Raw genomic sequence first — 72,089 nt, forward strand, 5'->3', positions numbered from 1 at the left:
GTCATTGTCATTGACACTAAACATCAACTAACCGATATTTTTACAAAACCTCTAAGTGAAGAACAATTTGATTTCATAAGAAGAGAATTAGGAATGTTGATGTGTCCGAATACATAAACCAGTTAAAATTATCTTTCGGACTTTATTGAATGATCATATCACTTGACTGCCATTACATGCCTAAATAACATGTTGGAAATTATGTGTTGAATACAAAAATGTTTTGTCTTTTGATTGTATTTGAAAATCTATAGCATAGTTTTATCCGAATGCATGAAAGAGTTAATTTCATTTTCGGATTCGCTTAACAATTGGAATGCTAAAAATCGGATTTTCTCGTACACTCTTATGAAAAATATTTTTCTAAAATGGATTTGATAAAATGATTCTATCTTGAAATATGGATGATAGTATTTCTAGTTGTTTCACATATCTTGACTCAAAGCAAACTCAAAAATAGCATGAATCAAAGCAATCAACATATCATGTTTTCCTTTATGTGCTTGAACAATTAATTTCCTATCAGTTACTATTGGAAATAACATGAATCAAGTAAAGGCATGAAACAATCATTGCACGTATACTCAAAATTTACTTGTATTGTTCTCCTGATATCACAACTACCATGCTTTTTGTTGATGACAAAGGGGGAGAAATATATGAATTGATGCTATAAACACTGATGCTATAATTATGCCATGCTTGCATCACCAAGAGATATATGAATAAATGCTATGATTTGCATTATGCCTTGTATCATGTCAAGATATCAAACAAAAACTTGCATCGTAATTTTACGAGTTGATATCTTACCGTGTGATAAATTGTAATACTTGCTAAAATATTTAAAATGTGTACTTGAAATGTGTACATCATGTAATGATATCAAAATCATACTTCACAGTTTTACATGCTGATATCTTACAATATGATGAATTATTACTGTTACCATCATTCAAACTTGTAAGGTAAAATTTGAAAATGAATGTCAAGCCTTGACATCATCTTCATTGAGATACATCATGATAGGAATCATGATGGGAATATTGATAAATTCAAATAATTTTAACTTATCAATATGTCTCTTGAATTCTTAAGGTTTTGAATTCAAGAATGAATTATCTCAAGTATGCCATATAGACAGGGGGAGTTAAGGTTAACTCCATTATCAATTGATTGTCATCATCAAAAAGGGGGAGATTGTTGAATCTCGGATTTTGATGATGAAGTCAATTGTCATTTGTTGTCTAATCTATGTGTTGAGATAAGTGTGCAGGATTAACTACGATGAAAGTTAGACATGCAGCAGGAGTTGCACCGGAGTCAAGACAATGATCACATTGGGAGTTCGAGAGTTCGACGGAAGTTCGGACAGTCGTCGGAGGTTCTGCAGGAACAAATCCGAGAAGTCCATAAGCTTGCCAAAAGAAGCTCGTCGGAACTCGCCAAGTGGATCGTTGCAAGTCCAGGAGTTTGCCGGAAGTCCGCAGGAGCATCACCGAGGGTTCATCGGATGATCGACGGAAGTTCGTCGGAAACTCGCCGGAAGAAGCGATTGACGCACCGGAGCAAGCTGCAGAAATTGTCTTAGGATTTATCGTAGTTAGCACAATGATTAAGTTGGAAATGGGAGGTGATCCCATTAGCTTAATCTTGGGGCAATTGGGCCCCTGAAAAACCCAAATTAGGCCGAATGGATCTACCCATTCGGACCCTGATTGCTGTGGGAGGTGCAACCGCCCAAGCCAGGAGGTAGCACCGCCTGGGCTAAGTCTCCCAGGGAGACTGGGCGGTGCAACCGCCCCAGCCAGGAGGTAGCACCGCCTGGGCTCAGTCTCCGAGCGAGACTGGGCGGTGCAACCTCTCCTGACAGGAGGTAGCACCGCCTGAGGTCAGTCTTCGAGCTCTGGCAGGCGGTGCAACCGCCCTAGTCAAGAGGTGCAACCGCCTGAGCTCGGTCTTCGAGCTCTGGCAGAGAGGTGCAACCGCCCCTGACAGAGGTGGCACCGCCTAGAGGCTCAGTCTTCGAGCTCTGTCAGGCGGTGCAACCGCCCCAGTCAGGAGGTGCAACCGCCTGATCCCGGAATTCCGGGAATTGATAGTTTTGAGCTCCAAATTTGAACTGGGTTAGGGCCTATAAATACCCCACCCATTCAGAACTGAAAGAGAACAACTAACACTCGAAATCTTGATCTTTTTCTGTGATTCTTAGAGCTCAAAATTGTTGTAAAGGCCAAAAGTTCTCCTCCCTCTGTTCTTCAAAGTTTTGAGTTATAAAGAGAGGAGAGAAAATTTCTGTAAGGGTCGTCTCCTAAGCCCGTCAAAAGGAGTGAAACTGTAAAAGGGTGGTTAGCCTTCGCCTATTGAAGGAAGGCCTCTAGTTGATGTCGGTGACCTCGTCGGTGGAGGAAGCCAAAAGTGGAGTAGATCAAGATTGACCGAACCACTCTAAATCTCGGTTTGCATTTACTTTCAGCATTTTATCTTTACTGCAAACCTCCTAAATAGCTACTGCCTTCTGCGCTTTTACGAACGAGTTTCTAAGTGCTAGTCATAGGTGCCCAGCAAGCCAATCACGTGAGTGATGGCACGTGTGACTTGATACAGAATCTTTTTGCTTATTATATTTTGGCGTATATCACTTTATAACTATTGCATAAATGCATATATATATTGTGATGTCCTTGGATTTGTGCAATGGGAATCGGATCATGATGAGATCACGATAATGAGATCGATTCACCTTTAAACACATATCCTAAATAATCCCGGTCATAGGTTACTCGAGAGGGACATCGTGATAACCGGATAGACTGGTGTGCTGTATACCCGTCCATATGATGGATGCAGCTGGTCTCATAGCTGCTCGTGTAGGGACACTAGGGATACAGTACAGGTGCTCATTGGAGAATGAGTTCACTGATTGATCCGCTTACGGAATGCTGGATGGTTGATGATGCCTTATTGTCAGACAGCGATTCTGTAGTCCTAGTGGTGTATCTGGTCCTTAGACTTGAGACACCAAGGATGTCCTGTATGAGTGCTCCACTCTTTGATACCAGACTTATAGGTTTGGTTGTTCCCAGATCTAGTACAGCTGGTCATTGGGAATGGTAGTCGACCTTACGAGGGCTATTGAGTGTCAATAGAGGATCATCCACTCTCGGCGTCATGAGAGGAATATCCTATGTGTTCTTGCTCAGACAAATCCCTGGCCAGGGTCATTCGGGTTGAGAGAGAAAGAGTTCTCCGGGAGAATCCGATTAGAGCGAGACTCGAGTAGAAACCGTATGGGTCTGACAGCACCATGCTCGATATACGGTCTCTGGGATATTAGATGGATGAGGGACTATAGGTACATGGTAACTGAGGACAGACAGGTCCAATGGATTGGATTCCCCTGTATCATCTGGGGACTACGGCGTAGTGGCCTAGTACGTCCGTAGTCGATGAGTCGAGTGAATTATTACAGAGATAATAATTCACTGAGTTAGAAGGAGTTCTGACAGGTATGACTCACGGCCAGCTCGATATTGGGCCTAGAGGGTCACACACATATGGTAGGCATTGCGATGAGTAGAGGTTCGGATATGAGATATCCGATGGAGCCCTTGTCTTATTGGATGCAGATCCAATACCCACTAGGGAAGGACCCATTAGGGTTTGACACGGGATCTCTATAAATAGGAGGGATTCACAGCCTCATAGGCTAGAGTCTTTGCTTGCCTTTCCTATTCTCCTCTCCCTCTCCACCTCAGAGTAGGCCTGGAGTTTTGAGGAGCGTCGTCGCAACCCTGCTGTGTGGATCACCGCTAGAGAGGAGGACGCTTAACCTCCTTCACCCTCTCCTAAGGATCTGCAAGGAAACAGGGATATACGATCTCCCTAGGTAACACAATCTCTATATGCAGTTTTGTGTTTTGCGGATTTTTGCGCACCAATCTTCGCACGACGACGAACATCTTTTTGGGAATCGGGGATTTTGTTTTCTTGTTCTTCCGCTGCGCATATGATGTCGCCCCCCAATGATTTCCCAACACTAAGTTCAAAACTTTCCGAATCTGCGTTTAGACGTAAATCGGCTTTTCCGTACGATCATTACACTTCAGTTTACGTTTACGTTTTGATTTCAATCATAACTGCAAACTGCCTTCTGCGCATTTATAAAACGTATCTTAAAGTTCAGTATCCTCAAAATTGGCATTTAGACGTAAACCGGTTTTATCGTACGAACGTCGCATTTCAGTTTGCACTTGCATTCTGATTTTTATCATAAACTGCAAACTGCCTTCGTAGATTTACTTTAACGTCATCTCACTTAATCTTAAGTTAAAGTAATCTTAGAATCGGCTTTTACATCGAAATCGTTTTTATCAAACGAACGCAGCTTTCGATTTTAATAGTGAAAAATTTTTGCTACACTAATTCACCCCCCCCCCTCTTAGTGCTCTTGATCCTAACATTCATGTCTAAGGATTACCTAAATAAGGTGGTGTGTAGGTTGCTTAGGTCTATTTATGGACTAAAGCAAGCTTCCCAAAGTTGGAACATAAGATTTGATCAGGGAATCAGATCTCATGACTTCGTTATAAAGCCTTTTTCATTTTGAACAAGTTTACAAAATTTTAAAAAATACTTAAAAAATCACTTTTGTATGTCCAAAAGTATGTCTAAGTGTATCTACTATAATCATCAACAATTACAAAGGCGTATTTGCTACCTCCTAGGCTTGTTGTATCAATTGGTCCAAATAAATCCATATGGATCAATTGCAATGGTCTAGAGTGTTGAATCTCGGATTTTGATGATGAAATTAATTGATGTGTTTGTGATCTAATTTGTGTTTTGAGTGATGTAGGACTACCTTCGATCAGGAGAGGCAAATTGATTAAAGCAAGAAGAATAAAAAGTTGGGCCGGAATTGAACATATCAGAAAATTGGACGTCAGACCAGAGGAATGGTTGATGTGTTGGCAGAAGGCTTCGTGCCATGAGTTTAGGCATCAAGCCAAGAAGATTAGACATTGCACTAAAGATATTGGATGTTGCGAGAAGGCAATATGCCGATTGAGCAATATGTCAAAGGAGAGGACGATGTGCTGAAGGGTCGGACGAAGCGCCGGATGAACTAATGACATGCCGGACAACTTAGTATTCTTGCATGTAATAATTTATCTAGATCGAGGTAGTCTTAGTAGTAATTGTGTCGGTTTAGAATATAATTAGGCCAACTCAATTAGGAGCCAACTAGGCCCGAATTAGGCTGTTTTGGGCTAATAGAAAGGCTCAAGACCCAACAGTTGAGTCAAGCGGTGGCACCTCCAAAAGCTCAGTCTTCAAGACAGTCTCCAAGACTATGTCAAGCGATAGTACCACCAGACTAGGCGATGGTACCGTCGAGTGTCAGGCGATGGTACCGTCGAGTGTCAGGCGATGGTACCGCCAGACTAAACGGTGGTACTGCCCAGACACAATCTACCAGCCTGTGTTAAGTAGCGGTACCTTTAGACTAGGCATGGTACCACCCAGTGTCAATATTATAGGCGGTGGTACTGCCCAGCATAAGCGGTGATATCGCTAGTACCCCAAAAACAAAGGATGAGACACTTTTAGGCTCCAACTTTGAATCCATTTGGGGTCTATAAATACCCCTCTCATCCCTGCTTAGTAAACATAAGAATTAAGAGCAAAAAGAAAGAAAAACACTATTATAATCTTATGGGAACTCCTCTCAAGCTCTAAGTATTGGTGAAGTTTAAGAGAGGAGCTAGTGGGGGTATAAAGGTTCTCTCCTGAACCTGTCAAAAGGAAAATCGAGTTATAAAGATAGCTGATCTTCGCCCATTGAAAGAAGATCAGTAGTGGAAGTTGGTGGCCTCGAGTGAAGAGGAATCGAGAGTGGATCTAGGTCATGATGACTCAAAGTCATGTTGGTATCAAAGTCATGTTTTTCTCGTTTGGTTTAACACTCAAGAGAAATGACTCTTTTCGGTTTTCAAGAGGGTCACTCTATCATTCGTCCTCTTATGTTTAATGGGACGGACTACACATATTGGAAAACTCAAATGAGAGTTTTCTTACTTTCTTTAAACTTTGATTTATGGAATATCATTGAACTTGGCTTTCAAACCCTCTCTAAACCTTTGAATGAATGGAATGACTTTGAGAAAAAAATATTTTCTTTAAATGCAAAAGCTATAAATGTTTTGTTTTGTGCTTTAGATAAAAACAAGTTTAATCGGATTTCCATTTGCAAAACTCTGCATGACATTTGGCACACACTTGAAATTCAGATGAAGGCATTAGTAGAGTTAAAGATTCGAAAATTAATCTTTTAATGCATGATTTCAAATTATTTTGTATGAAGCTAAGCGAAACTATTATTGATATGTCCACTCGTTTTACGGATATCATCAATAATTTAAAAGCTTTTGATAAATATTTTTTAAATTTTGAACTTGTTAATAAAGTTTTATGATCTCTTTCTAAAAATTGGGATTCGAAAATAACAACAATACATGAATCAAAAAACTTGAACCATTTTCCAATTGAAGAACTTATTGGGTCTTTGATGACTTATGAAATGACATGTAAAGCACATAATAACCATAAGAACAACCTTCCAAAGAATAAGAAGGATTTGACACTCAGAACTCAAGAAGACCACTCGAGCGAAAGCTCAAGTGATGATAACTTTGAACTCTTAGCAATAAAGCTTAAAAAGTTAATGAAACAAGAATCAAAGAATAAAAATAAACTTAAAAAGAATACAACTACTTGCTATGAACGTAAGAAGTCAGGATACTACAAAGATGAGTATATAAAACTAAAGAAGAAGTTATCAAAGAAAAAAGAAGCACTCAAGGACGAATTGAGCACATCCGAATACGAGGAGCAAACCAATAAAGATGAGGTGACCTTTCACAATGAGCTATGTAACTCACCCGAAATGTATTTACCTAATTTTGAAATTACTTGAAGCATTTCATCAGCTGTTTTTAAATTAGTTTAGAAAAATTATATATAAATTGTTAAAAAAAATATTGATCATAACAATTGCATATTTTATGACAAAGAAACAAAATGTTAGATTTAAATCTATTGCTTATATATTTAATAAGATTAATCCTATATATGTTTTAAGAAGCAATAACGTGTATCTTGATTATATCCATATTGTTTTTTCGATTTTAAATGATGATGTATTTTTGTATGGAAGACTTACGTAAAATCAATCATAAAATTTGATACTAAAAGAACTTGAGCTATTTTTAATCTTATAGGAATCTATCTATGTTGCTTTCATTGAATTATCCAAAAAATGATTTTGATGATGATTTTGGATTTCTTTTAATATGATTCATTTTAATAATGAGATGATATATCCAATCGAATCATTTATCGATGTTTACGACTTGAGATGTATTTTATATGAAATATTTTTCTTGATTCTTGTATAATTCAATCTTTTAAGAAAACATTCATCCAAATGAATCATGATTATTCTTTTCACAAATTGTCCTCCTATGATTCTATTCGTTATTTACTAAAAAAGAAATTTATCAAGATTAATCATTCACGAATTGATCTTTCATATTAATATCTTTCATGTCGATCTTTATATGACTCCTTTGTAATTATGATTTGTACATCTCATCACCCAATTAATTTTTCTTGATATTCTTTATACGACGATATAAAATTATGCATGAAATACTCATGATATTATGTTGATACACACAAATAAGAAATTATGATCATGATAGGATGTAATATAATTTGATATTTTAATACTATCATTATTTGAAATATTTATGATTTAGAATGATTCATGCAATACTCATGATTTTTTTTATGAAACGATGTGAAAGTCAACAACTATCATTTTCTAAAATGATATCTTATTTGAATTTTTCATATTGAAAGAAGATTGCTACTTTATTTTTTATCATGATATAGAAATTATTGATGTAAAGGAAAAAGAATTACAACATTTTATTCTTTCCTTCTTATTGACAATGACAATATGAGAGAACAATTACCAACTTGCATGTTTCTTCAAACGAAAGCAAAGAATTTACTAGCTTGCACATTTCAAATATTTTGAACTTGAAACCATACATATGCCCTTGTGATTACTCTCAAGGGACATTTAACTTCAAATTGATAGATAGACAGATAGATATGACAAGAATTTTAAAAAAGGTTAAATCTAAATCAGTACTTTTTACCTCAAATTGAGTTTTTTAAATAAATGTTAACTGGAAGAGGATCTTAATATCTGAAGAGGCATATATCCTGCAATAGAATTCATAATAATAAATACAACATGCAAAAAATATATTTAATAATTATTGTTTTTAATCTTGTATTTTAAAAATAATGTGACTTGTACATGCAACCGTGAAAGATTGACCAACTCTTCTGGGAATGGATGCATTGAAACACAATCAATAAAATCTGTTGCTCTATTTCCTTGCAACAGCATTCAACTAAGACAAAAGGCAGCTTTGATTTACATATAGCTCATCTGAAATCAGCTAAAGATTTACACAACAGAAGAAAATAAATCAAAATTCTAAGCAGAAATCATAACTTTTGAAATGAAATTTTCTAATGGAAGAAACTGCATGGGGTCAAAATTTTACGAAATCTTGTCACTTTACGAAGCCATGAAATTTTAGGAAGCTATGAAATTTTCACTTCCATGTTTTCCTTCCCTGGAACTGCTTGCCTGACCGCCTTTGCCGCTGTTTTTTCTCCTGCCTAGAGCGAGCTACTTTTGCTCTTTTGGCAGAAAGAGGCATCTTCTTTTTATGTTCCTTTTGGCGATTGCTTAGACCACCCGTCTGTCAACAAATCGCAGATAAGCAATCAGTCTATTAATTCCAAAACAAGGTGCCTGGTTAATGTAGACACTGAGAAGAGAATGACTAATGAAGGGGAAGGAAAAGCAAAAGGAGGCAGAGAGGAAGCTTTGATTTGCAGCAGGGAGATGGGGGGTGGCAGGCGATCCTTTCCATTGTGTTAAAATTTTGCAGACTGCCAACCAACATAGGAAAAGCAAAAGGAGGCAGAGAAGAACAGGATCTACATTCCACTTGGGGGATAATTAAAGAAGATTATCACCTTACTTGAAATGCAGATCAGAAGTGTACCAGATGCTCTGAAGACTAAAGCGCAGGATGTTAAAATAACAGCTTTTGAAAAAGCAAACCAAAAGTACTGAAGGAAACCAATTGCGAGCTTTAAAGGAACATAGGCAAGATGTGTATCATAAAATATAGGAATGTCACTATATTTTAATCTGCACTAAAAACAAAAAATTGTCACGTAACATGTCGTAAATCCAATACAGGCTAACCTTTTTTTGTTTCACAGCAGTTCTGGCCTGATACTTTCCTCTATCCTCCCTCCCAGCTCTTACTAGGGCCAGTCGTTCCTCCTTGCTAAGCTTTCTTTTAATGTGGACCTAAAGAACAATAGTTCGTTGATGATAAAGAGAATTAGTTCAACTTAAAACAACTCACAAGCTTATGACATACAATCATAATTTAAAGTAAAGGAAATGTAATCCAAAGCAAAGTTCGCAATATCGTACCGTACCGGTATTTCGACCTGGGCTCGGTACCGGTACGGTACGGTATACCGAGCGGTACACCCAGGTGTACCAAGCGGTATACTCAGGTGTGCCGAGTATTATAGTACTGTAGCAGTGCTACAGTACTCGGACTGATAACAGATCCGCATACCGGCAACCGGTACATACCGCCCGTACCGGGCGGTACAGTTCGGTACTGCAGACGCTGATCCAAAGTAAGAATAGCTACCAGTACATTAAACAAAAAAGCTAGCAGTACATCAACATCTAGCTATTCATCATGTACTTTTAAAAATACTCATACAAGCTCTCGTGCAGATATGCTTCCATCCAGAGATCAAAAGCATGGACCAGTGATCTCAAAAGAATCAATGCCTTGAACAACATATACAACACCAGAAATTTGCATTACAGAATGATAATATATGTGAGCTAAAATCGGATCAATTGGTACATTATTAAATGAGTTCATCAATTTTACATATAGTTGGAACATTACAAAAGGAGTTTATCAACCTTTCATAGTCACAGAATTACCAAATAGGGAAAAGAAAAAGAAAAACATTCATACCAAGAGAAAGGATGAGAGCTCACCTCTAGCATAGCAGGATCCACTGGCTTTATACTTAATTGCTCAGAAGAGGGAATTTTGAAAGATGAGACTTTCGAGTCTATGCCCTTTCTCAAAAGACCTTGCTGAGCCATAACCAGCTTTGCTTCTTTCTTTGCCTATGAGATTCAAAAAAGAAAAAAGGCAAAGCTTATAAGATGCCTACATAGTGAGTGAATTTTGGTGATTAAAAATGTAATCAAGAATATAAGATCCATTATTTCATCGAACATTAAAAAATAATCAGAACACTAAAGAAGTTGAAGATCAAAATTCTCAGAAACACTAGCTTATGCAGATGTTACTATAACTTCATATCAGATAACATGAGCGTATGAGCAACAAAGTTCGATGAACAGTGTCAGAATTTTACTGAATCTATTTCACATAATTAAGATGAAAAGGAGCACTAAGTTTCCGGTGAACACACCTTCAACTCTTTTATACGTTGAAAATCTTCATTAGAAAGAATTCCATCTGTTTCATCTGATGCTTTCTGTGACATCTTGGCCATTGTTAGTCTTTTAAGGGTGCGAAGACTTGATTCTGAAGTATTCAGTTGTCCAACATAATCCGCAAACTTCCTCTTCTTTGATTTGGCCTTCTCCTCTTCCTTTATTTCATCGTTGTCATCACAAGCGCATTCATGATTACTGAGGTCATCATCATTGCAGATGTCATTAGAAGACTTTTTCCTTGATGCATCTAGCTCACTGGAGATATCCATATTATCATCACTAAGATCCACATCTTCTTTAGTATCACTATCATATTCATCATAGGCAGCATTCTCATCAATATCATCATCAAGATCATCACCATCATCTTCCTCCCCATCAATGTTATCACTGTTACCTAAATCTTCTTCATTTTTTTCATCTGAAACCTCATCATCCTCTTCTTCTTCATCTTCCAAAGAATCATCCTCTTTCTCTGTCTCAGCATCACTGTCATACTCATCATCCAAATCTGATGCAGAAGCCTCAGCATCAGAACTGTCAGTCATCGAGTTATCAACGTGTTCCAGCAACTCTATGTCAGGCACATCAGTAGCTATACTAACTTCTCCATATGCTTTTGGCCTTGCTTTGGGATTGACCGGACGGCCACGGTCCTTTTTGACCAATAAAGAAGGGCATATCTGAAAACAAATAAAGCTCAGAATAACAATCACAAGCTATACGTCTGAAACAAAAATTGTTAGACTGAAATACATATTCCAACCTCTCTGAATAAAGTTATCAAGGAGCGAGCTGCTGAAGAAACTGCCTTCTCATGTGATTTTTTGTATAAGACCAAGTCTTGAAGCAGATCTTCATTCATTAACTGTAAACAACCAAAATGTGACAGTTAGACAACTAGTTCTTGTAGACATTTACAAGCTTTTACAGGTACATATCTATTTCAAGTGGTGCACTATCCTTCTCAAATAATTTTATTATTTCTCAAATTGAAGCAAAAAATATATAAAAAAAACAAGATTACAGTTAATTAATATGAAGATGGGTAAAATTTTGAAAAACAAAAAACATAATTATTAAGACAATTGCATCTAGAATTTGAGTAAGTAAACATTCAACGGACCCAAATCCACATTGAGTACTTTTTTGTGACAATGTATAGACGAAAAAAAATTAGAATTCCATAACAAGTATACTTCTTTCACAGATTCAACTTCCTAGAAAATCTGAAGGCACGTTATAAAAGTTCATCATACTGTCAACATCTTGTATCTCAGATGGAGTCTGGCTAAACTGCTAATGTGACGAGATCATGCTAAAGTGACAAGATGATATATTAAGTAGGCATGAACCATGGAATTGTGATGCATCTCATACAAGCTGATGCAAAGAATAAACCTGTCGCAAACAAACTTGAACAAATAATTGACTAAATGTAAAGCAATACCAAAGGCATCCTGATACAGATCTCCCTCACAACATTCAGCCCAACAGCAATGGCCTGACAAGACAAATAAGAAAGTCCATGATCAACAGTTCAACTATTAACAGATGAACATGACTGAAAGTAATATCATTTTCGGCAGTATCTCTGTGCGAGAACGATCATGCACAAATTGATTCACAATTTGTTTAAATAAGGATTCAACCGCATCAGGAGGTACCTATTCAAATAAAAACAGCTTCGATGAATTCTTCTATCTGAAGAACAGAACTGGGAACAGCATGCCTTGACTATGAATGCTTAGAAAATCTACAGTAAAAAAAGCACAACCATATCATGGCAGGCCTGGACAGCTGCAGCAAGCAAATCGGTGACATCACGTTGATGAGGCTAAAAAAAAATAAATACAAATAAGTATGGTTTCAAGTTAAAATACATATAAGCAAAAAAATCCTTGTTTACCTGAACATATTTTTGAAGAAACGGATAAAAATTTAACAAGATCAGACAGTGCAATCCAACAGTTCTGGCTATTACTTTCAACATCATCATCCTATCCTGCAACACAAAGTAACAACAATAGTCGCCAAAAGAAAATTTCATATATCAACCAATAAATAACACATGTAGTCTAACATAGAAGAGAAATTTCATTATAAATTACTGTTATCAGCTTAGTGTAGAGTGTGAACCAATCTACCAAAACATTGAAATGACATTGACTATAGCCTTTCAATATAATAAATAAAATTCACCCATTCAAAACATTCTGAATAGAGTAAAGAGCCACATATAACTCTTTATAATACATCCCTATCTTAATCACATGTAGATTCAAGTATTCAGGCCAATTTTCTAAAACATTAATGATCTCAATGGAACTGCATATCTTAAGAACTTAATCACTAGCAGGAAATTGAAGATAATGAACAATATAGAAAATCCTTCTTTTAATTAACAAGAACTTGCAGGCTAACAAAGCCACCACCAGACTTGCTATATAGATCAGCAAACATGATATTAAAGTACAAATTTCGAAAATAATAATAAGGTGCATGAGGAAAAGGAAAACTACCTCAAAGCGTTCATTGCATCTTTGAAGGCGAGAGAACAGTTTCTCAGCGAAACCCTAAAGCAGCACCAAAAGAAAAAATTGTCAAGGAAGCATAAGGATTTAATTTACTGAACTATCATACAAGGACCAACCAACCTGTGCATCTTTTAAATGAGTAAGAGGTGAATAGTAACCGGAGCTGTTACTTTGTGATGTTATTCGCTGCTGCCTTTTCATGTTGCGTATCACACGCTGCAACTTTGCCTTCTTTTTTTTCTTGCTGGCAACCGTACCTTTATGATTTGCCTAGAAGTAAAATAAGAAATAGTCAGTTGAACAAGTTCCTTTTTTTTTTTTTTTAAATTGCTACAGTCTCACCACTCAAATGAAACACAATGTTTACATGATCTAGATTAAATTTCAGCTGATGAGTTGCATGTGATGGAAACCAATTTCCAGACATGCATACAAAGAAAATCACAATGTATTAAAATGCAAGTGATATCCACAGTTGCATTGTAATGACCATTTATTCATTTAATCGATGAAAAGAGTTGGGCAATACATAACTTTTCTAATTCATAACCAAATTTGCATAACTGAAACTTGTGTTATTTATTAACAAGGGAGACAAAGTTTATCTTTTAAAGTAAAGGTGGGGTTATGCACATGACTGCATTCCCTGAAATCAACTAATAACCCACCCAAATAACCACTTACCCTTTGCAAAAACAATAAAAAACTAATAACCCCCTCCCAAATAGGGTTTTCAGATTATCAACAAGCACCACAATATTTTGGGTATAACTTGACAAGCAAAAGTTAGATTCATTTTGAATAACTCCATGAATAGTGATTAATAATTCCAGAAGATTTATTTCTGTTATTTGTCTCAGTTCTTTAACATGGTTTACTTCAGGTTACCCTTGGTCAGCTTCGGTACTACAATTTACAATCTAACCACTAGAACAATTTATTTTAATTGACTGTAGGAAACAGATACAGTGCTTCCATATGATCAAAAGAATAAAACCTGAACTACTTAAGCATGCAAGACCTTGTAAATAGCTTCTCGGCTAAGAGTAATAGGCTGTTGACTAGTTGTATCGTCTTCACTGCTTGAGGCTTCACAGTCATCCTCCTCTTCAATTTGTTCATAACCAAGAAGAAATGAGAGAGCAGATATCATAATCCTGAACACATAAAACCTCCCTATAAGTTAAAGATATACAACTATAAAAAGAAGAAAAGAATAAGCTAAAATTGGCAGCAAAGTGCACGAGGATTTTCCCAATGTAGAATCTGAGATTAACTAAATGCACAAAGAAATATTTTTGTTGTGAAACGATAATGCTGAGGTTTAACAAAGCCAAGATTCGTCGAGGCTGTAAAGGCTCAAAGTGGATATGACTTAATTACAAGCCTAAAGATTATGTAGAATCTGATCAGACTCTTGTTGAAACTGATCAAGATTATGTCAAAGTTCAGACAACCAGTGCTAGGACCTACAAGAAGTTTTACAACCTAAAATCATGCCTATCTCAAGACTAACATGAGCCTTATTTGAAGCTTGATTAAATATACTTCAATTGATCTCAACTTTTAAACTTTAAATATATCCATTTTTATTTAATTTATGCCATATATTTAAATCTTTTACCAGTTCATAGGTTATACATGAGTAATGACTACTCATGGATGCCAACAGATTGTGGAATTAAAAATTATTTTAATGAACACAAAACATCTCTTTGACACCCCATATCAAACTACAACAATCATTCATGAAAATTTATTTTTTTTTAAAAACATATGAAATATATATTTGAACAATTAGAGTCCAGTTTGACATAACCCAACTAATTGCAAGCCCAGTTTGGCTTGAATTTGATTCAGGCCTGCACTTAGCTGTTTTGTTTCCGATGCTGGCTTAATTGAGCTCAATTCAGCTTGAAATCAGAATGAGTTTGAGCTGTTTATCAACAGCTACATTAAATTAACAGCCCTATATAGCACCACAGGTGCAGACTTGAGCAAACTACATACCTTGAAGACGAATGGAAACAGGCAGTGCAAATGGCATTAGCTGTACGATAATCAAACCACACCCTCCGTCTATGCAGATCACAAAGAATAACAAGCGACCTTTTGGCCCTCTGTTCCTCCTCCCCCTACAAAAGGAAAACTTAATGATGTTGGTACAAGGTCATAATTATAGATCTCAACAGGAATAGAATAGAGAGAAGATTAAAGAATCACAAGTCTAAAAGTAAGGCAGTTAACGACATCCAATAAACCATGAACATCACAAGCTAAAATATTTAAAAAATAAAATACATACCTGCAGCATAAAAAAAAGAGTATTCTGCAGTTTGCGATTCTTGGCTTCGTTCTTGTGCTTCTGGTTCATGCGTCGAATGTTATGTACGACATGTGAAAAGGCCAGTTTTCTTAAGGTCCGGTCACCAAGAATCTGAAGGTCCATAAACAATTCGAGGGTTTCTTCAATATCAATGATCTGGAAACAAAAAAAAAAGTAACCAATGTGATGTTAAAGTCCGTCGAAGATTAAAACGAATTTTCAGATAAAACAGAATCATATTGAAGATCAGCAATAATGATCGAAAGTTAACTGGTATCATGATGCCAAATAATAAAGCAAACCTTTATGGCTTTTCTTAGGAAAGTGACTTAGACAATTATCAGAATATTTTAGAAAAACCAAAAAGGCAAGATTTGATAAGGCAAAACTTGGGTAACAATGAAAGAACTGTGTGCCAAACTTTTGCACAGATTAAGGCCTTCCAAGATGCCAAATTTTCACTTCATATGTTCTAAACTCTGATAATGCATCATTAAGGGAACATTTATTATCATCTAATGGAAGACTGAAATGTGTTAGCTTCAACACAAACCTGCTTAACCCAATGGAATCATTTGGCTTGGTTGGGTTGGCTGTTTGGAAATAACGATAGAGAGACATTCCAGAAATCAGAATCTGATCATACATCAGCTTTGATCGGGTTAGGAATGATCTAAAAATAGTTTAATTTAGAAGGTCATCAAAATAGTAGGTGATGGTCATCAGTGCAAGAAAAGAGGGTATAACATTACACCAATACAGGAAAAGAGAAAGCAGGCTAACAGTCTAGATATACCAAAATATGGAACGCCTGATGTTACATATATGGCAGCACTAGAAAAAAAAGAACTGGCAAATGTAGTCGGTCATGACGGAAAAGAAGAAGAATGGCAGGGGACCAACAGGCAGAGCAACTCGTCTCAGACAACAAACAAGAGAAGCATGAACAGCGAATTCCTATCTCACTGCCATATGATCTGGCACCACACTAATAGCTGGACAATAAAATCAATCCTCAGATCAGTAACACAGCAAACAGCATATGACATGTATTTCAGCACAAGGTGACATATAAGACCTTTAGTTGAATTTTTTTTTCAAAAAAGGTCTCACAGGAATGGTGATACACTAGGTAGGAGATTTAAGAAAGTTAAGTAGGTTAGCATTACATAGTACGGCTAAACTGGTAACCACACCCAGCATGCCAACAACATCATATTGGATAATAGCATGTCCATTTACTGAAAAATTATGAGACACATGATGACACAGGAAGGTAAGATTTCCAACGGGTGAAGCAGGTTAGAATTTAGAGTATGGTTGAGCCTGTAAATAAAACCAGGTACATGAATGATATATGATGAATTATGCTAATAGTTTATCGAGAAAACATGAAATCCATTGGTGATACAGGGAGGGATGAGTGAGGAGTTCTCAGAAAGTGAAGCAGGTCAGCATTAAATAGTTTGAATGATATATATGATGAATTATGCTAATAGCCTTTTATTGAGAAAACATGAAATCCATTGGTGATATAGGGAGGGACGAGTGAGGAGTTCTCAGAAAGTGAAGCAGGTCAGCATAAAATAGTATGTTTAAACATGGCAACCAGACCAGGTATGCTAATAACATGCTGAATGATGCTACCACCTACATTGACTAATTAGGAGACTGTGATGGAAATAAGTCTTTTTTCTATAGCTTTACCTCAAGCAAGAATTTGTAAACTAGAACATGATTCTGTTATTTCGATCTGTAAATTAACAATAATTAGACTACTAAAATAGAAAGAGCACCCATATACAATCTTAATAAGCAAGGTCCACAAAAAACTGGTGAAAGATGTAATATTATAAGAATAAAAAATCAAAACAACTTGTTGAATTCTGAGGTAATAAAAGACAAAAAGGTTTCAAAAAATCTCCGACCACATATTTGATCACAGACAAATCCACAGTGCATGATTTCAATTAATCAAGCCCCAACCGATAGAACTAAACGATTTCACAACAAAACAATAAAGATTCGAGCAACAAAAGACAAAACGTTTGGAGTAATTTACAGCCACAATTTGAATCATAAGAAGCAGCCCATCCACAACACTACCCGTCCACATCCACAGTGATAATTTCAATAATTCAAACCCAACTGACAGAACAAAATTATTTCCAATTAAAAAAAAAATTCAAGATGTCGTCGATTCTTCAAACAATCATTCACACAATCTGTAAGTCTCATATTCCGAAAAGAAAAAGAATTCAACGAACCAACCTTTCTATTGACGAGGAGGATCAGGGCTTGCACAAGATGACACCTCAACGATGACGGAAGGGCGCGGGATTCGACACGGAGGAGGTCGGCCACCTGTTGGGGGAAGTTTGCAAGCTTATCCGGGTAGAAAGGGGTGACATGGGCGATGAACATGACCAAGTCCCCGAGATCCTTGGCCAGGGAGAGGTCGGAGGAGGGCCTAAGGGCGGACTGGCAGCGGAAGAGGTGGAGGGAGGACTCGAAGTGGCGGTAGAGGAGTTGGAGCTCCGCCTCGTACCCCTCGGGGTCGCACTTCATCTTGGACTGCAGCGCCGGGAGGCTCAGCTTTTCCGCTGTCCGGCCGGCAGCCGAGAGGAGGATAGCGGAGGCTATCACGGGGTAGTTCAGGTTGTGCTCCTCGATCTTCTGCTTAGGGCAAGCGTAGGGCGGGTCGGTGAAGTGGGCAAGCTGAGTCGAGTTGTAGCCCATCGAGCACAGCTGGTCCAAGTAGTCGGTGGGCTTTAGGTCGTACGCCAACCGCTCCTGTTCGCCGTCGTCCTCATCGTCCTCCTCGTTCTCGTCATCGTCTTCATCCTCCCGCCCACGGAGCGACACCTTGGAACCGTCGCCGTCAGGGACACCCTCGTGGAACCCTACCGCCTCCACGTCCGCGCCTCCATCGGCGGAGACCTGCCTCGAGTCCGGCGGAGTCTCGCAGTCGTCGTCGCGGTCGAAGACATGGATAGCGGTGATGTCGGCAAAGCTCACCCGGCGGGACTTCTGCCTCGCGATCGTTTCCTCGTCGAGCTCGCCGGCGATCGGGAGCTCCCTCCCCTCGCCGGGATCCATGGAGACCCAGGCGCAAGGAACAAAGATTAGGGATGGATACAGGGTTCGGAGTCCGGTCGAAAGCGGTGGGGCCGTGATTTCTTTGGGAGGAAAAACTAGGGTTCTTAATATTCCACGAAATTAATTCAAACGATGTGGGTGGCTTTGATACAAGAGGGCAAGCAGGACTTACATTTGATATGGAAAGTTTCACTTTACACCCCCCCCGACCTTTATCTCAAATGACACTCGCTGCTCCGTACATGAGAGAAGTCTGATTAGATTTATAAAGAAAATTGCATGTATATACATAATACCCCTCAGAAGTCAATTATTTTGAATTTGTATTTAACAGATAAGCCCGTGCAGAACTTGAAACCATACATATGCCCTTTTGATTACTCTCGCTGGACATTTAACTTCAAATTGATAGATAGACAGATAGATATGGTAAGAATTTTAAAAAAGATTAAATATTAATCAGTACTTTTTACCTTAAATTGAGTTTTTTAAATAAATATTAACCGGAAGAAGATCTTAATATCTGAAGAGGCATATATCCTACATATTTAAAGAAATTGAGTTACTTTCTTGAACATCTCTAAATTGCTAACTTAAAATATTATAAAATTACTATATTGCATGATGATAAAAATTTAATATTATATTTTTTATGCAATGAGTTGAACTTATATTACAAACACAAAGAATAGTTGTACTTTTCTTTTTTGTTGATGACAAAGGGGGAAAAGTATGTTGATGACATGACATGTTAATGCATAAGTCTATGCATAAGTTCATGATGACGTGTTGCAAGTATTCATGATGAATATTGTAATGACTTGAATTTAGTTTGAATTCAAGGTTCTATCAATATAGCATATTGATAGGGGGAGTTTTTTAAACTCCGGGAGTTAAAGTTAACTTCGTCATCAAGTGGTTGTCATCATCAAAAAGGGGAAGATTGTTAAATCTCGTATTTTGATGATGAAACCACTTAATATGTGTTTATGTTTTAATCTGCGTTTTGAGTGACGTAGGATGCTTCGATCAGGATGAGACAATTAAAGCAGGAAAAATCATGTTGTGCCCGAGGAACATGTTAGAAGATTGGACGTCGGGCCGATGGATCGGTCGACGTATCAACAGAAGGCTTCGAGCCGTGGACTTAGGCTTCGGGCCAAGAAGAGCGGGTATTATGCCAAGGATATCGGAGTTGCGAAGTCAACTGGCTGATTGGGCAATAGGCCGCAGGAGAGGACGATGCGCTGAAGAATCAGACGAAGCGTCGAGGGACCAATGACATGCCGGACAACTTAGTTAATTGCATAGGATTAATTGTCTCGATCGAAGTTTTGTTTTAAGTGTGCAGGATTAACTACGATGAAAGAAAGACATGTAGTAGGAGTTGCGCCGGAGTCAAGACTATGATCACGTTGGGAGTTCGAGAGCTCGACGGAAGTCCGGACGGTCGTCGGAGGTTCTGCGGGAACAAATCCGAGAAGTCCAGAAGCTTGCCAAAAGAAGCTCGTCGGAACTCGCCAAGTGGATCGTCGCAAGTCCAGGAGTTTGCCGGAAGTCCATCGGAGTATCACCAGAGGTTCGTCGGATGTTCACCGGAAGTTCACCGGAAGCTCGCCGGAAGAAGCGATTGACGCATCGGAGCAAGCTGTAGTAAATGTCTTAAGAATTGTCGTAGTTAGCATGTAGATTAAGTTAGGAATGAGGTGATCCCATTAACTTAATCTAGGGATAATTGGGCCCTTGACATACCCAAATTGGGCTGAATGAATCAACCCATTCGGACCAGAATTCCTACTAGGCGGTGGCATCGCCAGGGTCGACGGTGGCACCGCCCAGGAGAGGGTCTCCCAGGAAAGCTAGGCGGTGCAACCACCCCAGGCAAGCGGTGGCACCACCTGGGCTCAATCTCCGAGCGAGACTGGGCGGTGCAACCGCCCCTGACAAGCGGTGGCACCGCTTGGGCTCAGTCTCCGAGCGAGACTAGGCAGTGCAACCGCCCCTGATAGGCAGTGGCACCGCTAAGGCTCAGTCTCCGAGCTAGACTGGGCGGTGCAACCGCCCCTATCAGGCGGTGGCATCGCCCAGAGGCTTAGTCTCCGAGCTCTGCCAAGCGGTGCAACCGCCCCTGACAAGCGGTGGCACCGCCCAGAGGCTTAGTCTCCGAGCTCTGCCAGGCGATGCAACCACCCCAGTTAGGCGGTGCAACCGCCAGACCCCGGAATTCCAGAAGATGATAGTTTTGAGATCGAAATTCAAATTGGTTTGGAGCCTATAAATACCCCTCCTGTCCCTGGGTAAAATATACAAGCACAGAGAGATTAAAATGCTACTCATAGGTGCCCAGCAAGCCAATCACGTGAGTGATGACACGTGTGACTTGATACAGAATCTTTTTGCTTATTTTGGCGTATATCACTTTATAACTATTGCATAAATGCATATATATATTGTGATGTCCTTCGATTTGTGCAATGGGAATCGGATCGTGATGAGATCACGATAATGAGATCGATTCACCTTTAAACACATATCCTAAATAATCCCGGTCATAGGTTACTCGAGAGGGACATCGTAATAACCGGACAGACTAGTGTGCTGTATACCCGTCCATATGATGGATACAGTTGGTCTCATAGCTGCTCGTGTAGGGACACTAGGGATACAGTACAGGTGCTCATTGGAGAATGAGTTCACTGATTGATCCGCTTACGGAATGTTGGATGGTTGATGATGCCTTATTGTCAGACAGCGATTCCGTAGTCCTAGTGGTGTATCTGGTCCATAGACTTGAGACACCAAGGATGTCCTGTATGAGTGCTCCACTCTTTGATACTAGACTTATAGGTTTGGCTGTCCCAGATCTAGTACAGCTGGTCATTGGGAGTGGTAGTCGACCTTACGAGGGCTATTGAGTGTCGATAGAGGATCATCCACTCTCGGCGTCATGAGAGAAATATCCCATGTGTTCTTGCTCAAACAAATCCCTGGCCAGGGTCATTCGGGTTGAGAGAGAAAGAGTTCTCCGGGAGAATCCGATTAGAGCGAGACTCGAGTAGAAACCGTATGAGTCTGACAGCACCATGCTCGATATACGGTCTCTGGGATATTAGATGGATGAGGGAATATAAGTACATGGTAACTGAGGACAGATAGATCCAATGGATTGGATTCCCCTGTATCGTCTGGGGACTACGGCGTAGTGGCCTAGTACGTCCGTAGTCGATGAGTCAAGTGAATTATTACAGAGATAATAATTCATTGAGTTAGAAGGAGTTCTGACGAGTATGACTCACGGCCAGCTCGATATTGGGCCTAGAGGGTCACACACATATGATAGACATTGCGATGAGTAGAGGTTCGGATATGAGATATCCGACGGAGCCCTTATCTTATTGGATGCAGATCCAATATCCACTAGGGGAGGACCTATTAGGGTTTGATAGGGGACCTCTATAAATAGGAGGGATTCATAGCCTCATGTTGTGTGGATCACCGCTAGAGAGGAGGACGCTTGACCTCCTTCACCCTCTCCTAAAGATCTGTAAGGAAACATGGATATACGATCTCCCTAGGAAACATGTGATGTCGCCCCCAAGTTAGGGCAGCAATAGTTGCTGCCCTCGATTTGCGTGCGTGCAGCGCAGCCGAAGGCGGGCAGCACAGGAGCTGCGTCTACAGCAGCCGGCCGGCGGCCTGCTTGCAGCAGGCTTGCGTCCGGCGGGGCTGGCAGCCCGCGGGCAGAGGCGCCGCAAGGCAGTGGCGCTTGCCACCGCTGCTCCCGCGGGCGAAACCCCCCCCCCCCCCCAACAGGGGCGGTCGCCCGGCGGGATAGCTCCGCCTGCGGGCGTTGCACCGCCGGCAGAACCGCCCGCGGGGGCGCCCACCTACAGCGGCAGGGCCGCCAACGGGCGTGCCGCCTGCAGGCGAGGGCAGCGCCCTCGCCCCGCCGCATAGGCCGCCGCCATTAGGGTGGCGGCGGCGGCAGCAGTAAGAGGGAATTAGGGTTTCGGGCAAAAAGATAGTTTTACCCCTATGAATTTGAGAAATTTCAGTTTGTCTTTTGTCTAAATTACAAAAATACCCTTAGGAATTGAGAAATTCCCTACAAGTCCCCGATTTCAGAAAATATTAATTAATTAAAAGGTTTAATTGATTATTATTTTTATTATTATCTAGTAGTCCTACATGATGATGATTATTTATACATGTGATGTATGATGTGTGGACGGATGATCATGGACCGTGTGATGTGTGTACTTGTGATTATTATTATTGAGGTCTGCGAGCCTCCATTATATTTCTTGTTTATTGTCGGGCCTGCGTGCCTATGATTAAGTTGTAATCACATGAGGAGGCGCAGCGGGAGCGTGGATGCGATAGTAGGACCCACGAGACAGACGATCATGATGCATGAAGATGCATCAAGATGTCGACGGAACCGACGAGGACGAGATGGACGATCACAGGGCATGGAGATGCACCGTTGCACACATAGATCTTGATGTGAGTGATTAGGCCTACTGGCTCGGGCCTAATCATATTAGGTTGTGGTCCATGATCATCTGGTGTGATTGCTTATACACATACTAGATATGTATATATATTTGCATGCGATATAGATATATATTAAATATGTATATGTATGACATGTCATATTAGGAGACCAAATCATAGAAACATCTCTCGATAATATTAAGTCGGTAAACGTGAGGCAATTAGATTGACCCACGTGTCCTTCCATCGTTATGAGTAGGAACCGATTCCCGGTGTAGGTTGAGTTGGTCGAGTCCCTCGAGACTCACCTATATCGCGATTCGCTATCTTGCTTACGACATAGAGATGTCACCGGTGACCTAAGGGCATGGTATGCTTGGTCGAATCCCTCGAGGGTATATCATCAAATCAGACTCATCTTGTAACGAAGATGTTGACTTAACCGAGCATCATGGTTGGTCGAGTCCCTCGAGGCCATGGTGATTCGGAGGCCAAACAGGACGGGAATCACAAGGAGTTGTGATCGGCAAGAGTTGCCTACCTTTTAGGCTTAGTGTGATTGGTCGAGTCTCTCGAGGTTATACTAAGACGCTGATCGGATCCTGATCCCCACTAGAAGTCTGTCGAAGACTTCCGTTTCACGTGCTGAGGGTGTCACGTGACTTGTTAGTAAAATAGTGGGAGCATATTAAGATAGAAGTCCATATCTTGCTAGTTTATTTCTTGCAAAATCTGCATGTTATTCATTTCTGTTACATCTTTATTTTCAGAAAATATCGCTTTCAAATCCCTTACGTGGCATACTTGATGTCAACCGCCTCACTGGTCCAAATTATATGGATTGGCTCTGTAACTTGAGAATTGTTCTCACAACAGAGAAAATCGTGTACGTCCTTGATACAGTGATGCCTACGCCCGAAGAAGGGGCAAACGAGGATGAGATCGCTCGCTACGTGAAGTACATTGATGACTCCACTCTTGCTCAGTGCTATATGTTGGGCTCTATGACTCCTGAGTTACATAGACAACATGAAAAAATAGATGCCAGATCCATTCTCCTACATGTCCGCAAATTGTTTGAGGAATAGGAAAGGACTCAACGATATGAGATATCCAAGAGCCTCTTCCGTGCTAGGATGACTGAGGGGACACCGGTTCAGAACCATGTCCTAAAGATGATTGAGTGGGTAGAGAAACTCACAGGATCCTAGAGGATAACTTGTGTGTGGACATTGTGCTTCAGTCCCTACCAGATTCCTTTTCACAGTTCATAATGAATTTTAATATGAACAAGCTTGAGGTGACTCTCCCAGAGCTCCTCAATATGTTGAGGAAGGCAGAGAGTACTATTAAGAAAGAGAAGCCAGTTCTCTACACTAGTGAGACCAGAAAGAAAAGGAAAGCAGAAAGGTCCCTTAAGAAGGGAAAGGGTAAGGGCAAACTAGGTAAAGCAAAGGTTGCTAAGAAAGACCCAGCAAAGGACAAAGGACAATGCTTCCATTGTGGTAAAGATGGGCACTGGAAAAGGAACTGCAAAGAGTACCTTGCAGAAAGGGCGAAATAGAAGCTTGGAGAAGCTTCAGGTACATTCATGATCAATCTCCAATTGTTAGATTTTTGTGATAGTGCATTGGTATTGGATACCAGTATTGCTTATCACATCTACAATTTATTATAAATTCTAGCAAAGCCGAGGGGAGATTGACGAGAGCAATATTGCATAAAGGTTTGTTTATGCAAGACACTACTCCACACATCATGAATGTAAGTGTCTAAGAGGAAATGAGATGAGGTGAACAGTGCATACCTATGGCATTGTGTTAGGTCATATCCATGAGGGAATGATTCAAAAGTTACTAAATGATAGATATCTAGATCCATTCGACTATGTGTCATATGCAACTTGCGAGCCTTGCCTTCGTGGAAAACTAACCAACTCTCCATTTAGTGGAACTGGAGAGAGAGCCGCTGAGCTGTTGGAACTCATACATAGTGATGTATGTGGACCCATGTCAACTCATGCCATTGGAGGTTACTCCTACTTCATTACATTTACTGATGATTTCTCAAGGTATGGATATGTGTACTTAATGAAGTACAAGTCCGAGACCGGTGAGAAATTCAAAGAGTATAAGAATGAGGTGGAGAACCAGACTGGAAAGAGTATCAAAACTCTTCGATCAGATCGAGGAGGTGAGTACTTAAGTATAGAGTTTACTCAGTTCCTCAAGGACCATGGGATATTATCCCAATAGATACCTTCTTATACACCTTAGCTCAATGGTGTCTCTAGAAGGAGGAATCGTACGCTATTAGACATGGTACGGTCCATGATGAGTTTCGCTGACCTACCCATTTTATTCTAGGGATATGCCCTAGAGACCGCAGCTTACCTTCTGAACAGAGTTCCAACTAAGTCGGTAGTGTCTACACCATATGAGATATGGAAAGGGAAGAAGCCTGATCTTAAGATTGTTAAGATTTGGAGCTGCCCTACCCACGTTAAAAGACACAACCCCGATAAGTTAGAATCAAAGATAGAGTGATACAAATTTGTGGGATATCCCAAGGAAACTTATGGGTATTATTTCTATCATCTCGAGAACCAAAAGGTCTTTGTAACTAAGAGAGCAGTGTTCCTTAAGAAGGAACACATTTTTAGCGAAGATAGTGGAAGCATGATAGAGTTGAGCGAGGTTGGAGAACCAAGCTCAAGCACCACTCTACAACCCGAGTCTGTTCAGGTACCTAATACACAAGTTTCAACTTTACGCAGGTCTGATAGAGTATCTCATCCTCCCAAGAGATATGTGGGACATATTAGAGGAGAGGATGTTGAGGATATTGATCCTCAGACCTACGAGGAGGCTATTATGAGTATAGACTCCGGGAAGTGGCAAGAAGCCATGAATTCTGAGATGGATTCTATGTACTCCAATAAGGTTTGGAACCTAGTTTATGCGCCCGAAGGTATTGTACCCATCGGTTGCAAGTGGATCTTTAAGAAAAAGATCGGAGTAGATGGAAAGGTAGAGACCTATAAAGCAAGGCTAGTGGCTAAGGGGTATCGTCAAAGGCAAGGTGTTGACTACGACGAAACCTTCTCGCCCGTAGCAATGCTAAAATCCATCAGAATTCTATTGGCTATTGCAGTACACTATGATTATGAGATCTGGCAGATGGATGTGAAAACCGCATTCCTCAATGGAAACCTCAAGGAGGAAGTGTATATGATGCAACCTGAGGGATTCGTGTCCGAGAATTGCCCAAATAAGGTGTGTAGGTTGCTTAGATCCATTTATGGACTAAAGCAAGCTTCCCGAAGTTGGAACATAAGATTTGATGAGGCAATCAGATCTTATGACTTCGTTAAGAACGAAGATGAGCCTTGTGTGTACAGGAAGGTAAGTGGGAGCGTTATCACCTTTTTGGTACTATATGTGGATAATATCCTGATCATTGGGAATGACGTAGGAATGTTATCCACAGTAAAGGCTTGGTTATCTAGACACTTCTCCATGAAGGACTTAGGGGAAGCATCCTATATCTTAGGGATTATAATATATAGAGATAGATCCAAGAGGATGCTTGGCTTGTCCCAGTCTAGGTACATAGGATATCGCTTTCTATTTACAAAAGTAGAAGTTTGATTCATGGAATTTCGATTCTTATAACTTGATTTTTTTGTGATGAATGAATTCCTCCATTCTTCTTCTTTTTCTTCTTTCTTCTTCTTCTTCTTTTTATAACAAAAGGGAAAAAGAAACTTGCTAGCATTTCAAGAAAAACCAAAAAGAGCTTGCACATCTAAAGAGAATGATAGCTTGCCCATTTCAAGAAGCAAAAGTGATTATCTTGAAAAGTTTTTGCTTAACTTCTCATTTCATAAATTTGCTAGCTTGCATAAAATGGTGTAAAACTTACTAGCATAGTTTAAAATACTTGTTGAATGATTATCCTTTTTGTTGATGACAAAAGGAAGAAATGATAAATATTTAGAATCATGCCAAAATGACTTGAATTAATTTTTTTCTTTAGCCATTGCTATCAAAGAGGTTGTAGTTAGAGATGACATCAAATCAGTCGATATAAAACCTTTTATCATTCCTCCTCTACATAATCCTGTATACCCTATACACCTATAGGCTCATTTTCTTAATATTATAAAAAATAAACTTTAATATATTATATGTTATCATTATTTTACTTCAATGTGAACTTGAAATTATTAAAATACATGTCTCTATAATATTATCAATAAAATTGAAACAGTTAAATGTGAACTTGTAGAAAAAATAACCCAAATGAAATTTCAAATATCAACTTTCATCCATGACAAACTGTTATATGTTTACTTGAAAAGAATGTTGGATATAACTATCAGCACATGAAATATAGTTATCTCATTATTTTACATAATTGTTCCAATATGATATATTATTTCCTAATATTATTTAATTATATAATCTATTACCATAAATTGATAATTCTTGAGAGCGGGTTAGAGTTCCAATTTCCACCACAAAAGCAGATCAACACACAAAATCCTCACTCCATTAAAATATAATAATAATCTTAGCTCTTAAATTTTGATGATGAATAACTAACTTGATAGTTAAATGAAAAAAATTTAATTTCAAGTCATTAGTTGGCAATGAGTTGAAACATTCCTATAAAAAAAAATGTCAATATCGTATTATTTGCCCATGATAAATTTGTATTGGACCATTACAATACTATCATCCTGAACTTTAAGTGGTTATAATCTTAGAGTAGGCAAAACAAAACTTTTATAAAATTTATATGCAATTGTGACATATTAGATTTTTAATATGTTTGACTTTTTAATCCACTCTTTTTAACAATCCATTATTAAAATTTATCTTTTTTAGGATATGAGTAAAAGAATTAACGTAAAAGCAAAGATAAATAATTGTAAATATTTTCAAGTTTGCTAACCATAAATAGAATAATGATAACATCATATTTTGATTTAAATTATTATGAGATAATAGATGTTTATTGTAATATTTTATTCTTTTGATATAAAATAATTAACAAAGGACTCGAATAAATCAAGTTGATAATTAATTCATCCACTTTTAATACTTTTAACTTTCACAAAGAGGATCATCAACTCTATTCCTAGACAAGGTGAACATGATATTATTCAAATAATAAATTGTAATAGTAAGAATTTTCACTCCATGTTTATATTTTCACATATTATAAGAATACTAAATTGATCACATAAAAACCTAAGCTTGTTCTCTTTTCAAATAAGAATTCTATGCATGGAGAGTTTAGTACCATGCTTGGTATATTTAATCTTAAGAAGAGCATAACTTATTAAGTGGCTAAGGAATTACTTGCTAATTCATAAAGTAAATGCTAATTCATCTCTTAGTTATATTTAGGCACTTGAAAGATATGAAACACAATTTTTTAAATTTACCAAACCATAATCTTAATAGTGTTATATAAAGTACAAGTATCATATTAAAAGATGATTGTATTCTTATAAAATATTTACTTTATGGATATAACAAACATAGTTTATAAATTGTATGAGGTCACAATTCCTTATACAACTTTTATACATTTCACTTCTACCATTTCACACATTATTACGTATTAAGGAAGTTGCTATATACAATAGAGATTTCATTTTGCATGGATAGTTTTAAAATAATATAGTCTTATGTATAAAATTCAATTGACTCCAATTTTTTGAATACCTCACTCTTGTGATGAATAATTCATCCGTCTAGACTTTACTTCAAGAATACAAAATTAATTTTTTTCTATGAATAATCAAGTGTTGTCCATAATATTTCGAAGCAACTTTTCATTAGCCTAATAATCTTCCTTCTCTTAATGACAATAAAATTTTTTACAATAGCATTATAATAGATTGCTCCAACATCATCATTAGAAATAAAATAGTTGGCTAAAATCTTACTTTAGGAATAATCATTATTCACTTACATATGATATTTGTAATAATATACAATGAAGCATTATGGTTGTTTTGATGTTAAAACTTATGATTAATAACACCAAGTTCACCTCAAAGTGGACCATATAGATAAGTGGTTTGCGGAATGTTATCTAGTTCTTTTAATGTCATCCAGTTTACTAATTTTGCTATATTATTCAACATTTTAAATAGTATCGTATGATTGTTAAAATTTAAATCTTGTTTCAAAATATTTTTCTAACATAAATCACTTTTATTTTTTAGCTATTGTTATAAAAGAGGCTATAGTTGAAGATGAAATCAAATATGTTGATATTAAACCTTTGGTCAGACCTCCTCTTTATAATCTAGTACACCTTACATCTCCTTGAGCTAATTTTCTAATATCATAAAAAATGAATTATAATGCATTATGCATTGTCATTATCTTACTATGTGTTGAATAAAACATGATAAAATAAAAGTCTCTAATGCTATCAATAAAATTGAGATGATTAGATGTCAATTTGAAGAAAAAAAAATTCCAAATGAAATTCTAAATATCAACTTTGGGTAAATATAGATTGTCCATGACAAGTAATATTATATCAAAAAATATTCTTTTTCTGTTTCTAGAATTTGAAACCTTCAAGCTTCTAAGAAAAAGAGTTTTGACATCACTATTACCACATGAAATCAAGGTATATCATTATATTGCAGAAATTTTTCAATAAGATCGGATATTTTTATCGATATTATTCAATTATATAGTTTATTATTGTAAATGTGCAATTCTTGTAATAGGGGTAGATTTTTAATTTCTTCTACAAATGCAAACCAATGTACATAACACTCTATGTATTAAAGTACAATTAGCTCTTAGGTTTTGACAATAAATAACTTAATCACTAGTTAAATGAACAAATTCTAATTTAAAGTCACTAGTATGTACCAAGTCGAAACATTCCTATAAAAAGAAACTGTCAATACATTATAAGTTGTCAATAATATAATAATGTTAGAGCATTAGAATATGCTCATCTTGAAACATAAGTTGTTGTAATGTCAAAGTAGGAAAAACAAATATTTAAGATATTTTAATAAAATATCAATTTTATCTTTTTAGATTTTTATTATGTTTGACATTTTAGTTCACTCCTTTATACAATTGATTTTTAAAATTCATCTTTGTTATTTAGCATGAGGGCAAACAAATTAACATAAACCAACAGATATATTTTTACAAATATTGAAACTACTGAACAACAAAAGCCTAAAGCAAATAATTAGATTTTCTTGTAGTGCATCTGACTTCAAAGCAAGAAACTTATTTATAGTTCCAATAGGAGATAACAAACTTGATTTTCCTAATGTGGGACTATGTGGGACTTGCCAAACTAACAAATCTCCATCTTGGCATGTCCCAACAAAACTTGCTCCACCTTCTTCACAAAAGCCCTAACGGGCAATCACTAACAATGAACACCAACCAAGTCCAAGCACTACTTGAACTTGTAAACTGAAAGAGGCTTCGTAAGCATATCAGCTGGATTGTCCTTCATATGAATTTTATGAATAAGGACTTTTCCCTCAGCAATGGTATCCCAAATAAAATGAAACTTCACATCGATGTGTTTCGTCCTTTCATGATATATCTTGTCTTTAGTCAAATGAATAACACTTTAACTATCACAGTAAATTGTAGCAACACCTTGATGCAGACATAATTTGCCGAACAAGCCTCTTAACCATAATACTTCTTTGATCGCCTCTGTCACTGCCATATATTCCACCTCTGTAGTAGATAAAGCCACGACAGGTTGTAAAGAAGCTTTCCAATTAATTGCACAGTCACCAACGCAAAAAATATAGCCTGTCAAGGATCTTCGTTTATCAAGATCCGTAGTATAATCAGAGTTGACGAAACCAACCAAAGTGTCACGATTTTTTCCAAACTCCAAACAAGCAACTGAAGTCCCTTGCAAGTATCTGAGAATCCACTTCACAGCCTTCCAATGTATTTTACCCAGGCGAGACATATATATGCTAACCACATTGATTGCTTGTGAAATATCTGGACGAGTATAAACCATTGCATACATAATACTACCAATAGCACTGGAATATGGAACTTGCACCATATATTTTTCCTCTTCAACTGACTATGGTGACTGAGCAGCAGATAGCCGAAAATGGCTAGCAAGAGAAGTACTAACTGGCATAGCATTTTTCATGCCAAACCTCTCCAAGACTTTCTTGAGGTAATTTTTCTGGGTCAGAAATAATTTTCTAATTCCTCGTTCTCTTTTGATCTCCATGCCAAGAATTTTCTTAGCTGCTCCCAAATCTTTCATTTCAAATTCACTACTTAGTTGATTTTCAAAGTGTGAATTTCTGACAAACTCTTAGCTGCAATAAGCATGTCATCAACATAAAGCAACAAATATATAAAAGAGCCATCAGTTAATTTTCGGAAGTAAACACAGCTATCAAACATGCTCCTCGTGTAACCATGACCCAACATAAAAGAATCAAACCTATTATACCATTATCTTGGAGACTGCTTCAATATGTACAAGGATTTCTTTAACAAGCAAACATGATCTTCCTTACCGTCAACTTCAAATCCATGAGGTTGCTCTATATAAATTTGTTCTTCAAGTTCACCATGTAAGAAAGCTGTCTTGACATCAAGTTGCTTCAATTCCAAATCATACATGGCAACTAAAGCAAGCCAAACACGAATAGAGCTATGTTTAACAACAGGTGAAAATACGTCATTAAAATCAACACCATGTACCTGACAATAGCCCTTTGCAACCAATCGTGCTTTGTACCTTGCATCTTCAACCCCTGGAATACCTTCCTTCTTTTTGAAGACCCATTTGCATCCAATAATTTTCTTATCCGAAGGCGGCTTCACAAGATCCCAAGTTCTATTCTGATGGAGAGATTCAATTTCTTCATTCATCGCAATCAACCACTTAGCGGAATTATCATAAGAAACTACATCAGAGTAGGTAGTAGGCTCACCAACTTCACTTGTTTCTTCTACAACAGACAAAGCATATGCAACCAAATCTGTATATCTTTGTGGTGGTCGAATATCTCTCCGTGGACTATCCTTGGCTATGGAATATTGCTCTTCCTCTAGATCATCTTTGTCAGTAGATTTGGGACCATCTACTAGCATTCTTTGAGTAGAAGAGTTCAACTTAAAAGAATTTGAACTACCAATCTCAAGCTCCACCTGCTTCTGCGCACTATTATTTGTACAACTAGTAGATTCCTCTTTGGAAGATAACATAGACAATTCATCAAAAGTAACATCTCTACTGATTATAAATTTTAGGGATTTGGGATCAGAACACCATAATTTGTATCCTTTCACCCCAGAAGCATACCCAAGGAAAATGTACTTTTTCGCTCGAGGCACTAATTTTCCTTCATTTACATGCATGTATGCTAGACACCTAAAAATTTTTAAATCAGAGTAATCAACAGGAGTACCTGACCAAACTTTCTCCGGAGTTTTAAAGTTAAGTGCTACAGAAAGAGTGCGGTTGATAATGTAACAAGCCATATTAATCGCCTCTGCCCAAAAGTCCTTTGTCAACCCTACATTTGAGATCATACACCTTGCTCTCTCCAAGAGTGTTCTGTTCATACGTTCGGCCACACCATTTTGCTGAGGCGTCATCCTAACAGTGCGATGTCGAACAATTCCTTCATTTTTGCAGAATTCATCAAAGTCACCTTCATAAAATTCTATGCCATTATCTATTTGAAGCCACTTAATATGTTTACCTATTTGCTTCTCAATCAAAGCCTTCCATTATTTAAAGATTAGAAAAATATCATTTTTTTGCTTTAGAAAATAAACCCAAACTTTTCTAGAATAATCGTCAATGAAAGTCAACATATACCTAACACCACCCTTATACTGACACGAGCTAGACCCCAAAAGTCTGAATGAATATAGTCAAGAGTACCTTTTATTTTGTGAACTGCCGAAGAATTGAAGCTGACTCTTTTCTGCTTTTCAAAAATGCAGTGTTCACAAAAATCCAGTGGCCTAGTACTCTATCCGCAAAGAAGACCCCTTTTGCTCAATATGCTTAAATATTTTTCACTCATATGACCCAAACGCATATGTCATAATTTGGTGATGTTAAAATCGGACAATGATGATAATGAACTGCAACTGAGCCTGTGATAGTAGTTCCCTGCAAAATATATAAGCTACCAGACCTACAAGCTTTCATAACAACAAGAGCACTTCTAGAAACTTTCATAACTCCACCTTCAGCTACGTATTTACACCCAAGAGCCTCTAGGGTGCTTAAAGAGATGAGATTCTTTATTAAATCAAGAACATGTCTAACATTAGTGAGCGTCCTCATAATACCATCATGTATTTTAATTCGGATTGTGCCTTTACCAACAACATCACACGCGGCATTATTGCCCATCAAAACAATTCCACCATTACAAGATTCATATGTGAAAAATAAATCTCTATTAGGACACGTGATAAGAACAACCTGAATCTAAAATCCATTCATTTTTAGACCTTGTCCTATCATTGGTAGCAAAAAAAATATTTCCATCATTCTCATTAACTGCTACACTAGCTTCAGCAGAGTCAATAGTTTTCTCAATAATTTTTTTCCTTTTGCTTTAATTTATTTTTCAATTTAAAGCAATCAATCTTAATGTACCCCATTTTATGACAATATCTGCACTCCAAATTTCTATGTCTGGATTTAGATCTAGATTTAGATCTACTACTGTCAAATTCTCTTTTATCCATTCTACCCCTGACAATTAGACCTTCAGCCTTATTCCCTTTACTTTCCCTAGTGATATCCCTATCTATCTGCTCTTTAGATTTTAGTGCATATTTAATTTCCTAATACGAAATTGTTTCTTTTCCATAAATCATAGTATCATGGAAATACTTAAAGGATTGGGGAAGAGAACACAAAAGTAACAGGGCCTTATCCTCATCATCAATTTTATTAAGATGTGGGAGTATATATGTACCTTCAGTCATCCGAAGCATATACAAACTCTACTTCAAGTAGAGATGATTCTCCACTGTCCTCTTCATATACAAGACTTTAAGTTTATCCCACATGCTCTTAGCCGTAGTCTCCATAGCTACCTCCCGTAAAACCTCGTCAAAGAGATTTAGAATAATGCTTGATCGAGCCTTCTTATTCATACCCGCAAGATCTTCCTTTAATGTACTATCTGGAATGTTCTCAGCTCCTTGTAGTGCTAAGTCAACTCCGTCTTGAACCAGAATGGCCTCCATCTTGAGTTACCACATGCCAAAGTTGACATTTCTGTCAAATTTCTCGATAATGATCTTTGTTATTGTCATTGTTACAAAAAAGATCCCGAAACCAGACTCTGATACCAGTTTATTAGAGCTAGCCCCAGGAAATTTACCAAAGGGTAATTTTGGCAACCCAACAAAGACAATAAAGTAGAAAAAATAAAAGCGACAAGAACACTAGATCTACATGGTTTGGTCAATTGACCTACATCCACGGACGAAAGAGGAGCAAATCACTACTATAAAAGAGGGACTATTACAAATGCCTTAGGAAGATGTTCCTAGGCCATAAAACACCTGAAACTACTGAACAAGAAAAGCCTAAAGCAAACAATTAGGTTTTCTTGTGGTACATCTGACTTCAAAACCCAGACCCTTATTTATAGTTCCAATAAGAGATAATAAACTTGATTTTCCTAATGTGGGACTATGTGAGACTTGTCAAACTAACACAAACAACTTAGATTGCCTGTATTATAATTGTTTTATCCTTAACTATTGTAGTTAGGACTTTAATTTAAGTTTGTTTTGGAGAAATCCTACTAACTCAACTGGAATGTTCTCAGCTCCTTGTAGTGTCAAATCAACTCCGTCTTGAACTAGAATGGCCTCCATCTTGAGTTGCCACATGCCGAAATTGACATTTCTATCAAATTTCTCGACAATGATCTTTGTTATTATCATTGTTGCCAAAATATCCCGAAACCAGACTCTAATATCACTTTGTTAGAGATAGTCCCAGGAAATTTACCAAAGGATAATTTTGGCAACCCAACAAAGACAATAAAGTAGAAAAAATAAAAATGACAAGAACACCAGATTTACATTGTTTGGTCAATTGACCTACATCCACGGACGAAAGAGGAGCAAATCACTACTATAAAAGAGGGACTATTACAAATGTCTTAGGAAGATGTTCCTAGGCCATAAAACACCTAAAACTACTAAACAAGAAAAGCCTAAAGCAAACAATTAGGTTTTCTTGTGGTACATCTGACTTCAAAGCTCAGACCCTTATTTATAGTTCCAATAGGAGATAATAAACTTGATTTTCCTGATGTGGGACTATGTGGGACTTGCCAAACTAACACAAACAACTTAGATTGCTTGTATTATGATTGTTTTATCCTTAACTATCGTAGTTAGGACTTTAATTTAAGTTAGTTTTGGAAAAATCCTACTAACTCAATTAGGGGCCAACTAGACCCTAAATAGAGCTGAATTGGACCAGTTGGATGGCTCATTCAACCACTTGGAGCCATGTCAAGTGGTAGAATCGCTTGAGGCTCGGTCTCCCAGGTGGTCTAGGCGGTGGTATCGCTAGTACATCGAAAATCGGGGATGAGATTTTTTTGGCTCCATTTTTGAAGTTATTATGGTCTATAAATACCTCACTCTTTTAAAGAGCATGAAAGTGTGAACAAAAGTCTTGAGATTTTGGGTTGTAAAAGTATTAAAAAAATGCTAAGTGTCCTCCTCCTCCTTTAGCTTTGTGATCATTCTAAGAGAGGTATGAGGCTTGTGTTGGGCTGACAGCCCAAAATGGGTTCAGCCCATGGTGGGCTTTATCAGCCCACAGCCCACACTCCCTCTTAACCTAACCCTAGATCAATATAAGAGGGGTGTGGTGGCTGCGTTTTGATAAGGAGGTGATTGCATTTTTTGGGCAGAAAAGGGCAGCAACGTGGAGAGTTTTGCAACAGCAAAGAGGAGAAGGAAAAGGCAGAAAAACAAGAGAAAGAAAGGAAAGAAAACAAGGACAACGCAGAGAGACTATTCTCAATCATATAGCAGTGTTCTCATCTCAGGTTAGATCAAATCTACAGTAGACTCTAGCTGTGATTACTTGGGGAGGTTTTAGATATCGTGGATAGTGATGTGATCCTTATATCTCAATTGTTCTCTTGTGATTGTTGCTAGGGTTTAGGGCAAGAGATTTAAATTTGTATATTCATTATTCTCATAGTGGATTATCTCTAGTTTGTCTCGTGGTTTTTACCCTTCACATTGGAGGGGTTTTCTACGTATATCTTGGTATTCTATTTTATTATGATTTTATTTAATTCCGTTGCATATCATGGCATGCTAGTATTTGTTCATATACAAAGGTTATTCCACTCTATATCCCCATCAACTGGTATCAGAGCAAGGGTTTTGGTGATTTAATTTTTGTATTTAAACATGGAAGCCAGTAATGTTTCTCGCATGATTAGTTTAAATGAAAACAATTGGATGATATGAAAACCAAGAATGGAAGATCTCTTGTATTGCAAAGATTTGTATGAACCTTTGTAGGGGGATAGTACAAAACCCACAATTATGATAGATGATGAGTGGAAGAGGTTAGATCGAAAAACAATTAGGTTTGTTTGACAATGGCTTGATGATAGTGTCTTTCACCATGTTTCTACTGAAATTTCTATATATTCTCTTTGGAAAAAGTTGGAAAGTCTCTATGAAAGAAAAACAACTGGCAACAAAATTTTTTTATCAGAAAACTTGTAAACCTAAAATATAGAGAGGGTGCTTCTATTGCTGAGTATTTGAACGAAATGTAAAGTACTACTAACCAGTTATCATCTATAAAAATATCTCTTGATGATGAGTTGCAGGCATTGTTACTTCTCAGTTCATTACCAAAAAGTTGGGAGACACTGGTGGTTTCCCTTAGTAATTCTGCGCTAGATGGTGTTATCACTATGAGTCAAGTAATAAGCAGTTTGTTGAATGAGGAGTTGAGAAGAAAGAGTTCAGCAACATCTCAGAATGATTCACAGGCACTTATCTCAGAGAACAGAGGAAGGTCAAAGTCTAGAAGCAGTTCACGCATGAGTAGGAACAAGTCAAGATCAAGAAAAGATATTGTTTGCTATAACTATAGTGAGAAAGGACATTACAAGAACTAATGTAAGCAACCTAAGAAGAGCCAGAAAAAGGAAAAAGAAGTGAAGTCTATAGAGTCAAAAGATAATATCACAGCTATAGTGCAGGGTGGTGATTATTTGATTTTGTCTCCTTCTGATGATATTTTTTCTTGTGTGTATCAGAATCTTGAGTGGGTAATTGACATAGGTACTTCTTATCATGCTACACCACGGAGGGAGTTTTTTGCTATATACAGGTTTGGAAATTTTGACGTTGTCAAGATGGGCAACTATAGCACAACAGACATCATAGGCATGGGTGATATCCATTTAAAGACCAACCTTGGCTGCAAGTTGGTACTTAAGGATGTGAGGCATGTGGTTGACTTGAGGCTGAATTTAATTTCAGTTGGAAGGCTAGATGATGAAGACTATGATAGCAGATTTCACAGAGGGCAATGGAAGCTCAGTAAGGGTTCTCTTGTTATAGCTAATGGAAAGAAATGTCATACTTTGTACAGGTTGCAGGCTAAAGCTTATAGTGAGCAGTTAAATGCTACAGAAAAAGACTTCAGCATGGAGTTGTGGCATAGGCGACTGGGAGACATGAGCGAGAAGGGGCTACAAGCTCTTTCCAAGAGAGAGGTATTGCCATACCTCAAAAGTATATATCTGAACTCTTGTATTGATTGTTTGGCAGGTAAACAGCATAGAGTTTCATTTGCTAGTCCTGTTTTGTCTAGAAAAATGCATGTCTTAGACCGTGTTTATACAGATGTATGTGGTCCTTTGAGGACAAAAACTCATGGTGGATCTGTTGATGTTCTTGGTATAAGTGATGCACTTTATTTTGTCACTTTTATAGATGATTTTTCTAGGAAAGTTTGGGCCTATGCTTTGAAGACCAAGGATCAAGTTATTAATGTCTTCAAAGAGTTTCATGCTAGGGTTAAAAGGGAGACAGAAAGACAATTGAAATGCATAAGATCAGATAATGGTGGTGAGTATACAGGATTATTTAATGATTATTGCAGGTCACATGGGATCCAACATGAGATGACAGTTCCTAGTACACCTCAACATAATGCTATTGCAAAGAGAATGAACCGCACCATTATGGAAAAGATCAGATGTATGCTTTCATTAGCCAAGCTACCCAAAAGGTTTTGGGATGAGGCTTTAAGGACTGCAATTGATGTGATCAACTTATCACCATGTATAGCCCTAGATGGTGATGTTGCAGAGCATGTATGGTCAGGGAAAGATGTTTCCTACAGGCATTTAAGAGTGTTTAGTTGTCGTGCATTTGCACATATTCCAAATAATAAGAGGTCCAAGCTGGATGGTAAGTCTAAAGAATATATTTTTCTTGGCTACTCACATGATTATTTTGATTACAGGTTTTGGGATCCAGAAAAGCAGAAGGTGTTTAGAAGCAAAGGCGTAGTCTTCTTTGAGGATCAAACTTTTGAAGATTTGAAGAAGAAGGCACCAGCCAATACTTCTACAGAAGGATTAGCATATTGTGACCCAATTACTCCTCCAGTATATCAGAGTGATGGGGGAGATGTGTAGGAAGATAGTATAGAGCCTGATGTTGATCTACCTGCAGGACATATTGAGCAAGAAGAAGTTAGAGAGCAACTTCCCGCAGAACCTCAGTTGAGAAGATCTTCTAGACAACGTCAACCTTCCAGAAGGTACTCTATAGATGAGTATGTGAAGTTTACTGATACAAGTGAACCAGAGAATTACCAGGAAGTAGTTAAAAGTGAGCAAAAAGAGAAGTAGTTAGTTGCTATGCAGGAAGAGATGAATGCCCTTCAGAAGAACCACACTTATGATTTGGTGCTACTACTAAATGGAATGATGGCCTTGAAGAACAAGTGGGTTTTCCGGTTGAAGACTTAAGAATATTGTTCTCAACCAAAGTACAAAGCTAGATTGGTTGTGAAAGGCTTTGGTCAAAAGAAAGGTATTGACTTTGAAGAGATTTTTTCTCCTATTGTTAAAATGTCTTCTATTCATGTTGCTCTTGGTATTGCTGCTAGCCAAGACTTGGAGGTTGAGCAGTTAGATATGAAGACAGCTTTCCTTCATGGGGATTTAGAGGAGGAAATTTATATGGAGCAACCAGAAGGCTTCAAAGTCAAAGATAAAGAGAACTTTGTCTGCAAATTGAAGAAGAGCTTGTATGGGCTAAAGCAAGCTCCAAGACAGTGGTATAGAAAGTTTAATTTATTTATGACAGAAAATGCATATAAAAGAATGGCTTTAGATCATTGTGTGTACATCAAATGGTTTGATGAGGATTCTATTATTCTCTTACTTTATGTTGATGACATGCTTATTCTTGGGAAAGATATGTCTAAAATTGATAGATTGAAGAATGAGCTAAGTGAGTCTTTTGCAATGAAAGACATGGGGCCAGCAAAGCAAATACTAGGTATGCAGATTTCCCATGACAGGGAAAATAAGAAGATTTGGTTGTCACAAGAGAAATACACCGAGAAGGTATTGGAAAGATTCAGTATGAGCAATGCAAAACCAGTTGGTTCTCCTCTTGTAGGTCACTTCAAGTTGTGCTCAGAACAGAGTCTGTCAAGTGATGAGGAGAAGGAGAAAATGCAAAAGGTTCCTTATGCTTCAGTAGTTAGAAGTTTAATGTATGCAATAGTATGTACGAGGCCAGACATCGCATATGTAGTTGGTGTTACTAGTAGATTTCTTGCAAATCCAGACAAAGAGCACTGGGCAGCAGTGAAGTGGATTTTTAGATATCTCAGAGAGAGCTATAAGGTTTGTTTAAGCTTTGGAAGTAGACCACATGTGTTGACAGGTTACATAGATGCAGATATGGCAAGAGATATAGATACGAGGAAGTCTACTTCATGTTATGTACTTACTTTTGCAGGGGGAGCTATGTTATGGCAATTCAGGTTGCAAAAGTGTATTGCTCTCTCTACCATAAAAGTAGAATATATTGCTACTATAGAGGTATACAAAGAAATGTTATGGATGAAAGAATTCTTACAAGAATTGGGGCTGAAACAGAAAAATTATTTGGTGCATTATGATAGCCAGAGTGCCGTGTAAGAACCCAATGTTTCATTCCAAGTCAAAGCATATATATGTCAGATACCACTGGATTCGAAATATATTTGAAGAGAAGCAGTTGCAGCTTCAAAAAATTCACACATATGACAATGGAGCAGACATGTTGACAAAGACTTTACCAAAAGAAAGACAGGAGATATGCCGACAGTTGATCGGCATGACTTCACATTGAGGAGTCATGGGACAGCCTCCCTTATGGGCTGAAGGGGGAGGTTGTTGGGCTGACAGCCCAAAATGGGTTTAGCCCATGGTGGGCTTTATCAGCCCACACCCCCTCTTAACTTAACCCTAGATCAATATAAGGGGGGTGTGGTGGCTGCGTTTTGATAAAGATGTGGCTGCGTTTTTTGGGCAGAAAAGGGCAGCAACGTGGAGAGCTTTGCAACAGCAAAGAGGAGAAGGAAAAGGTAGAAAAACAAGAGAAAGAAAGGGAAGAAAACAAGGATAACGCAGAGAGACTATTCTTAATCATCTAGCAGTGTTCTCATCTCAGGTTAGATCAAATCTACAGTAGACTCTTGTTGTGATTACTTGGGGAGGTTTTAGATATTGTGGATAGTGACGTGATCCTTGTATCCCAATTGTTCTCTTGTGATTGTTTCTAGGGTTTAGGGCAAGAGATTGAAATTTGTATATTCATTATTCTCATAGTGGATTATCTCTAGTTTGCCCCGTGGTTTTTACCCTTCACATTGGAGGGGTTTTCCATATATATCTTGGTGTTCTATTTGATTGTGATTTCATTTAATTCTGCTGCATATCATGGTCTGCTAGTATTTGCTCATATGCAAAGGTTAATCCACTCTATATCCCCATCAGCTTGTAAAGATTGTTTCCTAAACCTGTGAAAAGGAAAGAGTTATAAGAGGGTAGTTGGTCTTCACTCATTGAAGGAAGACTGTTAGTGGACGCTAATGGTCTCAACGGAGGAGGAATCGAGAGTAGACGTAGGTCACAACGACCGAACCACTATAAAATTGGTGTGCTTTCTCTTATTTATTATTTACTTACTTTGCAACTACTTTACATCTTCATCGCTCTCCTACGAACATCTTTAACCTTAAACGTTTTTTTGATATGATTTTATTATATGAATTTTATTATTAGGTCAATTCAAAGGTATTATTAGAATTTTAATTAAAATATATCAGTCATATGGTAAAATATCTTTAGCAGCTACTTTTTTTGGATAAATTTTCCTAAATATATTGATCTATTTAACCACTTAAGGCTTTGTAATTTTATGTAAAAGGGGATATTAGCTTAGGGATTATCCAAACAGAATTATTTTGTCATGGCACTATGTTAAGATATATATTTAGTTCATGTGTGAAGTCTAATATAGTTTGCAGATGAAGAGACAGTTAAGAGTTTGATAATCCTCGGTTGAGGAGTTATAAGAGATAGAGTTATGTTTATTTTCATATGATTTGAGGTCAACCCCTATATTGACCCATCCAAAATGGATAATTCACAGAGATGTTGGCTCTCCCTTGATTTTGTTTAGTTTCTTATAGCGTTTTATTGTGGCACTCATAAGTAAAAATAACATTAGTCATTACTATTTTAACACAATGATTGAACTTGGAACTCAATTTATATATCATTGTATTTGTCCCATTCCTATAATTTTGTGATACTATTTGAGCTCTTCATATGATTGTCAATACAAATTATTATGTTCATACAATAAATTAATGTCTGCTAAGACATTGTTCTTGAGAAAGCTGCACTTGTTATCTAATTTGTTTCTACTTCATGCAGGCATATTTTGGGTGCAACAAAAAAAAAAGAAAAGGAATATATGGGCCAAAAGACTTAACAAAAGAGTAGACCATTAAATATGTGAATCTTATCTCAATAAAAAGAACAAATCATGCAACAATCCACAATTTATGCAGCACAATTTGGTTCAATGCTTTATAGTGTTTGAAGCTCTTTTTTGTACCAAAAATATATGAAATATCCTAAAGATAATTTTAGGGTAGATATTATCTATTTAGATAATTCTAGGGATCAAAACATCATCGAGAACTTTTCATTAGTCAAACTCACCTACGATTCACAATCTTATTTAATAAATTTTAATTGATTTGCAATCTTATTTACTAAATTCTAATTTATTAGCTATCTTAGTTGGTAAATCTCTTCTACTGGGGATCAATTCTTTACACACGTAAAAAAGGAAAAACAAAAATAGTAATTTTGTGTTTGAACATCACCCGAAAACTTAATATCAAATTTTAGATAGCAGTCTTTTGAGAGGTTTATGATCTATTTGATCAAAATGATATAGTGTAGAGTTCTTTCTAATGATCTAGCAAATCAGAATTCGAGTCACCAAAATAAACTCTTTGCTGCATGAAATAACAACACTAGTATCTGGATTCATTTCCAACCATGCATTGTTAGGAGTCTTATGCACCAACCCATCCATTATTCAGTAGTCCTAAATAACACTGCATCACTTCCCAAATATCTGCCTGTATTATTGGACACACACAAGATTAAGAATTGGTTTGCTTGGTAATCATTTCAGATCATCATGTCAACATGCATCCTGTCTATGAATGACTTGATCAGAATGGCCAGGTGGTAGTATCAGAAGCATTACATAATTTTCAACAAGTATAACAACATGTAATGAAAATGAAGGCTGTAGAAGTTTTAAGACAAGATAGTGCATCTTCATCTCAGTAAAAAGGAAAAGCCGAGAGATCTCTGGATCTTTAAAAGATCAAAGTTATGCAATAGGAGAATTGAACTGAGTTAAGCGGTGGCTTGTTAGAGCAGCATGCTACTAAGGCCAAGAGAACAGAAGAGTCTGGCATGTTGCATCTGAAGAACCTTCACCGCCACCATGATATATATTCTGGCAGTTGATCTCAACATCATTAGCATGATCAGGAACCAAAAAGGTCCCGGTATGCTGATCCTCCATCCCTGCACATGAGAATCCAGTTGGTGTCACATTGTCAGGTGCCTGCAAGAGCGACTGATGCATGAGACTGCCATACTGTAAACTTGATACGAGAGGCTGACCCATGGGGATCCGATCAGCTGGTGGCACCATATGGCTTAGGCTGACATCTGAAGTCTGAGTCGGCGATGACAGAAGAGAGAGAGCACAATCGGAGTCAAAGACCTGGGTTAGCCCATTGTTGAACATCTTGCTGCTGCTGCTGCCACCACTGCTTCCGGAGGGAGCAGTTGTCCTTGGATTCAATTGACCTACAGAAGTTTGTAGTGTGGATTTGATATCCATGGCAGTCTTAGTATCCTGAATAAAAGGAATTTGGTTTCTTCCTTTGCTAAAGTTGTAAGAGGATCTGGGAAAATGTTGATGGTTGATGAATTGTGAAGGAGTATATGGGGTAGCGTCCTCGGTTTTCACCATTCTAGTCCAGTTGGATTCCAGTTCAGCAGTTCGAAATATTTGAGGACATGCAGAAAAACCTGTCACTGTATATACAGAAATTAATTAGGAACAATAATACATGTACGGAAGAAGCAACGTCTCATCATAATAGATGTGGTACACATTTACCGCGATAAAGTTATAGCAAGCATGTCATAGTCAAATGTATCAGTGAGTCTCCAAGAAAATTTCAGGCATATTGTCGGCTTAATAAAAAATTGTGAGAACCATGTCATATTATGATTGTTTGACTCAATTAATATCCACAGCAACAGTCATTTGACTGCATTTCTCAGTGTCATCAACAGCTAGTGACATTAGTTAATTACTAAAATATCAATGATAGTTCATTTATTCAAACCAAAATCAACATAGCTAATCAGCTAGAGACAAGATCAAGCAAATGAAATCTTTTGAAAAAGAGTGATTTAATAATGGCATCGGAAGAGGAAAATAATCATATGCACAAATGGGATGTGCCATTAACAATGTAGGGAAGATGCATATTCTATCAACATAGGGCTGAAACAGTTGCACCCAGTTTCAATTTGTTGCAAGCTACTCCAAGATAATCAAGTGTTTCAAATTAGAAAGAGGAAGACCTTGATGACCTGGAAATATGATCCCTGAATTTACAGAACTTGGCTGGGGTTTCCTTCGGCGTCGGTTGTGCCCATCAAGACGTTTCCTGCAACTTCGTTTTACCTCGTCAAATTCCTCTAGCAAATGAAATCTGAACAGACAAATACGTTAATACTGTATATCTTTTAAAGAGGTGAAGCAGAATCAACAATAAATGGATAAGCCCTAAAAGAACAAGATCTTATTTCCAGAACTTAGTGAGCACTAAACTGGTATAGACCCAAGCTTCACTTCATCCTCATACATATTTACACACCACAACAGATAAAAAGGTATCCAAGCAAAAAAAAAGGTGAACATGCTGACAAACAACAGAGTTGCAGAGAGCATTACACATAGAAGAGTAGGAACAAAACAGTACCATGGACTTGATTTCAGCTTGTAATAAACCATTTAATTGAAAAACTAGAAAAGCCAACTAAAGGGCTTGTGTAAGTTTCTAAAATATAATATATGTTTTTTCTTAATGTTCCAATAAAAAAAGAAGGGAAATATAAAGATATGAGTGCCTGATTTTGTAAATATCAGGTTGACTTTTCAGTATCCAAGTTCTTTATGAGTGACTGTTATTTCATATTATGTTAGTCACAAAGGTATGTTAACGTCAGAAGTGCATTTATGATACCTGTAGAGGTATATATCATATGAAATTACAAGGGAGCAGAGGGACACATACAAAATTGTATTTACATTCAAAATATTATTATAAAAAATTGATTTCTTTAAAAAATAGATGTTTTTTTTTAAATGTTCCAATCTAATTTTTCTTACCTTGCCATGCTATACGAAATTTTGTAGAAGTCAAGGTTTGCTAACATTGTAGGTGTACTTATGGTACCTATAAGAATATCTATCATATTTGAATCTTAAGGCATATAAAATAACAAGCAAATGACACTTTAAATTGCATCTAAAAGAATAAGGTCCAAATATAGCCGCCAATGGTAGAGTGATAAGATTTTCCCCTCTTGTCAACAGTTTCCATGCTCTCGAGGAGAAAAGGACACTTGCTAAAAGAGATTTGATGGAGAAAGAGGAGAAAAGAGAGATCAAGAGAGTTGAAAAAAGGAGAAGAAAGATCTTCAATTCTTATATGCTTTTGGGTCTCACTGTATCTTTATTCACATATTCTCATCCCTCATCTTATTATTGAATGAAGATGCACACAATAGGATTTATTATCATAAGAGTACAACAAAAACAAAGCCGTAAAGTTTCGACTATTTAGGCTCAATTACATGGATATTTTGTCACCATTAAAATCTATAAAGAGTCATATATTTAGTTAAATTAAGAGTATTTAAATTTTTATTTATAGTTTCTAGAAAATTTACGTTACAAAAGCCCTTACTGTTGAACTTTTACCCAATGGTGCCCTCCTAATTGATTTTTACTTGGGGACGCTCTTTTTTCGTCAATTTAACAAAAGTACACTTTCGCCCTCCACCAATCGCCCCGACTGCTAGCACACCACTAGCACCTCTACCATCTCCGCCTCATCGGGATAACCTAGTCGTGCACTTGCTTGTGACTAAGGCGAAAGGCCACGTGGCCACATGCGATGTTGGCTGAAGTGATTGCTAGCAGGCTATGCATAGCACTGCAGTGCTAAGGTGCTGGCTGCCGGTGAGGATTCTGTGATGTTGGGTTGAAAGGGAGGGGCAAAGAGGAGGGGGGGAAGGGAGGAGGCGATAGGCAATAGGGAAGGGCAAGCGCGAGGGAGGAGGAAGATAAGGGAGAAGGGAGGAGGGGGAGGAGGCAATGGTGAAGGGCAGGCGACAGGGGAAGAGAAGGGGGGAGGGAGGAGAAAGGGAAAGGGAGGAGGGGGACGAGGGGATGGGCAAAACCGCTCACAGTAGGAGCAGGTGGCAGAGGTGACAGAGGCACACCTTTGATCGAAGGCGATTGGTTGAGGACGAAACGATATTTTCATTAAATTGATAAAAAATGGACGACCCCAAGTAAAAACCAATTGAGGGGCGCCATTTGCTAAAAACCCAATAGTAAGGGCTTTTTTAGGTAAAATACCCTAGTCTCTATTAAAGTCTTTTTAAGCCTTCTCAACCTTATCATACCATTAGCAAATCACCTCTTCTAATTACCACATTCAGTAGGTCTTCTAAGCTTATATCGTCTTAAACATGCCTATATCATCTTAAATGATTGTCCCTAATTTTATCCCCTATTGAGGGGATATGCGATAGTTTATTAAAACATTTTTCTTTCCTTATCTTTTAAAGTAACTCCATACATCTAACTCAACATTCTCAACTCAGCTTCACAAACCTTTTTTTTTGTATATGTTGTTTCTTAACTGCCCAATACTTAGATCAATAAGGTATTGTAGATCTAACAAAATCCTAACTGTCCTATAATTTTTTTTATCTTAAAGGTGCCTGAGGACTCTTGACACTCTCGTCATTTTAGCTATCTTGATTTTATTTTATGAATAATATCTTCGTCAATATCTTAAATCTTATTCAATAATTGAACCAACATACTAAACTTTAACTTAGTGAAACTTTTTGTTTATCCAACTTATTTATATCCTCAGGTCTATTTTTATTATTACTAAAATTATATATCATATATTCATTTTTAGTCCAATAATCTAAAACATTTAGTTTTTAACGATTGTCTAGTAAATTTATCCATTATCCTTGATATAGTTTAAATAACTAGGGAGGTCTATATGTAAATGACTTATAAATTTATCCATCATCCTTGATACAGTTTTATACTAATAGGAAACTCATTATTAGACATGCTCCCTACAATAGTCTATAGTACCATACATATCTTAAATAACATCAATATAATTCGTCGATAAATCTTTTTTTTTCTACAACCAGTCACAATAAATTCCTAGGAATTTCTTTGTAGACTTTCTCTAAATAAGTAAGAACCATATGTAGATCTTTCTTTTTCCTCTCTACTTTTTCATTACTTATCTTAACAAATAAATAACTTCTATTACTGAAAATCAAATTAATTTTCAGAAATATTTGTTTTAATTTTTATCCTACTTACGATAAATATTTCCTAAAGTTTCATAATATGAGTCACGGTTTTGATTCTTCTATAATTAGAATTTGTATGTCACCCTTATTCTTGTAAATTGGTATTAAAAAGCTCTTCCTCCATTAACGAGGCATCTTTCTAGATCTCAAAATTTTCTTAAGTAATATAGTTAATTAATCTATTCCTCGATCTTATAAACTTTTCCTAACCTCAATAGAAAGACCATCAGGTCCTGCACTTTTTTCCATTTTTATCTTTTTATGATGTCCTTTACTTTACTAGATCTAACTCTATGAACATAATTATAAAATCTACCACTATTATCTATCGTTTATCACTATTATTTATTGTTTATAAAATGTTTATTAAATAATTTATAAAAATAATTTCATCATCTTTCCTTACTTTCATTATCATTAATAAATATTCTTTGGTTTCATCATTAATGCATCTAATATAATTTAAATCCTTACATTTTATTTTCCTAACTTTAGCAATTTAATATTTTTTTCTTCATCTTTAGTACCTAATTTATTACAAAAATTATCATGTTTTATATCTTGTCATACTATCATATTAACAACTCTATATTGTTAGATTCTTTATATCTTTTAAATTTCTCCTTATTTTTATAAATTTGTCAATCTTTAAAACATGATCTTTTGGTAATAATTGTTTTTTGAACTTTCTTACACCACCTTTTGTATAATCAAGAATCTTCATTGTTAAATTCGTAATCTTAAAAACATGATCTTTTGGCAATAATTGGTTTATGAGCTTTCTTACACCACCAACTCTCTTAAAGTTACACATCTACCTTTTGTTTGATAAAAAATCTTCGGTGTTAAATTTGTAATCTTATTAACCATCGTAATCCACATAATATTAATATTATCCTCATCTAAGTTTCGGGTCGTCTCCCTTTTCTCTATTCTTAAAAATCCTTACATTATTATCTTTAAAATTTCATCACCTAGTCCTAATAAATTTTTCTACTATATTTCTTCTTATATGATTTATTATCATATAAATAGAGACATAGAGAGACATAAAGCTGACATTGCACCGCCACAAAAAGTTCCCTTTTATAGCACCTAATAACTCTTATAATAGGTATCTAATTGAAAAAATAACTAACTCTAACCTATATATATAAGAACTTTTGGACATTATACTTTGACTCTAACGAAGACTTAAAAGGCCTCCCATATTCATCTTTGAAAATAAGGATGTAAGCATATTGATATTTCCTAACTCAAATATAACTAAATCTCCCCAGGCAAGAGTGCTAGCTAAGATATTAAACTACATATTTAGGTATTCTTCATTGTTTATTTGACATATGGAAATACTCGATATCAGGGTTCTGAATACCGTACCGAGTGGTACGTCAGTGCGTACAGAGTGGTACACCTAAATTAGGCATAAAATCTTCTGAAAAATAGAAAAACACAACGGTTCTTAACAAAAAGGTCAGCATTCTTTTAGTCAATATTCCTTTTTAATCTCGAGTATTCTTCTATCATGCTTCGTGTTGATCACTCCAATTACTGAGCTCTTTTAATACCTTTCGTAGACTTTATTAAGTACTAATCAGAATAAAAACTTCAATCCCAGAAACCTTCGGCATCTGCCCATCCGCTTACAATCTTCGTGTGGATTGTTCTTGCTAGATATGGGCTCCGCAAGTAGGTCCCTGGTCATTCCCAATTGTCTAAGGGTAGCTAAACGAGCATTGTTGTCGATGTACACAAAGCATTTTGAAAAATGAGGTCAATTGGTGGGCCCCATGAACGAGGTACATGGCAACGGGGAGGGAAGAAAGCGTGTACATGGCGAAGCTGGCAGAGCAGTCGGAACGTTACAAGGAGATGGTGGAGTACATGGAGGTCACCGACGCGATGGGGGAGAAGCTCATAGTGGAGCGCAACCTCCTCTCTATCACCTACAAGAACGTCATCGTCGCACGTCGCGCTGTCACGGACAAAATTATAAATTGGGTGTTCGACGTGATGCTTATGTATGTCCGTGTCTTTTGGTTTATTCATGCTTTGCACAGCATATAAAGAGCTAGCAATAGACTTAGCAACCCCATTTTCTTTCGATCTGTTGTGGACCATTTTGGATCCTTTGTTGTGCGACCATTCAGAACTTGTGATTTACATTGGTTATAAGGTGTTTCGTGAAATGATTGTTTGTGGATCCTGAGTGAAGCGTTTTCTCTAACCCGTTTTTTCTTTTGTAGGCCCTAAGGGACCATAGGAGGTTTCGGGGAGGCTGACTTTTGCGGACGGACACGCAAGGGTGTCGCACGATGCAAAACCAGCTATGTCTATAACATATGGTATCAGAGCGGGATAAGCACTCATAGAAACACTTGGCATGCAAACGTGGGGGACCTAGCGGGGCTGCATTGAGGGCAGCCAACACGCACGATCGTTTGGGGGGAAAACGGGCATTGAGATGTAGGGAAAACGGGCATGGAGATGTAGGGAAAACGAGTCGCTCAGAGTAATAGCCAACCCTTTGTGCAAGAGGCACCACGAGGACAAGCAAGCTAGGAAGAATGTGTAGCGCATAAAGGTTGGGATGACTGAGTTTGAGCTATGGCTCAACGTTGGCAACCATACTTGATGGTGCTCAAAGCAAACGAGGCGCTTGGTAAAGGATGAGACCATGTAAGGTAGAATGGGTTGTTCAGCGACCAAAAGAGTTGTGCAAAGCTCATAAAGATAAGGGGAATTGCAAACTCGAAGAATTTAGTACTCATGCAAAGGCTTGTATGCGAACGATGGAGTGTTTATGGCCATCCCATGGCGACCGAAACTCGACGTCATGGAGCATTAAAACTTTCTCTTCAACATGAGAAGGATAAGTCCGTAAGAGGCTGAAGTGTGCAGCGAGTTCAGCATGTTGCTAAGCCTTGAGGAGTGCAGCAAGAGTTGTATTGACGTGGAGTCACAATCGAGCAAGTGCATTTACGGGAGGCAGAACAATGCACAGTTTGTTCAGCAAGGCAGAGTAGTCCAAGGGATGGTGGTCTCCGAAACTTTCAGAGAGAGGAAGCGAAGAGAGAAGTTACTCCAACGGAACAGATAAGTCCCGGCTCTCCAAAGGGAGAACCATGTGCAACAGACCGCACATGTTGAGGAGTACCTCAAAACAACTTCACAAAGCTCAACGGACCGAGCAAGCGACGAGGAGTCGTTATATGATCTCGCTTAAGATAATGCATTGGGGAATGCATTACGAGATCAAGTGGAGAAGCGACCCAAGGCAACACAAGATAAAGGTACAGTTAAAATCGATATGGAGATCGGACTCAACGAAGGGTTGACCCGCGGAATGGTGGGTGCGAGGGCCACCATAGTTCAATGCAAATCGAGGAGCAGAGCAACTTGTGTGTAACTTGGCGAAGTACCTAAGCCGCATGAATGGAGCCGGCATAAAATATGGAACATGAAGCGGAAGCACAGAGCTTTCCTTGGACAAATGTCAAGGACATGAACTCTTGTAGAGGCAAGAGTAGAATCATGTCGTTCCATGGGTCCCTCATTCTGATAGAGCGAACTCATCCTGCATTGTGTCAAAGACGAAGTGAGCTTCAAGGCACATGTACCTTACCTCGGAGAAGCATTTGACGGAGGAACTAAGGTGACTCAACTTATGGAGGCGAAGTTGGGTTCAGAAGGCTTTGGCATGGGGCAAGAGGACACGGAAGCGGGTACTCTTGAAGAATATGCCACAGTGCTACAAATCAAGTTACTATAAAGGAAGCGGTGTTCAACGAAGATTGTGTTGGTAGGAGCAGGAGCCCAGGATCCAAACAATGGTGCACTTCGGGAGCTAGTAGACAACAGACTATCCTAGAGAGGTGCTTTGTCTAGGTGTGACCCGAGAGCGGGTAGACAAAGGTTGATTGCCAAAGGAGCGAACACCATCGAAAGTGGAAGAGGCCTTGCAATATGTTGGCAAAAGCCATACATGGAGGGATCACAATCCGAGTTTATCCCACAAGGATCAGAGTGCAATGAAGATGTCACCAGGAGGCGACATGGTGCAGCAAATCGTGGTAGAACAGTTCGTAGCAATGCGATACACACGAATCTAGTCCCATGAGGGACTATATCATACGGAGGTATTATCGGGAGATACTGGGAGCTCCACTTCGGTGAACAACACAATGACAAGAAGGGCTATGGATTCAAGGAGTGAAAGACATGGTACCGCATAGACGGATCTTCCATGCATCGAATTTTGTATCGATTGAAAGCCTTGGTCATCAGCATATAAGGGCTATGTACCACCGAGGAAAAAGTTCGAATGCAAGTACCAATGAGTCCCATGGGAGGGACTTGATCATACAGAGGTATGATCAGGGTGGTTGGAGAGTTAGACTGCTCTAAAGCCCATATTCGCTTAAGGGAGCTCGACAAGTCAAAGGACAAGGCCGAGTAAGTGAATGTTGCTACCAAAGAAGCTAAGGAGAACAGAATCAATGTGAACCCTGCAACATAATGGCAGAGGCCATGCATGAGAGTTGCAGTCTATCTTTCCATCGACCAAGGGGAAATGTTTGGAGAACACAAAGGTGTTGAAGCAGGGGGTTGATAGGGGCGAGAAAGCGACGAGTCCAGAGGGACTTAGCTACCCAAAACCAAGCATCGGTTAGAATGGAGGTGGACTCGGAGGAGTGCCACAGAGGCAGATCTACCGATCGCGAAGAAAATGATGCAGATGTGAGGCGACAGATAGTAGGGTCATGGGCATGGCAACGCTATGAAACCGCAGAGGCAGGACTTTGTGAAGTCATCGATCCCTTGCTCTCATGAGGGGGAGCGCTTAGTCATGAAAGGGGCCAAGGAGGTAGAGAATACAGAAGCAAACTCCAAGTACAGTGACAAGGCTGAAGGGCAAAAGCCAGGGAACTTCGTAAAACCGGTGTCAACGAGCTTCTCATTAAGATAGTCGAAAGTGGATGACTTCGGGTCGATGCAAGAGTGCACGACCGAAGAACAAAGTATGCAATACGCGGTGTTGTACCTTTACTACTCAATGGAGTATGTGACTAGGTTGATGGAGAAGATGGTACAATCCCAAAGGCGACCAAAACTATTAGAGACTTATTCCAGGTTGGGGTGAAAACTTCCTGCATTTTAGAAGTTCGATGGCATTGGAAAAGCGAATCATAGTAACTAACTCAATACAAGGAGTGCAAACACTTCAAGTGCTTCAGAAATATGAGCAAAGAGCAGGTGAAGGCCAGTAACCAGCTCGATGCATGGAATTTAACCCTCGAGGAAGTAGGCGAAGTCAAGTAACATTTGCCTTCTCAACTCTTAAGAGAATGGGTGAAACTAAGTACCCCAATTCTCTTATCTATCCAGCAGAGGAGCTCTGCACATGTTCAAAGACTCTTCGAAGAAACCAAATTGAAGACAATAATTGTCAAATCCCCACCAATGGTGATCAGTGCTACTGAGAGTAGATTATCCGCTTTATTTCCCAAGTTAATTCCAATCGAAAGCGGAAGTGATGCGAACCTACTTGGAAGTGACAAATAAGTGAAGGAAGAGTCGATGGACAAATTTTGTGAAGGAAGGACCCAAAAACTTCAAAAGTTTGCGAGGCGATGCTCGTTAAAGCTCCAATAGGCATCCACCCAGTTCAAGTGGCATGAGACATTTGAGAGACTGACGCATACTGATGATGGTCTTTTCCTTCATTTGAAGGATCCACAGGAACCAATAGGGATCAACCCAACTCAACCAACCCCATAATAGAGTTAAAGTCATTGGCGAGTTGAAGCAGTATGACGGATTAAAAGTTCGACTACTCAACAACAACAGCGGAGAGCAACTGGGAGCCAAGAGGCGCATTGCAACTAGAGTAGAAGATTGAAGACTTAGCAAAAGGCAAGGAGTTGCAGCATCGGCAAAGGCTTTGACGAGGATGGCGAAGGAATAAGTGGGAGACAATGTAACGGACAAAATTATAAATAGGGTGTTCAACGTAATGCTTATGTATGTCCTTGTCTTTTGGTTTATTCATGCTTTGCACAACATGTAAAGGGCTAGCAATAAGCTTAGCAGCCCCATTTTCTTTCGGTTTGTAGTGGACCATTTTGAATCCTTTGTTGTGCGACCATTCAGAGCTTGTGAAGTATGTTTGTAATTTGCACTGGTTATGAGGTGTTTCCTGAAATGATTGTTTGTGGATCCCAAGTGAGGCGCTTTCTCTAACCCGTTTTCTCTTTTGTAGGTCCTAAGGGGCCATAGGAGGTTTCGGGGAGATTGACCTTTGCGGACGGACACGCAAGGGTGCCGCACGACTTAGGCAAAACCAGCTAAGTCCGTGACAGCATGTCTTGGCGAATCATCTCCTCCATCGAGCAGAAGGAGGGCTACAGAAACCACGACCACATGGTCACCATCCGTGGCTACCATGCACGGATCGAGTCCAAGCTCGACTCCATCTATGGTGGCATCCTCCACCTCCTCGATGCTCGCCTCATCCCTATAGCTACCATCACCAACTCCAAGGTCTTCTACTTGAAGATGAAGGGTGACTATTATCGCTACCTAGCCGAATTTAAGACTGAATCTAAGTATCAAGCAGTAACACTCGAAATTTCGACCGTTACTACCCGATAAAGTCTCATATTGTCCAATATAAGTCTATCAATGGTACTGCCCGGTAGCCGACAGTCCGTGTACCGATCTATTAGTTGACCAGTATGTACCGCCCGTACCGAGCAGTATGATTCGGTATTAAAAACCCTGCTCGATATACAACTAGAATCTTGTTTTTTCTGCAATTCAAAATATCTTTGATCTAATGCTGGGATATTGGATTAAAGAAAAGGTAATAGTGTAAAATACATTATTTGACAATCATGATAGGTCTGAAGGGTTAAGGGGGATCAGAGTTATTTAAACTTAAACTTTAAATTATTGGAAAAATCTCTCGGCTACAGTTTCATACTTCTTTCTGCAAGAGTTAATTCTACTCTTTTTTTTGGCACATAACTGAGACATTTGAACTGCATACTTGGAATCCTATATAACGGGAAGTGCATAGGCTCCCTATTTGGCATTTTCGAGAGTGTCAACTTATCCTTCAATGTACAATCTAAACTTGGAGACGATCCATCTTTGGTCCATGTGAAAAAATGAGTCATGTCAAGTGCTGAGCTGACCTTGGAATAAATGTCACAGGAAATGGAGATCAAGCCCCCCATTCTACTACTATGCAAGATGAACATCAATTTGCAGTGAACAGATAAATTGGTGAATGAGGACAGCCAAACGAGCTGGAGATATAAAAAAGTTAAAGACAAATAAGAAAATAGGACCAAAAATTTTCTCTAGTGTCTTTTTTTTTTGGCAGATGGGGGAATATTCAGATAAGCCTTTACAGAGAATTAGTCACAAATGTCAAAGAAAGGAAGTTATGTATCAAACACTTGCACAAACCGGATGAGTCATGGAGAAAAAAGATAGTTACTTGTAATGGTGAAATGACTAAAGACAAAAAAGGTGAAAAAGAAGATATGGTAGATATTGTGCCCACAATAAAGTGAGAATTTAGTTCTCAAGATAAGAAATCAGCAACAACATGAAAAAGCAAAACACTGAAAAACAAGGAATCACAAGCACAAGGGAATAATTGCTAGTGATTTGATAAATCCACAAAGAATCCCCAGTCAAAAAGAAGGTAGAAGGTCCCTCACATTTGACTGAGAAAATACAATTTAGGGGTTTGACTATCAAGAGAGATGTACCACATACAATGGCTACCAAAGAAGAATTATGAAAGAATAAGGCACTAACATGTGTAATTGAACAAGCTAATAAAAATTTGTCAACAAGAACTCCATAAAAAGGTTTCTAACTCAAATCAAATTCTTAAAACTCGAAGATATTTATACCAAAGCTCCAAGCATCAGATCAAATAATTGCAAAGAGAAAACTGAAGCAAAAACAAGCATATGAGCAATGCAATTATCGATAAACAAAAAAGAGTTTCAATGTTTTAATGTTTAACAGAACAAAAGGTAACTATGTCGCCACACCAGTAGGCAAGTCTAAATGTAATATTAAAAGAGCAACCAGACCCTACTAAATAATGTAAGATCAGAAAAGACAGTGACTGCTAGGATCGTTTAATCAACAGTAAATATACAACATATGCATACAAGAAAAAATAATCTTATCCAGATCATTAATAGAATAAGAAATAATCAAATCATAATGAGAACAAAGAAGGTCAAAACCCAAAGATATGGATGGGCAACATGAAATAGATTTGAGAAAAAGGAAGTTTGCAGATAAAGGAAGAAGTAAACAATTGAAAACCAATTTCAATATCAAAAGAAAACGACAAATTACTCCGACAACAAGCATTCAGATGGATTAAATACCAAAATAGTTAGCCCTGCACACTGGTAATGGGAATTTAAGGAGGAGATGAAATATATGCAAGAGCTCCTGTTCCATTACCTGCTGCACTGCTGGCAGAAGCGCTGCTGCTGGCCGCGGAGCACCACCATCGGAGTCTTGGAGTGCGCCTCGCAGACCTTATGGCGCCGGTGATACTCCCTGCACTTGCTAAGATCAGCGTTGCACCCGTCGACCAGGCACGAAACGCCGTGGGCCGGGGCCCGCGGCCTCTTCGACGGAGCCGATTGAGATGCCATCGCCATCGACGCAGCAGGATGGGAGTTCCACTCGGTTGATGACCCAAAATCTCCCAGTCCCCCGAGCTTCAGATCGACCGAGCAGTCCAGCCCACTCGACTGGCACGTGCCGCCGCCGGTCGACCCGACCACCACCGAGCCGATACTCAGCTCGGCATCACGGCCCAATTCTTCCAGGTTCCATGGAGGCATTTTAAGATCCCAGTCCATGAAGGCTGCCTCTCAAAGGCCTCTACCTCTCCTTTGTGCTCTCCTCTCTTCACTTCTCTTTCCACCCTTCCCTTTCACTCTCGTCTCTTACACCCACCTACACCTCTCTCTGTCAGTCCGGTCTTGTTTGCTTGTCTCATCAAGAGTCCATCACATAACATAACGATGAGTAGATATTCCCCTCCGTGAATGCCATCATGGAGTTGGCCAGAGCAAGGGAACCACAACCAGAAGAGGAGATGGCAGTAGGGGGGGTGGGCAAGGAATGAGGACAGACGAGAACGAATTGAGTAGGGAGTTCACAAGCAGGACACTGGAAGTACACGCAGTATCCAGGAACAGAGAGACCAACAGCAACACAAGATCTAACAGGCCACTCCGGGAAACCTTATCTAGTAAAACTGATTAAAGAGCATCAAAAGAATCAAAAAGTAGACATGGTATCCAGGAATAGATAGATCAATAGCAATCCAAGATCAAAACAGCTCAAGCTCGTGGATGGGGATTCAAACCAAGAGAGCCGTGCAGTAGCAGAAAAGACCTTGCAAAAGCAGAATAAGCAAAGAAATAAAGGTAGGGGAGGAGGTGATGGAAGGCCGGGCAATACGGGGACGTGTATGCGGACTCTAAAGCGAAAGCACAACCCAAAAAGCTGGAAGACAGCTGCAGGCCTGTCAGTACTTGCAGACAAGTGCAGCAGGCGACTGATTTGGTTTGGAGCATTCCAACCATTCAATTCCTGACATGGATTCCAAAGAGAACAATGAATGTGAAGGGAAAAAGGGGAGCTAAGTTGTGTAAGGCTAAGCGCCCTGACAAACCTTTTTCCTGTTCACCTGTTCTACAGCCAGTCGAAAGAAAGAAACAGGCATGGAGGGGGCATGTGTTACAATTATTGCATGGAGTTAAACGTTCACGCTGAGTCATGCCATACAAACAGCAAGCCCTCCTCCCTCCTCTGTCTTCATTTACTTCTTAGGCTTTACCTCGAGTTAATTATACTGGAGGTAGAAGAATCAGAGGATCTACGTGTTCCTTCAAAGAGTGAACTCAGTTGATGTGCCCCAATTCCAAAGTGCCCCGGTGGCTGGCGGTCAAACATCAAGACCTATGCGTTCAGTATTTGCCGAACGAAGTCTTGCCCTCGACCTGCGCCCAAGAATCCAAGTTCCAACACCAAATCCTTGGAGTTTGCGAAGACGATTCCTCTTACTTCTTCGTGGCTCACGATGCCTTGTGCAACAAGGAAGGCCTCCTCCTGATGACTCTCCCTACCAACCCGCACAGAGGAAGCCTATCTAATCGGGATGCTGATGCTAGCGGATTAGTACAGTCGTTATGCCATGTTTGCATGAACATGCTGATGCCTTTGGCAGCTAATTAATTGTCTTTGACGTCCTAAGCTGAATTGATCAGGCCAGAGTGTGGTTAGCTTAATCGTTGCAGGAAGACAAATTTGGCAGGGCGATCCAGCTTGAACTGCAGACAGCATTGACATTGAAGGATAAAATCATCGATATGGCGGCCACATGTTGAATGCTTTTGTTGCACTTAGGCAACTGTTTACTAGGCTGTTGTTTATAAGATTTTTCACTGTTCCTCGGCAGATTTGTAATCTGCAATGACACAGTGCCATTAAAGAGAGAAACCTGACGTAAAATCATTTTATTTCTTGGTTGTGCTGCTTTGACCCCCTTCCATGGCTTTGGGATTGTTTGCTTCCTATAGCAAAAGAGCTTTACCTACCATGTCTACTCTCAGAGTAAAGATTATTTTTCTTCTTCAGAAGTTCCAAGTAAAGATCAAATTAAGAAATCTGTAAACAGTATGAATACCATTTACAAAAAAAGGAGACAAATAATATTCAAGGCACATTGGAACAGTCTCCACCTTGACTTATATAGTAGAATAGAAACCTTTCTTCATCTTCTCCATCAAAACACTGTGAAGTCAATCGTTGCAAGTACCAAGTCTCCGAGCAAATACTTGAACTTAGCAATCGGAAGTGACTTCTTTATCATATCTACTGGATTTTGATAAACAACCAATAAACAAACAATGTTGTCTGAAGAGTTATTTCGAGCTTCCCAAACTCCATCCGTGTGACCTTTACATTCCAATTTAGTTGGCTCGCTAAATACATTCAAATATTGGTTTTAGAGTCCATTTTTAAATCTTTGTTAGCTATCAAACAATCTTAAATTATATATAAAATATTGGTCTAGTAATATACTAGATAAAGTTACTAAAGATTGAGGGGCCTAAAACCTATTCATAAATTCGACACATATGGCCCAGTGATAGTATACCAAATATTTTTATATCTAAAATATTAATCTTATGGTAGCATACTAAATCTTATTTTTTTTAAATAATTAATAATTCAAAAAATCATCCAACAAATTTTTATAGTATATTAGATAGATTAGCTAGTAAAAACCTTGTTATTTACTCTTTGTAAATATAAATAACTAATATCAAAATATTATAGTCAAAAAAATTTTAAGAAATATATCCAAACTCCTGCACATTCGCAGGGTATGGGAGGATCAAGAGAATTACCCTACCAAATTTCTTCTATAACATTAAATTTTGTAGTTAAGGTATAGAATTGTTTCTGCCCAGCATTTATCAGCATACAACATGTTCTCTCCAAAGATTCTTGTTTATATACATTGCTACAGCATGTGATGTATGCATATGTCTGATGATGTCCATTTCCTTGTATTAACTCATCAAATTATGAAGAAAGACTCTTTTGTTTTAACATAAACACTAAATTTTCTCCTATGTGGTCATCAATAAAAAGTAAACGTACAATGAGAAGATCCAAAGATAATCCGTTCTCATTTTATCATTATCATCATTTTTTTCATTTATTATGATTTAAATATTTTGATTTTTCATTCATTATAAATGTAATCAATATTATTAAATATTTTATTTAATATCATTAAAATTCTTCTATGCTCCAAATGTTATAAATTTGAATTAATTCTTGAACGTTATGAAGTTAGTGATAATAAATATTTTTTACGGGAGAACATATATATAAATAAGGGTTTTGATCCCTAGGTTCAATATCTCTCTCGAAAAGTGTCAAAATACAAAGAGAAATTATTACTGAAATTCTTGACAACAATAGCTGAAAGTAGTAGTAATTTTTATTTCTGCATTAGTTTTCTTGTGTTTCTATTATAATGACTTAGAAACATATTTTTGTATTAAATTTTTTAACAAATCTAAACATACCTATTGAAAGTGAGGCTTTAGACTTAAAAAAATAACATCCCTTACTCAACATAAGCAACTCTCTTTCACCAACATCTTCACCTCATTTGTCATATTGTGATGATTTCCGAATATAACATAGAAGACAAGGAAACTGTTGATGAATCAGAAATAATGGCATCTCGCAACACATCCATTATCCAAGCCGTCATCTTAACTTTCATTTAAAGAGCAGCTTTGCGCTAACTTTCATAATTTCATCTTTGATGGATGGAGAAGAGTTCAAAACCAAAATCAAAATCAAAAGAAAGGTTTCAGAGATCAATAATCAACAAATCACAAGATTTGACATTCATCATTAATAGTAAAAAATCAATTTTTTTTACTTACTTTATGAGAGAAACTAAATATAAAGAATATTTCTTTTGAGCTAACCGAAACTTAAGACTGATTGTACACCCTCTTATATAAATTCTTAAGAACTCTTCTTTTAACCCCATTTAAATCCATGAGAAAATTCCAAGAGCACCCAACATATAGTGTTCTAGGCCTCTTCCTTTCACCAAGATATTGAAATATATAGCATATTTATAGTAATAAATCCTAATTCAATAAGGATTCCTTTTCCTACCAAAATTTTACAACCCTAACTAACTTATAAAATTTCACCAAAAAAAAAACTTTATAGGCATAATTTTAAGAGTCTAAAAGATTCAAAAAATATATATTCTTCACTATCTTTGGAAAATAATGATTTTATTTTCTGACCCTTGGTTACTAAATCAATTGTAACTCTTTGTTGGAAAATTCGATTCACACGAAACTTATTTTATCAGAAAATAAATTGAAATATATTTCTATAACAGCTTTCTTGAGTATATTGGAGTACAATTGATAGTTTGAATCATTTGTTTAATGTGCCTCTCGAATTATGTCAGAAATCGAGCTTTGGTCGATTTTGCATATTTCGGTTTTATTCCTTTGGAAATTGATTTCATTTATAGCTTTCATCATCGAATTATTATCCAAATTCAACTTACTAATTAATTTATCATTCCATGAATTAAACTAAACCTTTTAGAAGCAAATATCTGTAACCCAAATAAAATCTAAGTACCAACTATTTTTTAAAGATATATCATTACCCTTAAAACTGAGGACATCTCCATCACCTCCGTAATAAGATAGCACTATTCATTGATCTCTCTTTTTTTTTTTTAGACAATTTTGTTTAATATATTTGTACTATTTACATACATAGTACCGAACACTATCTAAATACATGACTTTTGATCTCGACTTGTCAAGTTGAGATACACCTCTATCATAAAATCATCCTCGTTGACTCGATATTAACTAATTGATAAAAAGAATAGAAGATAAGAACAATAATTGAAGAAGCTTTATTGTAGAAATGAAATAGCTTTAGCTTGAATATATTAACATGTTCCCTCTCCTATTTATACAGATTAAGAGGAAGAATTTTCCTCAACCCTCTCCTATTTATACAGATTAAGAGGAAGAATTTCCCTCAACAGAATAAACAGAATAGAGAGATTTCCTCATATAGTTGGGGAAATCTTATCTTCTATCAAGTTGGAGAAATCTTATCTTCTATCATGCCCCCGCAAGATGGTGCTCCTCCTGACAATGATACCAATCTTGGATCGATGCAAAGAATGGTTTAAAGCAAGAGACTTCGTGAGTAGAGCACGAGCAAATCGCTGTTGCTATAGCTGTGAGGGCACAGGCGTTCCTTCGTTCTCCTTACGTCCGCCCTTCGTTCTCCTTAAGTCCGCCGACTGTTTGTCACGGACTTAGCTGGTTTTGCCTAAGTCGTGCGGCACCCTTGCGTGTCCGTCCGCAAAGGTCAGCCTCCCCGAAGCCTCCCATTGTCCCTTCGGACCACCAAAAGAGAGAACGGGTTAGAGAGAACGCCTCAATCGGGATCCATAAGCAAACATCTCCGAAAAACACTTCATAGACAATGCAAATTACAAACAGACTTTACAAGCTCTGAACAGTGGCACAACAAAGGGTAAAATGGTCCATTACAGACCGAAAATCTCTCGCACGTGTCCACATGACACAACCTTTATTTACAAGCCTAAAGAGGCCACCAACCCAACTAAAATGGGACTATTAAGCCTTCGGCCGCCCCTCTACATTCTGTACAAGGCAAGAACATGCCAAGAGACACGGACATACATGAGCATTACATCAAACATCTTGTTTAGAAGTTTGTCCGTGACATTCTCCCCCACTTATCCCTTCGACGTCCTCGTCGAAGCCTTTGTCGACACTGCAACTCCTCGCCTTTGCTGAGTCTTCAATCATCTGCTCCAGCTGCAATGCGCCTCCTGGCTCCCAGTTGCTCTCCGCTGCTGTTTTTGAGTAGTCGAACCTTTGATCTGCCATGCTGCTGCAACTCACCAATGACTCTGACTCTGGTGTGGGGTTGGCTGAGTTGTGTTGATCATTGTTGATTCCTGCGGATCCCCCAGATGAAGGAAAAGACCATCCTTACTGCGCCAGTCTCTCAAATTCCTCATGCTGCTTGAACTGGGTGGATGCTTGTTGGAGCTTTAACGAGCATCGTCTCGCAAACTTCTGAAGTTTTGGGTCCTTCCTCCACAACATCAGCTCATTGACTCTTCTTTCAGTTAGTTGTCACATCCAAGTAGGTTCGCATCACTTCCGCTTTCGATTGGCATTTCGTTGGGAAATGAAGCGGACAATCTACTCTCAGTAGCACTGATCACCATTGGTGAGGATTTGACAACTGTTGTCTTCCATTCTCTTCGAAGGGTCTTTGAACTTGTGCAAAGCTCCTCTGCTGGATAGATAAGAGAATTGGGGTACTCGGTTTCGCCCATTCTCTTAAGAGTTGAGAAGGCAAAGGTTACTTGACTTCGCCCGCCTCCTCGAGGTTGTACTTCATGCATCGAGTCGGTTACTGGCCTTCGCCTGCTCTTTGCTCACACTTCTGAAGCACTTGAAGTGTTTGCACTCCTTGCGTTGAGTTAGCTACTGTGATTCACCTTCTCAATGCCATTGAACTTCTGGAATGCAGGAAGTTTTCACCCCAACTTGGAGTAATTCTCTGATAGATGAGGTCGCCTCTGGGATTGTACCGACTTCTCCATCAACCCTGCCGCCTACTCCACTGAGTAGCAAAGGTACAGCACTACGTACTGCTTGCTTCGTTCCTTGGTCGTGCACTCTTGCATGACCCGAAGTCCTTCACTTACGGCTATCTTGATGAGAAACTTGTTGACACCGGTCTTACGAAGTTCCTCGGCCTCTGCCCTTCAGCCTTGTCTCGGTACTTGGAGATTGCCTCTGCATGCTCCACCTCCTCGGCCCCTTTCACGACTAAGTGCTCTCCCTCCATGAGAGCAAGGGATCAATGACTTTCACGGAAGTCCCGCCTCTGCGATACCATGGCGCTGCCATGCCCATAGCCCTACTATCCGTTGCCTCGCATCTGCATCCCTTTTCTTCATGATCAGTAGATATGTCTCTGTGGCACTCCTCTGAGTCCACCTCCATTCTAACTGATGCTTGATTTTGGGTAGCTAAGTCCCTCTGGGCTCGTCATCGCTTCCTCGCCCTTTTAGACCCCCTGCTTCAACACCTCTGTGTTCTCCAAGCAGCTCTCCTTTGGTCGATGGAAAGACAGACTGCAACTTTCATGCATGGCCTCTACCATCGCATTATAGGGTCTGCACCGATTCTGTTCTCCTTAGCTTCCTTGGTAGCAACGTTCGCTTACTCGACCTTGTCCTCTGACTTGTCGGGCTCCCTTAAGCGAATATGGGCTCTGGAGCAGTCCAACTCTCCAGCTGCTTCGATCATACCTCTGCATGATCAAGTCCCTCCCATGGGACTCACTGGTACTTGCATTCGAACTCTTCCCTTGGTGGAACACAGCCCCCATATGCTGATGGCCAAGGTTTTCATCCAATGCAAAATTCGATGCACGCACGGAAGACCCGCCTCTGCGGTACCATGGCTTTCACTCCTTGAATCCATAGCCCTTCTTACCGTCGTGTTGTTCACCAAAGTGGAGCTTCCAGTAGCTCCCGATCATACCTCCATATGATCTAGTCCCTCCCGGGACTATGTCGTGTGTGTCGCATTGCCACGAACTGTCCCACCACGATCTACTGCACCATGTCGCCTCCTGGTGACATCTCCATTGCATTCTGATCCTTGTGGAATAAACTCGAATTGTGAACCCTCCATGTGTGGCCTCTGCCAATCCATCGCAGGGTCTCTTCCACCTTCGGTTTTGTTCGCTCCTTTGGCAATCGACCTTCATCCACCCACTCTTGGGTCACACCGAGATGAAGCACCGCTCTAGGACAGTCCGTCGCCTAGTAGCTCCCGAAGTCCCCCGACTTCGCTGCAATTAGTGCACCATTGTCTGGATCCTGGGCCTCTGCCCCTACCAGCACAATCTCCGCTGCGCACCGCTTCCTTCATGGCAACTTGAATGGCAACACTGTGGCATATTCTTCAAAAGTACCCACCTCCGCGTCCTCTTGCCCCGTGCTAAGGCCTTCTAAACCCAACTTCGCCTCCGCAAATTGAGTCGCCTTAGTTCCTCCATCAAATGCTCCTCCGAGATAAGGTGCATGTGCCCCGAAGCTGTCACGTCCCTCAAAATATCCATGATTTTTAAAATTTTCATCACAGACCAATCCAGGATCCAAACTAACGTTTGAGGACACTGAAAAACATTCAATCAAATTCACATCCATAAAACCTGTGCATTTTAAAATCATATATCACATCACTCGATAATTCACATTTATGGCAACCCAAGCCAACTTGACAAACATGAACAACATTTATAAATCCACAAGCTAAATAAATTATACAATCAGAACTCCAACTATTCACCACAAGTTCATAACGTCATAAATTAGACTTAACATTCCGAAATTCCAAATAAGAGAGATCTTCTAACACTTTTACACAGTATATCCATTTCGATTCATCGACAACATTTCATTACATACAAAACATGCTTATACAACAATAGCATAATAACCGACAAGACTTGCCCATAATTCTGAATAGCTATCCACTGCCTCAGCCCCAAATCAAACATCTCGAAGAGTGACAAGCTGACCTGAAAGATTTATATATCAATGGAGTGAGCCAAAGACGGCTCAGCAAGTGACAAAACATATTCAGAACAAAAGGTACGGTTTCAAACAAGTAAGGTATCATAATGTAAGGCAGAATACAAGAATTCTCAAGGATACCATTTCATTAGTTACAAAATCATATGTATCAAGTCATTCAAAACATATTTGATTCATAACAAATGGAGCATAGAGTAATTGGAGCATATCAATGGCAGATATGACATTTCAGAACATATCAGTTCATAGCAAATGGAGCACAGAGTAATTGGAGCATATCAATGGCAGATAGGACATTTCAGAACATATCAGTTCATAGCAAATGGAGCACAGAGTAATTGGAGCATATCAATGGCGTATGAAATGTTCCGGAGCATATCAACGACATATGGAACATTTCGAAACATATCAACAGTGGATGAAACATTTCAAAGCATATCAATAACAAATACCGTACGGAAGCTCAAACGTCGTCTTTGACGTTGCAAACATATCAATCTTATCCAAAGCATGTACAGAAACACATAACCAAAGCTCTGGATATCATATCAAACATACAGAAGGTGTAGTGGGATCTCAGTCAGAATGTGATTCATCCATTTCTGAATGACCACCTGACAAAAGTCTCCCACGTCTGGGAGCTCCATCCACCCACGTCTAGGTGAAGTCAAAGGGGGCCGGCAGAGCATCGCAGGCTCTAAGCACATACCCACATAGCGGGCAACAAGCGCATATCCCTCATAGCGGGATCCCACATAGCGGGCAACAAGCGCATATCCTTTACCATTTCTGGCAAAGGTCTAGACAATCCCACACACCAGAGTACAAGAGGGCAGTTTTAACAATAAGCAGCATATATCGGAAGCACACGCGGAACAACAAAGCGTACATGTGCCTTTACGAATAAATCCGAAGTAAGCAATAATCTTTCACAAGTATATTCAGATTTGAAAGGAATTGAAAGCAAGGGCACATATGGAATCCAAGCAATCGCATATAACTCAATTCAATAAGAAGATTTGATGAATTCAATGTCCAAAGGGATGAAACTGGAATAGGCACATATCGAAAACAAATGCGGAACAATAGGATATACATGTGCCTATATGAGTCAATACGATATAGCATAAACGTTACACAACAGTTTTCAAGAATGCAATAATTTTAAGGACAAGAGCATACAAGAATTCAAAGCAGTAATATAAAGCTCAATTGAATAAGAAAGCTAAAGGATATCAATTTCCAAAGGAATGAAACCAGAATATGAGAAATCGACCAAAGCTCGATTTCTGGCAGAATACAGAAGGCACATTGAACAAATGATTCAAACTATCAAACGTGCTCCAATTTACTCAGAAATAATCATTGGATAATACTTTCAGATAAGACAGGCTTCATATGAATTGAACTGTCCAACAGAGAGAGTTACAAATAATTTGGTAAGCAAGTGTCGTAGAACAAAATCTCTGTTGGCAGAATTCATAATGTCAGATTCAACAGATAACTGGACAGGTGTTTGGATTCCAAATCTTTCAATCCATATATCAAAGAAAGGTCTACGAGTCTAGTTTCCAATGAAATCAGTTTTGAACAAATCAGAGTTTCCAACAAAGACTTATAGGCAGCGCGGTATCAAAAGGTCAGAATCTCAGAAGTTGCACAGATTCGAATCGTTACGTCTAAACAGGAGATATATCAAATGCAAGGTTAGAACAATTCAAAGTTCCTCATATTCAAAGCAAATGTAGAGATAAAATTGCAGTGAGGAAAGATCAGGATAATTGCAATAGGAAAGATTAGAACAATTACAGGAGGAACGAATCGGGAACTTGCAATAAGAAATATCAGAACAATTATAGGAGAAACGATCAGGGAACTTGCCTTTCAAATATTTTGATCTGAATATCCAAGGAAGGTGCCAGTCCAATCTTTCTACTTTTCCTCCGTGTGCTCTCTCTGTTTCGTTTTGTGCTCCCGTTTTCTTCCTTTCTTCGTAACTACATCACGTGTCGAACATCGAGGCACAGTCACCTGCTCTCTCTTACTCTCATTCCTTGTTTTTCTTTCCCAAATGCAGCTGCCACAGCCGTCGCCGTTGCCGCTGCCACAATCGCAGCCACGACCGCAACTGCGGTCACAACCGCAGCCCCCTTCCACTGCACTATTTCCTTCTTCCCTTCTCTCGTTCCTACTCTTTCTCTTTCCCAAAAGCAGCTACTGCAGCTACTGCAGCCACCACCGCTGCCGCAGCTACCGCAGCCAACGTTGCAGCCGCAGCCGGAGTCGCAGCCACGGCCGCAGCCACCACACTCGCAGCCTCTTCTTCCTCCCCTGCTCATCTTCCTCTCCTTCTTCTCTTCCAACTGCAGCTGCCATCGCCGCAGCCGCAGCCCCTTCTCTTCTTCCTCTCCTTCCCTTCTTCCTTTCTCTTCTTCTTCCTTTCCTTCTCTTCTTTCCCAGCTGCATGCTGCAGTCGCAGCCTCAGCCACGGCCACAGCCTTTTCTTCCTCCCCTGCTCATCTTCCTCTCCTTCTTCTCTTCCAACTGCAGCAGCCGCAGCCCCTTCTCTTCTTCCTCTCCTTCCCTTCTTCCTTTCTCTTTTTCTTTCCCTGCCACAGCTGCAGCTGCCACAACCGCAGCCGCAGCTACTTCCTTCCCTTCTCCTCTTCCTTTTCCTTCCTTTCTTCTTCTTCTCTTCTTCTCCTTCCTCCCCTTCTTCCCCCCGACGTATAGCACCACCTTTCCTCTGTTTCCTCCTGCAGGAAACAGAGGTGCCGCCTCTTCACCCGCTTCTACTTCTTCTCTTCTTCCTCACCATCTCTTCCTCTCCTTCTCTTCCAGCTGCAGCTGCCACCGCCGCAGCCGCAGCTCCTCCTTTCCCTTCTCTTCTTCCTTATCCTTCCTTTCTTCTTCTTCTCTTCTTCTCCTTCCTCCCCTTCTTCTCCCCGACGTCACACACACCCTCTCCTCTGTTTCCTCTGCAGGAAACAGAGGTATCACAACCTCTTCCGCTGCTCATCTTCCTCTCCTTCTTCCCTCTCTTTTCCCTCTTCTTCTCCTTCTTTTCTTCTCCTCTTCCCTTTTCCTCCCCAACCCCACACACCTCCTCGCTGCAGCCTTGCTGCAGCTATCCTCCTCTCTTCTTCTTCTTCTTCTTCTTCTTCTTCTTCTCTTCTCCCTCTTCTTCCTCTCTTCTTCTCCCCACGCCCCACAGCTCCTCGCTGCAGCCCTCGCTGCAGCCCTCGCTGCAGCCACCTCCTCTTCTTCTTCTTCTTCTCTTCTCCCTCTTCTTCCTCTCTTCTTCCTCCTCTCTTCTTTTCCCTCTTCTTCTTCTTTTCTTCAACCACTCTCCTTCTTCTCCTCACGCCCCACCGCTCACTCTGTTTCTGGAAGGCGGTGGGATAATACCGAATTTTCGGTTTTCCCCTCTTTTTTTTTTCTTTTTGCAACTTAGCAGTTTAGTCCTTGTAATTTCTATATTTACATATAGGTCCCCCAATTTACATATAAATCCTTATTAATACATTTTTAAAAGTGGAGGATATTACAGAAGCTCCCTTCGTCTTTGGCACCATGCAAGATGAGCCCGCTCCGTCAGAATGAAGGACCCATGGAACAACATGATTCTACTCCTGCCTCTGCCAGAGTTCATGTCCTTGACCTCTGTCTAGGGAAAGCACTGTGCCTCTGCTCCATGTTCCAACTTCTATGCTGGCTCCCTTCAAGCGGCTTGAGTACTTCGCCAAGTTACACCCAAGTTGCTCCGCTCCTCGTGTTTGCATTGAGTCGATGGTGGCCCTTGCGTCCACCATTCCACGGGTCAGCCCTCTCTTGAGTCCGATCTCCATATCGACTCCAAGTGTGCCTCCATTTGAGTTGCTTTGGGTCGCTCCCCCACTTGATCTCGCAATGCATCCACCAATGCATTCTCTCGAGCGAGATCATGCAACGACTCCTCGCCGCTTGCTCGGTCCATTGAGCTTCGTGGAGTTGTTTGTTGAGGTACTCCTCCTCAACTTGTGCAGTCCGTCGCACATGATTCTCCCTCTGGAGAGCCGGGACTTATCCCTCCTGGACAACTGTCCCATTGGAACAACATCTCTCTTCGTTTCGGAGACCACCATCCCCTTGGACTACTCCGATCTGCTGAACAAACTGTGCATTGTTCTGCCTCCTGCAAACGCACTTGCTAGATTGCGACTCTCCGTCAATACAGTCCCCACTGCACCCCTCAAGGCCTAGCAACATGCTGAACTCGTTGCACACTTCAGCCTCCTACGGACGTATCCTTCACATGCCGAAGAGAAAGTTTCAATGCTCCATGGCGCCGAGTCTCGGTCGCCTTGGGATGGCCACGAACATTCCATCGTCCGCATACAAGCCCATGCATGAGTACCAAATTCTTCGAGTTAGCAATTCCCCTCACCTCTGTGAGCTTTGCATAACTCTTTTGGTCGTTGAGCAACTCATTCCACCTTGCATGGTCTCATTCTTGCCAAGCGCCTCGCTTGCCTAGAGCACCATCAAGTATAGTTGTCAACGTTGAGCCGTAGCTCAAACTCAGCCATCCCAACCTTTGTGCACTCCAAATTCTTCCAAGCTTGCCTGTTCTCGTGGTGCCTCTTGCGCGAAGGGTTGGCCATTCCTCTTAATGCCAATGTTAGATGCCCGCTCCTCCGAGCGACTCCTTTTCCCTACATCTCCATGCTCGTTTTCCCCCAAACGGTCGTGCGTGTGCTGACTGCCCTCAACGCAGCCCCGCTAGGTCCCCCACGTTTGCATGCTAAGTGTTTCTATGAGTGCTTGTCCCGCTCTGATACCATCTGTCACGGACTTAGCTGGTTTTGCCTAAGTCGTGCGGCACCCTTGCGTGTCCGTCCACAAAGGTCAGCCTCCCCGAAGCCTCCCATTGTCCCTTAGGACCACCAAAATAGAGAACGGGTTAGAGAGAACGCCTCAATCGGGATCCACAAGCAAACATCTCCGAAAAACACTTCATAGACAATGCAAATTACAAACAGACTTTACAAGCTCTAAACAGTGGCACAACAAAGGGTAAAATGGTCCATTATAGACCGAAAATCTCTCGCACGTGTCCACATGACACAACCTTTATTTACAAGCCTAAAGAGGCCACCAACCCAACTAAAATGGGACTATTAAGCCTTCGGCCGCCCCTCTACATTCTATACAAGGCAAGAACATGCCAAGAGACACGGACATACATGAGCATTACATCAAACATCTTGTTTAGAAGTTTGTCCGTGACATGTTGGCAGATCAGCGAAGACTACCGTGGTAAGGAAGATGAGGATTAGCCGTGGAGCCTCTTAGGAATGTGGCTGCAGCGACGTTGGTCGCTGGCCGAAGGCAAGGGCGAAGCTTCGCTTTTCTCAGCGGCGTTGGTCGCTGGCCAAAGACAAGAGCGAAGCTTCGCTTTTCTCACTGCTCTAATACCATGATGAAAAGAATAAAAGATAAGAACAATAATTAAAGAAGCTTTATTGTAGAAATGAAATAGCTTTAGCTTGAATATATTAACATGTTCCCTCTCCTATTTATACAAATTAGGAGGAAGAATTTCCCTCAACAGAAATAAACATAATAGAGAGATTTCCTTTGTATGGTTAAGAAAATCTTATCTTCTATCAAGTTGGGAAAATCTTATCTTCTATCACTAATATCTTATCATCCATATTCATAGATTTATCTAAATACTAAAGTTTCTTCAACTTATTCAAAGTTACTATATATCTTTTTAGCACAGCAGCATCTTTACAAAGTTATCGTATTAGCCTACTAGCAATATATGAAGCAACAACATCTTATTTTTTTCCATCAATCTTTATATCAACTTTCTATAATTGATCTATTTTTTTAAATATATTCAAATATTCTATCATGTCTCTCGTTCATGGTGTTTATTAGCTTTCACTTTAGATGCAACTTGTTAGTCAAGCAAAGCTTTTCTAATCGGACTAATTGAATCATGAAGACCATAGTACAAAGTTTAATATAATCATTTTAAAAAAGAGAACATATTACATCTACCAAAGAAATTAAGTCACATATTAATTGTGCATTATAAAGAGCAAAGTGCATTTAAGATAATATCGTCTATATCAATCTTGCACACAAATGACAAAAAAAAAATTTAAGCATTATTAGAACACTGACAACCAAAGTATTTTTCGGTCTCAATTATTAAAAAAAAGATTATTTTTTTTTCTTTTTCATGCATTTATCAGCAACGACATGTTCTCTTATTAAAACAACTACAGCACTTTGCAAGATAGAGAACAAATATTCCAACAACATAACCTGGCAAAACCAGATTTATGGAATGGCAACAAAGATTTTGAGTTGCAGGTGGAAATTATTTTAAAATCGTGATGTTGTAGGTTTTCTGTCCAATATGAGGTTTTGATGAAGAAATTACTTTTCACGTTAAGCATTAGCATTATCATGACGTTTTGCTACCTTCTATTCTAAATGAGAAAAATCCGAGTCACAGAAGCAATTTATTTGCCCAAATACATCACATCCAAATCAAAAACACGAAACATAAACTTGCAACAAAATGCATGCCACACGTAGAATGTGATGCATGTGCAAAGCTTGCTTATCAACACGAAGTAGCTTTGGAAGCACTAAAAAAGAGGAAACAATTCCTCGATGCTAATGCTATCCTAATTCGTTCCTTGCTTAGGAATTGTCTTCGGTATTCTTTATTGCTGATTACTATGGCTTAGTCCTGGTAACGTTAACGAGCCTCACTTATGGGAGGTGTGCTTTTTGGAACTCGAGCAATTGATTCCATTTATGAGATGGTAAGAGCTTTAATAGAACAAACGAGAAAAAGACTAATATATTAACTGATTAATAGTTGAGTCATAGTATCATTTAAAACACATATATTGACTCAAATAGATTAACCAAACTCTCTCAATTTGCGAGAATGAAACTATATACTGATAGAAGATAAGATTTCTACAACTATACGAGGAAATCTTATCTATTCTGTTAAGAAAAATCTTCTATTCTATAAGGAAAATCCTCATTCCTAATCCCTATAAATAGGAGAATGACATGCTAATGCATTCAAGCTAAAGCTTCTTCAATAAAATTTCTTTACTTTTTCAATAAAGCTTCTTATCTTCTATTCTTTCTATCATATACATGCATTGAATTGTCTTCCTTCGACCAAAAATTATTATGATAATAAAATTTAATGATATAATAAATTTTATTTATTAAAAAAATATTTTTATGCAACAAATGAAGTGCAACGTCCTTGGAAT

General features: G+C 38.9%; 2 protein-coding genes and 1 long non-coding RNA gene across 5 annotated transcripts; all 3 read right to left on the reverse strand.

Moving 5' to 3' along the window:
- Positions 1 to 8,439: 8,439 nt before the first annotated feature.
- Positions 8,440 to 18,809, reverse strand: LOC135678371 (uncharacterized). Its single transcript, XM_065191096.1, has 15 exons — positions 17,804 to 18,809; positions 15,512 to 15,688; positions 15,217 to 15,341; positions 14,228 to 14,363; positions 13,327 to 13,476; positions 13,192 to 13,245; positions 12,579 to 12,674; positions 12,447 to 12,506; positions 12,235 to 12,336; positions 12,120 to 12,173; positions 11,436 to 11,537; positions 10,642 to 11,352; positions 10,196 to 10,330; positions 9,365 to 9,472; positions 8,440 to 8,849 (listed from the first exon to the last, which is right to left on the reverse strand). The coding sequence occupies exons 1-15, from the start codon at positions 18,629 to 18,631 to the stop codon at positions 8,700 to 8,702; spliced, it is 2,988 nt and encodes a 995-aa protein (XP_065047168.1). The 5' UTR covers positions 18,632 to 18,809; the 3' UTR covers positions 8,440 to 8,699.
- A 24,110-nt stretch (positions 18,810 to 42,919) lies between these two features.
- On the reverse strand, positions 42,920 to 58,309 carry LOC135678374 (squamosa promoter-binding-like protein 16). 3 transcript variants are annotated; one of them, XM_065191124.1, is made up of 4 exons: positions 55,995 to 58,302; positions 44,433 to 44,563; positions 43,455 to 43,874; positions 42,920 to 43,355 (listed from the first exon to the last, which is right to left on the reverse strand). In XM_065191124.1, the coding sequence occupies exons 1-4, from the start codon at positions 56,399 to 56,401 to the stop codon at positions 43,213 to 43,215; spliced, it is 1,101 nt and encodes a 366-aa protein (XP_065047196.1). In that variant the 5' UTR covers positions 56,402 to 58,302; the 3' UTR covers positions 42,920 to 43,212. The 3 variants fall into 3 exon arrangements, with proteins under 3 accessions (XP_065047196.1, XP_065047191.1, XP_065047182.1); XM_065191119.1 differs by having other exon boundaries at positions 42,920 to 43,874; positions 44,442 to 44,563; positions 55,995 to 58,309; XM_065191110.1 differs by having other exon boundaries at positions 42,920 to 43,874; positions 55,995 to 58,305.
- Positions 58,310 to 64,468: 6,159 nt separating this feature from the next.
- On the reverse strand, positions 64,469 to 68,171 carry LOC135678384 (uncharacterized). Its single transcript, XR_010514928.1, has 2 exons — positions 66,670 to 68,171; positions 64,469 to 64,772 (listed from the first exon to the last, which is right to left on the reverse strand). It is a non-coding gene; the product is annotated as an uncharacterized LOC135678384 (long non-coding RNA).
- Between the last annotated feature and the right edge of the window lie 3,918 nt (positions 68,172 to 72,089).

This window comes from Musa acuminata, chromosome BXJ1-1 (assembly GCF_036884655.1).
Source record: "Musa acuminata AAA Group cultivar baxijiao chromosome BXJ1-1, Cavendish_Baxijiao_AAA, whole genome shotgun sequence".
Classification (NCBI taxonomy): Eukaryota; Viridiplantae; Streptophyta; class Magnoliopsida; order Zingiberales; family Musaceae; genus Musa; species Musa acuminata.

Excerpts from the sequence above, each read along its gene's own strand:
- LOC135678371 (XM_065191096.1), bottom strand. The coding sequence starts at position 18,631 with ATGGATCCCGGCGAGGGGAGGGAGCTCCCGATCGCCGGCGAGCTCGAC. Across the intron at positions 14,364-15,216 it reads TGTTTCCATTCGTCTTCAAG|GATTATGATATCTGCTCTCT; the intron begins GTATGTAGTTTG and ends TTATGTGTTCAG. Across the intron at positions 11,538-12,119 it reads TCTGTATCAGGATGCCTTTG|TTAATGAATGAAGATCTGCT; the intron begins GTATTGCTTTAC and ends GGTTGTTTACAG.
- LOC135678374 (XM_065191110.1), bottom strand. The coding sequence starts at position 56,401 with ATGGACTGGGATCTTAAAATGCCTCCATGGAACCTGGAAGAATTGGGC. Across the intron at positions 44,564-55,994 it reads TTCTGCCAGCAGTGCAGCAG|ATTTCATTTGCTAGAGGAAT; the intron begins GTAATGGAACAG and ends TTGTCTGTTCAG. Across the intron at positions 43,875-44,432 it reads CATATTTCCAGGTCATCAAG|TGACAGGTTTTTCTGCATGT; the intron begins GTCTTCCTCTTT and ends CTGTATATACAG.